This window comes from Rattus norvegicus, chromosome 12 (genome assembly GCF_036323735.1).
Source record: "Rattus norvegicus strain BN/NHsdMcwi chromosome 12, GRCr8, whole genome shotgun sequence".
Classification (NCBI taxonomy): Eukaryota; Metazoa; Chordata; class Mammalia; order Rodentia; family Muridae; genus Rattus; species Rattus norvegicus.
Window position 1 is genome coordinate 48,629,578 of NC_086030.1, and position 65,701 is coordinate 48,695,278.

At 52.0% G+C, this 65,701-nt stretch overlaps 1 protein-coding gene and 1 long non-coding RNA gene across 7 annotated transcripts; one reads left to right on the forward strand and one right to left on the reverse strand.

Moving 5' to 3' along the window:
- Positions 1-5,351: 5,351 nt before the first annotated feature.
- Cmklr1 (chemerin chemokine-like receptor 1) lies at positions 5,352-58,256 on the forward strand. Of its 6 annotated transcripts, none has more exons than XM_006249509.5 (3): positions 5,352-5,565; positions 50,935-51,022; positions 52,786-58,256. In XM_006249509.5, the coding sequence occupies exon 3, from the start codon at positions 52,788-52,790 to the stop codon at positions 53,904-53,906; it is 1,119 nt and encodes a 372-aa protein (XP_006249571.1). In that variant the 5' UTR covers positions 5,352-5,565; positions 50,935-51,022; positions 52,786-52,787; the 3' UTR covers positions 53,907-58,256. The 6 variants fall into 6 exon arrangements, with proteins under 6 accessions (XP_006249571.1, XP_006249570.1, XP_006249569.1 ...); XM_006249508.4 differs by lacking the exon at positions 5,352-5,565 and adding an exon at positions 15,930-16,216; XM_006249507.5 differs by lacking the exon at positions 5,352-5,565 and adding an exon at positions 34,271-35,207.
- Positions 33,288-36,413, reverse strand: LOC120096012 (uncharacterized). The gene is made up of 2 exons (XR_005492062.2): positions 36,274-36,413; positions 33,288-34,275 (listed from the first exon to the last, which is right to left on the reverse strand). It is a non-coding gene; the product is annotated as an uncharacterized LOC120096012 (long non-coding RNA).
- Positions 58,257-65,701: the final 7,445 nt, after the last annotated feature.

Below are 65,701 nucleotides of genomic sequence, written 5' to 3' on the forward strand. Positions count from 1 at the left end.
TGTGTATGTTTGTATGTATGACTATGTTTGTGTGTGTGCCTGTGTGTGTGTGTACATATAGGCATGTACTATGATGGGTATGTGAGTATATGTATGTGTATATGTTTCTGAGTATGCATGTGTACATGAATGTGTGTGTGCATGTCAGTGTTTTTATGTGCTTGTGTGTGTATGTGTATGTTTGTATGTGTATGTTTGTGTGCGTGTGTGTGTGTACATACGGCATGTACTATGATGATGTGTGACAGAGGATAACTTGCTAGAGTTCATTCTCTCCTGCAATCCCAGACCCTAGGAATCAGACTCAGGTCACTGTGATTGTTAGCAAATGCCTTTATCCACAGAGCTGTCTAGATGGCCCAGAAATTTTATTTTAAAAATCAAAAGGATGCTCCTACCCGGTCATTCTGCCTTCCTGTCTGTTAAGAGGGGCTGCACTAAATAGCCCCACTTACTGGGCATATGGTCTTCACTTGGCTGCAATCCTCACCAGTCCTTCACTGGTCCCTACTCAGTTTACCATTCTTGTGCCCAGCCTGGTCTCTGTGAGCATTGGGGGTCCCTGAGTCATTCTTATCTGGCTTTGCCGAAACCTCTGAAACGTTCAGAGGTGACCACGATGTCTGTTCCCTCTGTTTAGTCACGAGCTCCTTCCCTAAGATTCACTGCTCTGAAGACCTCTGACTCTCCATTCCCATCCTATCTATCATGCCTGGGAGTGCGGACTTTAAAGCACTGCTGACTCACCAAGCCTGGGTGATGGTGGTTAATTAGATATGAAGACCCCTGGTGCATCTTGAGTTGCATTTGTCCTGTGTTTTTTATCCTGGCCCCAGGTTGGGGGCTCGGCCCTTGGATGGGTGCTTTGCTGTTTATGACAACCATGGCCCAGATGCTTTTCTACCCACCCTTACACAGGATGTGTGATCTGGGCATTGTCATGAGACATCGGAGCGTGGTAGGCTGCAAGGACACCATCTGTTCTGTCCCTTCACTTTATCAGTCTGTTTTCAGCACTTGGGATGTGTGGGGGTGCTGGGAAGAGGGAGTTAGACTCTGAGACATTTCCTTTGGGATCTGGCTGCTCAGGTACGGTTTGGGTCCAGTGACTTCACGGATGCCACCTTGGGGTTTGCTGGAGATGTAAACTCTTGAGCCCTGTGATGCTCTCAGCTTTATCACTTGGGCAGGGAGTTTCAGTGAGGGACTGTCTAGGTTAAGTAGGCCTCTGGACATGTCTGTGAGGGTTGTCTTCATTACCCTAATTGAAGTGGGAAGATATGCCCACTGTGGGCAGACCATTCCCTAGGAAGGGGGATCTCGGTAGGAGTGAAGGAAGCAGACCGGAGAGAGGCTCAGCTGTTAAGAGAGCTGGTTGTTCATCCAGAGGAACTAGGTTTGATTCCCAGCACTCACATGGTGGCTCACGACCACCTGTAACTCCAGTTCCGGGCAGTTCAATGCCCTCTTGTGGCCTCTGTGAGCACCAGCACTTGTGTGGTGCACAGACATACATACAGGCAAAACATCCATACACATAGAAATATAAGTAAATATATATTTTAATACACCCCCATATATATACATATATACATGTTATATTTTAAAATTTGTTTTAAGACTAGAGATAGAGAACTGAGCGCTGTTGTGCACATATCAATTCTCTCTGTCTACGCTTGACTGTGGATGTGCCACCTGCTTCGTGTCACCACCACTTCGACTGCTCACAGTCCTACAGTGGTGGACTGCAATCTGGAAGTGTGGGCTGACATAAACCCTTTCCCAGGCCTCTAAGATGTCACCTGGTGACCCGTGTCCAATGCCCGGAACCCACATGGTGGAGGGACAGAACTGACTCCTGCAAGCTGTCTGTTCTCTGACCTCTACATCTATATGTAACATGTTTGAAACCTCCCCACACCCCAAATGCATCAGTAAAATGTAAAAAACAAAACAAAACAAAACAAAAACAAAAAAAAAATACCCCCAAAACCTAAGCCTCTTTCTCCCCTCGCTGTTTGTCAGGGTATTTTCATGGTATTTTCTGACATGACTAAGACACGTGGTGATAATTTTCACTGTACATATTTATGGGTGCAATGTGCTGTCTCCACACATGGTCACAGTGCAATGGTCACATGAAGGTAATTAGTGGACCCCTCACTCTTTGTGTTGAGGTGAGGGCCCCCAAATCTTCCCTTTTAGCAATTTTGAAAATGATACAGGGGGTTGGGGATTTAGCTCAGTGGTAGAGCGCTTGCCTAGGAAGCGCAAGGCCCTGGGTTCAGTCCCCAGCTCCGAAAAAAAGAACAAAAAAAAAAAAAAAAAAAAGAGTCACTATGTAACTCTGTCTGGTAACATTTTAAAAAAGAATAAGTTGTTGAAAATTTCAGTGAGGGAGTGGATGGCTGGGTGGCTGGATCCTGGAAGTCCTTGGAGATACCCGTCTCGGCATGGGTGCAGCTTTCCTGAGTCCTCCACACAGATGTGGTTTAGTGAATCATTCTGAGGGCTTTGGGCAACCCTCAGTGCACAGTGAAGCACAGTTGTGTTTCTCAGGTCTATGATTTTCCAAGAATTAGACGGTTCTTGCACAGGGATCTTGTGGCTGCTGTGTGGTTCACTGTTACCCCTGATGCTAGAGTAGCAGCCTACGTAAGCCCTCAGAAATCCTCCTCCATAGAGCGGGACTGCTGGAAATGGTCCCTCCTTCAGCCAACTCACAAACTACATGGAGAGCATGGAATCCTTTGGCTGGGTTATTTTTAATTTCTCGGGGCAGCATGGTTCAGGCTTCTGTCCTCTCAGAACCAGCTTTGTGACTCGTGTGCTGCAGAGACACCTCCTCTGTGATATCACAAACTTAACGTTTGCCCGGAAACCCACTCCAATAAAACGGTGGCAAAAATACACTTTAAAAAAGTCAGAAGGGTAGCCAGCCCTCAAGGTCAATGTAAGTGGTCACACAAAACAGAGAGTCAGTTGTCGATCAAAAGGAAAAAAAAAAAAAATGCAAGCAAGCAAGCTGGGGCTGGAAAGGAGACTGGGCTCGTCCAGAGGATCCGAGTTCAGTTCCTGGATCCCAATCATAAGAAACTCCAGCCTCAGAAGATCCAACACCTCTGGCCTCCAAGGCTGTCTGCATCTGTGACTGCGTATTTGCTCATATAAACACTGTAGTAGAAATTATATTTATCCCGGCCCCAGGTTTCTACCCTGCCGTTGGTTATCGAGTTCTCCAATAAAAAAAAAAAAAAACCACACTCACAGCTTTTATAATTACAATACGACTTAAGCAGCACAAGAGCTGGGCAGCTGCCTCCTCTCCATGCTGTTAGAGTTTACTTATTACTTACTATGTGTCACCTGGGCTGCTGTTAACTCCAATCGGGCAACCCTGAGGGCCACTCTCTCTTGACTCCTAACCCATGACTGCTTCTCTCTCTCCTGCTGCATGATTTTTTTTTTTTAATTTTTTTTTTCGGAGCTGGGGACTGAACCCAGGGCCTTGCGCTTGCTAGGCAAGCGCTCTACCACGGAGCTAAATCCCCAACCCCTGATTTTTTTTTTTTTTTTCATTGTGGTCCTCTCTCCCCAAAGCCTATGAAACCTAAACCCCACCTATCCACCTATGTGTCTCTTCTGCCTCGCTATTGGCTGTTGGAAACTTTATTTACCAATCAGAATTAACTTGGGGTCAGGGTCTAGATCTTGAGGACCTGCACTTAGCATTACCACAGGCAGTAAAAGACAAACCTCAACAAAACAACTAAAAATAAAACAAATCTTGGGGTTGGGGATTTAGCTCAGTGGTAGAGCGCTTGCCTAGCAAGCGCAAGGCCCTGGGTTCCGTCCTCGGAAAAACAAACAAACAAATCTTAACAAAACAAAGGAACAAACAAACAAAAAAGGAACAACAAAAACCCAGGCATTCCTTGAACAAAAAGTAGACCTGAAACACCTACATCAGCATAAACAGTGCATAAACAGTGAAACAGAGCAATTTACCAAATGTCTGGAGCATGCTTAGTGGGTTAGGGAGCAGCAAGCATGAGTTTGGGCCCCAGCACCCATGTAAAAAAGTCAGGCATCGCTGCACAGGTCCCTGTAACCCCAGTTCTGTGAAGAGTGGAGACGGGTGTCACCGGGGGTTTGCTGGCCACCAGCCTAGCTCATGGCAGAACAGGACACCCCATTTCCGCCACAGCGAGCGCACCTGTGCATGAGCGCATACACCGTACGCACAAAGCGTGTGTTCCATTCTGCCCCGACACAGCAGGGCTTGAAGGCCTGCTCTTCCTCATGGATATGTGCCGGAGAAAGTGTTTCAAACCCGTCGGCAAGTCGGAAGTCAGGAGACGGGATGAGAGCAGGAAAGAAAGGCTTTTGCCTGCGGCGGGCGATGTCATATTTGTCTGCCATCTTGTCCTTGCGTGCTGTTTGGTCACACAAACCCACGTGAGAGCTGCGGTAAGTTTGAGGCGCCGGCACTGGGCCTCTGTTTCTCTCCAGTGTTTTTTTTTTTTTTTTTTTTTTTTTTTTTCCGGAGCTGGGGATCGAACCCAGGGCCTTGTGCTTGCTAGGCAAGCGCTCTACCGCTGAGCTAAATCCCCAACCCCCCCCCCCCCCAGTGTTTATTTCTAGTAGTCGAATCCAAAGTGCAGAGATGTGTTTTACCACAGCCCCAAACCGTGAGGATAAGAGATACAGACCAGGCTGAGGCAGCGCCTGGCAGGCTTCAGTCTTGTCCCAGTATATAGCCTAGGAAGACCAAAGAGAGGAAGCAAGTGAGAGAATGAATGAATGAATGAATGAATGAATGCATTAGTGAATAAATGAAATATATGCAAATGGATTTGGGAAGTGGCTCAGGGGCAGAGCTAGCTTGCGTGAGGCTTTGGATTCAATGTCTTGTTCGGTAAAGCAAACACACCAAAAACAAAACCCAGAAACAAAAGCACAAAAGGAGCCAGAGACAATTCCAGCCGTCTTTGTGGGGAGGCTGGCCGGAGCTCGGAGGGTCTGGTTTGACTCCTTTCTGTGCTTTTTTGACCCTGTGCATAGTATGTTCTCACCCGTAAGCCAGCATATGGGATGTCTCACACACAGACTGTGAGTGAGTGTCCACCTCACAGGGTGGGTGTGAGGAAAGAGCTGTGTATGTGGTTTGCTTCTGTTTCTCACGGCACAGGGAGGGCCTCCCTCATGGCTGGTCATTCTAAGAACAGGAAGCTACTGCATCCCCAGAGCCCCAGGCACCTGGCCGAGGCTCAAGAAGGTTCTTACGATGGTGCTAAGAAGTGGGAGTGAACGGGGATTTGCTTCCCATACTGCCTTGCGCTACCCATACTGCCTTGCTGTCCTGTTTGTAGACCGTCTCGCTGCACAATCCAGGTGGGCTTTCAACTTTGTGGCCTCCTGTCTCAGCCTCCTGCAGGCAGGGAGCGCTGGTGTGCACGGCCAGGCCTGACTCGTGCTGCCTTCTGGAGAAATCTGCTGTCAGTTGAGGGAATGAGCGACTTGTCAACATAGAGATTGGCTTTCGGGGGCGTATGGCCATTGAAGGTAGGATGGGGGTTCCGGGGTCAATGAAGGGCTTCGGACAGGTCTGTGGAGGGCAGAGCTGAAGCAGCAGGTTCAATCCAAGGGGTCATAGGCGTCACAGTAAGAGAGCTGTGGGGAATCTTTGTGTAGGGGAAGAGGCCGGGAGAGATAACTGAATCGGCCGAGATCATCTATCTAGCTTGAAGCAGAGCAGAAGCTCCTCAGCTAGGTTCCCCAGCTCTGCCCTGCCCCCTCACATCTGACTGTGTTCATCTCCTCCAGCTGTGCTCAGAGCATCTGTATGGTTTTTCTCCCAGGAACTTTGTGAAGGCTCTGGCTTCGCCTCCTCCCTGAGCACCTGTGGGAAGCAAGGCTGCTGGAAAACTCTCGGGAATCGGGTGGGGGTGGCGTGAGATAAGCATGTGTGTGTGGGTCAGGGGACTTTGCCAAGCCATCTCCCCAAAGACAGGGAGGGCCCCATTCTCCCTCCAGGGTCTCCAGCTGCAGAAAGCCTTTTTTTTTTTTTTTAAATGTTGTGCAACATTAGCGAGGGTTTTGGCAGAGGGACACCTCTCAGCTGAAGAAAACCTATGATCTGAGACAGCAGCCGCCCCCTTCTTCCCACAGTCCCTCCAGTTTCCTCGCTGAGCATCTATTTTCCTGGTGTCTACATTAAAATCTCATCCGTTTCCTCTCTCACCCCCCCCCCACACCCCCGTCGTCTCCCAGTCTGTTCACAGCCCTTTTGCTTGGCTTTCTCTTGTGTCATCAAACAGAGGGGACTGCTACTCATTTCACTAATTATTTTCTCCTCCCCCCACCCCCACCCCCCTGGGAACATCAATTTTATTCATGGGTTTGGAGAAAAGGAAACAAGCAAGCAAGCAAACAAATAAAACCGATAAGGTACTTAGTGCTGAGTTCATGGTCTGTGCCCCTCAAGCACGCTAAACACTGAGCCGCACCCTTAGCCTGATTACGTTACTTTTTAGATTAAAATGAACATGGCCACCCTCAGAAGTAGAAGGTCAGTGTACCTGGATTATGTAAATGACCTACGAGGCTTCAAAGAAAATATACCAGTGGTGTGGGTTGTACCTCAGACACGACGTCTGGGGCTGGGGAAATCTCCTACTTCAGGATGTCTCTTTCAATCACGCTCACTAGGCAAAGGGCACTGGAGAAAAGTCCACCTGCTTGTTTTGATTAAAGATTTGCCTATGCAAGCACAGGGGTGGCGTGCACGTGGAGGCCAGAAGAGGGCGTCAGATTCCCTGGAGCTGGAATTACCGATGGTTGTGGGTGTGGATGCTGGGAACAGAGGTTGGGTCCTTTGGAAGAGCGGCCAGTGCTCTTCATTGCTGAGCCGCCTCTCCAGCCCCTGCCTGGGTGCTTTGTAATAGGCAATATACTTCGTGAGTTGCATAATAGCTTTACTGTCATGTGATTGATGCATTACACAATTTGCCCAAGGAAAGTACACAATTCAATTGTTTTTTTGTTTTTTTTTTATCGAGTTCTCAAAATTGTACAACCAACGCTGTAATCCATTTTACAACATTTCCATTGTTCTAGAAAGAAACCTTGTATATATTAGCAGTCCGTTCCTGCGTTCTCCCCAATCCCAGGCAGCCCTAAACCTGCTTTCTTTCTCCATAAACCCACCCAATCTCTTCACGTAAATAGAACCATACATTTCATGGCTTACTGGTTTATTCGTATTGTGCCATGCATCAGTACTTCTTCACCTTTTATGCCAAATAATACAATAATACTCCACCGTGTGGGTATGTTGTCCATTCCTCTATTGATAGACACTTTTGTTCTTTCTCCCTTTTGGCTATCTTAAATAATTCAGCCGGGAAGATTTGTGTACGGCTCTTTGCCTGAACATATTAGCTTCGTTAAAGAATACAATTGCTAGGTCACTGTCGTTTTGTTCTTGTTTATTTTTATTTATTTTTATCTGCCAGAGGGGCCACACATTTCCCAGTCCCTTTGACAGCGAGCGGGAGGCAAGTGCCTTCTGGTTTTTGTTGCCACAGCATCTTGGTGAGGTTGAGGCGGTGCCTGGCTCCGATGCCGATTGGCGTTGCCCTGGTAATCCGTGACGTGGAGTGCCCGTATGTTAATGAGCTGTGAGCCCTTGTTACTTCTTCCCAGCATCCTCTGTTTCCGGTGTTTGCCCACTCAAAAACTGAGCTATTGGCTCAATTGTTCTATTCCCCGCCACCCCACTCCCTGATAAGTTTCAGAGGACCTTTATACAGGCTCCATAGGAGCCCCTTAACGGATACACAAATTGTAAATGTGTCCTTCAAGTCTATAGATTGTCTTTTCCGTTTCTGTTTTGGTTTGGTTTTGTTTTTTTTTTTTTTTCTTTCCAGAGCTGGGGACCAAACCCAGGGCCTTGAGCTTGCTAGGCAAGCGCTCTACCACTGAGCTAAATCCTCAACCCCTTCCGTTTTTTGTTTGTTTGTTTGTTTTTGTTTGTTTTGATGCATCCTTTGGAGCTTTTTTCTTTTTCTCTTTCTTTCTTTCTTTCTTTCTTTCTTTCTTTCTTTCTTTCTTTCTTTCTTTCTTTCTTTCTTTCTTTCTTTCTTTCTTTCTTTCTTTCCCGCCTCCGCCTCCGCCTCCGCCTCCGCCTCCGCCTCCGCCTCCGCCTCCGCCTCCGCCTCCGCCTCCGCCTCCGCCTCCGCCTCCGCCTCCGCCTCCGCCTCCGCCTCCGCCTCCGCCTCCGCCTCCGCCTCCGCCTCCGCCTCCGCCTCCGCCTCCGCCTCCGCCTCCGCCTCCGCCTCCGCCTCCGCCTCCGCCTCCGCCTCCGCCTCCTCCTCCTCCTCCTCCTCCTCCTCCTCCTCCTCCTCCTCCTCCTCCTCCTCCTCCTCCTTCTTCTTTCAGGCATAAGTTTGAGATCCCAGAGGAATGGAGCTGGGCCGCAAACAACGTTACAGCCACGATGTTGCTAACGTCTGTCATTTACCATCGTTTCGGGAGTCTTTGCTGTCGCTAGTATATCGGATAATAGATTAGAAATATTTTCTAATACGATAATAGGATTCTGTTGCGAACACATTTCCGTGTATCAGTCTTCGGAGGTGGGGGTGGATGGAGGTCATGTTGGGGATCACACTGGGCAAGCACTCTGATACTAGTAATACCCCAGCCCTCCACAACTGAGTCTTGATGCATCGATCGATCCCCGTGGCTTCCTCAGAATAACGTTCTGGAAGCATATCTTTACAGCCTGAGCTAGCCTTGGAAGATTCTTGGCCTCTAGAGCCTTCTCTGTCCACCCACCTTGACCGTGGCAGGGGCCGGTGGCTGCCCACTTCAGTGCTGCTGTTTTCAAAAGAATCTTTAATGATTCTTCCTCCAGAGCTTGGGTTTTATGTTTCTGGCTGGGCTAGGCTCTGCTGTGCTACATTGTGGTGGGGAGAGGCTAATCACAGGCTCCTCCAGGCAGAGCAGCTGGCCAAGATAGGTCCCAGAATTCCTTTTGAGAGATACAGTTTTATTTCTTTTCTGCTCAGACAGTTAGTAATCCCCGGGAGTGAGGAAGCCCCAGCAGAGTCACATTCTGCAGGGAGCCTGCTTATCTCAAGGGTCACAGGTGCTGAGGTGCACGCTCTCTCCTGCGAACAGTAGGCGCCTTCAGCACCCATTGCTGCTCACTCTTGTCTGCAGCATTTATTTGTTTCTTGCCTTCTAGCGACAAGAGGTATTTTGACAAACGTTTACTCCTAAATGTCCTGATCACCACACAGGTGTCTGTCCCGTGCTGTCGATTTCTCTAATATGCATCCACCCCTCAATTATCTATCCATTCACTCCATCCATCTACCTGTCTGTCTACTCATCCTTTTACCCAGCCAGCCATCTAACCACACACTTATTTATCCATCCATCCATCCATCCATCCATCCATCCATCCATCCATCCATCTGTCTATCCATCTACTCACCCATCCATCCACCCATCCATCCATCCACTCACCCATCCATCCATCCATATGCATCCACTGTCTTAGAGGATGTTTTTTTTAGGGATGTCTTAGAGGAGTTTTTTTTGTTTTTGTTTTGTTTTTTTGCTATAATAAAGATCATGACCAAATCAACTCAGGGAGGAAAGAATTTATTTCACTTATTGTAGCTCAGCAAAGGCAGGGCAGGAACCTGGAGGCAGGAGCTGATGCAGAGGCCATGGAGGGTGCTGCTTACTGGCTTGCTTCCCGTGGCTTGCTCAGCCTGCTTTCTTATAGAACCCAGGACCACCAGCCCAGGGATAGCACTGTCCACAATGGCCTTGGCCTTCTGTACTGGCTGGTTTTGTGTATCAACTTGACAAAAGCTGGAGTTATCACAGAGAAAGGAGCCCCAGTTGAGGAAATGCCTCCATGAGACCCCGCTGTAAGGCATTTTCTCAGTTGGTGATCAAGTGGGGAGGGCCCAGCCTATTGTGGGTGGAGCCGTCCCTGAGCTGGTGGTCCTGGGTTCTATAAGAAGCAGACTGAGCAAGCCAGGGGAAGCAAGCCAGTAAGTAACATCCCTCCATGGCCTCTACATCAGCTCCTGCTTCCTGACCTGCTTGAGTTCCAGTCCTGACTTCCTTTGGTGATGAGCAGCAATGTGGAAGTGTAAGCTGAATGAACCCTTTTCTCCCCAACTTGCTTCTTGGTCATGATGTTTGTGCAGGAATAGAAACCCTAAGACACCTTTCCATATCAATCACTAATTAAGAAAATGTCCCACAGGCTTGCCTACAGCCCCATCTCATGGAGACATTTTCTCAGTTGAATTTCCCTCCTCTCAGATGACTCCAGCTTGGGTCAATCTGACATAAAACTAACTGCATTCACCCACCCATCCATCCAACCACCTATTTGTTTATCCATCCATCCATCCACCCATTCACCCATCCATCCATCCACCCACCCATTTGTTTATCTATCCATCCATCCACCCATCCACCCAACCATCCATTCATCCACCCATTCACCCATCCATCCATCCACCCACCCATTTGTTTATCCATCCATCCACCCATTCACCCAACCATCCATTCATTCCCCCCACCTACCCATTCATCCGTTCATCAGTCCACTCACATGACTACCCAAACATCCAGCCATGAAACCAATCAACTAAAGAAAGCCAAGGAGGACCTGTGTGAAAGGTTGGTCATGGCTTCAGGCACATGTGACCCCAGTGTTGAGTGGCATATACAGCGGGGTAGTCTTAGCCAGGAACCTGTATTCTTTGAGTGAGGAGTGAGTCTATCTGGAAACAAGTATGCCTGGGAAAAATGCATGTACAGTTGATTGTGTCAAGACCGCCTCACCAGGCAGCCCAGGCTAACCATTAACTCCTGATTCTTCTGGCTCATTCTCCAGAGTGCTGGGGTTACAGGAATGTACCGCCAGTCCCCTGTGGAAGTGTTGGTCTAGACCATGGCTAGCTCCTCACCTATCCAAATTCTTGGGGTTCTGGTTCTCCCACTGGTCCCCAGGAAGCCAACAGAAGCTCCCTTTGTCTGTCTGTAAGCAATTGTAAGACCACACAGCCCAATCCTGGCTGGCGGGGTTCTTATGAGAGGCAAGTCTAAATTTGTGTTGCTCAGGAGGGAGGCTTTTGGGGGTGAGTAGGTCCTAAAGCTGGAGTCCTGAAAACTGGAATTAGTGCTGTTGTAAAGGGGACCCCAGAGAGTTCCTTTAACAGTATGTCCCATGAAGTCACGGAGAGAAGCTAGGCATCTATGGGAAGATGGTCCTCAGAGGACCCAGCATCTGCCAGCACTCCATCTGGGGCCTCTCGACTTCTTCCAGGGCTATGCTAAGAAATGTGTGCAGTGTGTGAACCCCTCAGCTCAAGGCTCATTGTCCTAGCAGTTACTACAGCCCACGGCACACTTGCTTTTGTTATTACCTTCACAAAGAGATTCAGGCTCAGAGAGGTGAAGTCACTTGCTTAGGTCACACAGCTAAGAAGGTGGTAGGGTGGGATTTGAACTCATACTCTAAATTGGGATTCTGGGCTTCCTGCTGCCAGCCTTGTGCCTTCAGCTCCCAGGTTTCTACCAAAGGGAAGGAAGGTGCTGCTGGAAGTAGGCTTTCTCAATGGCTTGACCACTTTTTAATCAGTTCTTCCAGCAGGCCATGTGCATGCTTAGAGGCCATCTGGGAGGGGTAGGTAGGTCCTATGCTCTCCTGGGCTCAGGCCAGCATCCTGAAGGCCCCATCTCCTGAGCTCTGCCTTTGGCCAAGGCAAGAAAATGAACTGTGCTAAGGGGAGAAGTGATCTGCTCAGTTTTCAAAACAGGAAAAGGCAGCCGGTTGCCATGAGGAGACTTCATGCTTTCAAAGTTTTAAAATTTTTTTGTAAATGACCCACATAAAGGCTGCACACAGCCTCTTTGTAAAATGCACGGAAAAGCCTCTGCCTCATTCCCGTTTTGAGCGGGGACCAGAGGGCCAGGGGCCAGGACAGCTTGTCTGTAGCCTTTGAAGGCTCTGGAGTGGCTGGCATTTGGGAACTGCACCGCAAGTACGTCACGGGAGAACTTCCAAAGGCCCCTCATGTCAGCAGCAAAGGTACGTTCTTACACACGAGGAGGAAAGGCTTTAAAAGCGTTCCTGCCCCTGCGCTCTAATGAGGGTAAATTATTCACCGTGCCCCTGTGATTTCGCATCTTTCTGTTTCTGAGGACGTGAATCAAAGCTGACTCATAGGTAGACACTGAATCGGACATCGGCTAACTTGATTTTGCCACTTCCTCTTGCGTTCTGGCCTCAGTTCCCTCAGGTCCGGCCTGCAGACTCTACTCTGGGCTCTGTGGGGGCGGGGCCTAGGACCATCCGGGCTTTTGCAGAATCTTTCACAGTGAGGAAGCAGGGGTAGCTCTACCACACGTGGCTGTGCCACTGGGGAACCGACTCCAGTCTCTGTGCTGCTTCTAACACCGGGATAGAAATGGTATCTTCCCATGGCATCTGCGATACCAAAGTCCAACACCAGGAGAGCAACGCCTGTCTCTGCCGCTGCAGCGCCCTCAGCAGCTTCTACCGGCTTCAGACGGGTGTCCTCTGCCTCAGGAAGGCCTTGCCCTCTCAGGAACTGTGACTCCCAAATTAAAAAGTCGCCTTGGTCATGGTGTCTCTTCACAGCTCCAGAACAGTGACTGAGACCGAAGGTGATACCAAGGAGTGAACTGTTGTGGTGACGGGCTGACCATGGGGTCTTAAGGGGAATGCAGAAAAGTTTGGGACTTTGGACTAAGAAGGTGGGCGAGAGCTGTAAGCAGAACCTAACAGGCCATCATATTAGGATCATAGAAGATCATAGCGCCGAGAGCACTGTGGAGACCCAGCTGAAGAGGTTTCCGAGGGCAGCGATATTAGCAGCTGGGTTAGAGATGGTTCTTGTGATATCTTGGCAGAGAATATGTCGCTGGTTTTTTGTTTGTTTTCATTATTTTTTGTTTTGTTTTGTTTTTGGATTTATTCTAAGAATCTGCCTGAAAAGTTTTGGAGTAATTTCATTGGCAGAGATTCTGAGACAGCCTACTAGTGACCATGTCACGGGGGTCATCGGTGATCACAGTGTACAGAACTACAATGAAAAAAAGCAAACGGGGTTGGGGATTTAGCTCAGTGGTAGAGTGCTTGCCTAGCAAACGCAAGGCCCTGGGCTGGGTCCCCAGCTCTGAAAAGAAAAGAAAAGAAAAGGAAAGAAAAGAAAAGCAAACAGGGTGAAAAGAATTACAAAGCGGACACTTTGATGAGGAGAAGAACCTCAGACCGTAGTGTTGGAGCCAAGTCCTGTGCTCCAGGAGTTGAGACATTTAAACACTGGCTCAGTCACTACATGGAGTGAAGGGAGTGGTGCCCTCAGGGCAAGACCCCACCCAGATATGCTTCCGCCTTGTGAACTGGCAACTCTTATGGAATCTTAGGGTCCCAAAGCAAAGGAAAACTTATTCAACCAAGGAAAGGATCAACAAATCAAAGCTTATGAAAATGTAACTCAGGGAGAGGCCCAGGCTCCATCCCGAGAAGGCAGCAGAACTTGGCAGCATTGGACAGACTTGTGGTTCTGACTGTAGAGTCAGGAAGGACATGGGAGTAAAGGCATTGTGTAAAAGGTGTGTGTCGGGGGTGTCCTGTATGGAGGGAGCCATTTCATGAAGGTGAATCCTGGATTATGCTGGAGACCCCGAGATCTTGGAGGTGCTGCTGACAGTGGAAACAACAGAAGAGAGCGAAGTGTGTCGCAGTCAGTCGCAGTTGGTCGCAGTCAGTGAGGCTTGAAGGCGGAGCCATCTAAGCCCTTTGACCTTGGATGTGGATCTACAGGATTTGGAGTTTGGGGTTTGGTCTTGCTCCTGTCCAGTGTTTCCTCACCACCTCTTCTCCCTTCCAGGATGGTGATACATATTGTGTCTTTGCATATAATTACAATGTATACAATTACATACAATTACAATGTATACAATTGCATTGTGTGCATTGGTCCCTCTTTGAACAAGTAGAGGGGAAGAGAGAGATGTGGATTCAGACAGTCCTCTAGAGTACTGTGTGATCCTAGGGAAATGACTTAACCTCTCTGGTTCAAGCAGTTATCGGAGAAGTGGAAAGGTCGGGGCAGCCCTGCCTTCTGTGTGCTAATATCACTGGCTGGCTGACTGGGAATGGCAGGTCATCCTCTGAAGGGGCCAGGCAGCATGGTGGTTTGAACCTGTCCCTGTGGTGTAGCTTCTGGGAGCTTCATCCTGGTGCTACGGTAAAGAGGGATGGGGCCTTTAAGGGACAATTCTGTCTTAAGTGTTCTGGCAGACTAAGGCCATGGCGGCTGACAGGGCGACAGGCAGAGCTCAGCCCTCTCCTCCCTGCTCCTGTGTGGCTTCACCTCCTGTTTCCCACCACAGGCAGCAGGAAGCCCACGAGACAGCAGCGTCCGGGCCACTTCCCACCTCCAGAACCCAGATCTACATAAAGTCCCGCCTGTGAGCTATGGTAGTCTTGGGTATCCCGCTGTAACTGCAAAGACAAAGAAAGGTGGTGACAGATATGGTCCAGTTGTCTAAGACCTTGAGCTGGGCTGAGAAGGTACCTCCTCGGGGTCTTTCTCTTTGTCTTCCCCTCCCTCCGTCTCCACCTCCTTATCCTCCCTCCATTCTTCTCCTGTCTTTATCCCTAGTCTCCATCTTCCTTCCCCTCTCTCCATTCTATTCTTGTCTTTATCCCTCATTTCCATCTGTCTATCCTCCTTCCCCTCCCTCCATTCTTCTCTCTCCTCCCCTTTCTTCCCCCTCCCCCTCCCTCTTCTCTCTCCTTCCCTTTCTCCATTACTTTTTCCTCTGCTTCCTTCCCTTCTGCTTTCTCTCCTCTCTCCTCACCTGTAGGTACTTTCAGACAGCAGGACTTCCAACCTTGACAGACTTCAGCTAGGTCTCAGCTGTGAGCGGGCTGCCTGGGTACAGATTCCGGTCCACAGCCTCTCAGCATCTTTGTCCGCCATGGGTGGGCCGCTCTACCCATGCGTAGCATGGCGATGCATGACACTCTCAACGGAAGCACTTACTATGGGTCACACACACCAAGGACCGTTCTGTCTTCCTTCTGGAGGCCAAGGTTTGGGATCCAGCCTGGTTGGACTCCAGCTCTGCCATCTACTAGCTAGGTAGCGCTGGGCAAGACGCATAACCTCTCTGTGCTCCAATGTCCTCACCAATAAACAAGGGTAATAAAAAAAAAATAAGGGTAATACCTGTCCACCGCCACTGCTGTAAGGAGGATCTGGGGCCAAGTGCTTACCTAGCACTGTGAAGATTTATGTACTGAGTGCCCAGTACCCTGCCTGGTTCTTGGCTACTTTAACAATTCTTTTGCTGTTGGTGACAATGTAGCCAATAAACTAGGCACTCTATAAGGTGGTGGGGACAGACTAGGGAAGAAAGCCACCCAAGGAGTTCCCAGTCCAAGCAAGATACACGCAGCAGGCAGGACAGCATGGTACCTGTCAGTGCTGGCTGTGATGTGGGAACCCAGGGCAGTATGTCCCAACCTGGGGAAGCATCTTCATTGGGTGAGGAATCAGGTGCGAAAAAGGAGCTGGAAGCCAGCTGGCCACAAAAGGGACAGGGATAGTACTCAGAGGTCGGGAACATCAGGCAAGAGGCCACAGGGCTTGCTACAGAGAGCAGGCAGAGATAACCAGCTGCCCGTGGGTCTTCAGGTTGGTCAAGAGTTACTTCCCCAGCAGACTGGTTTCAACGCTCGGTTTGCGGCTCCAGCTGTGCTCCCAGCCAAGGGGCGGGTCATCCCTCGTGGGCCACTACCACCCAGGAGCCCAGCCTGGCTGCCAGGCACAGCCTCCTCTAGTGGCCCCCACCCCACACAGCTGGCGCCCCCGCCCTCCCCAGGCTGCTTCCTGCTCCTCCCTCCTCTCCCCGCTCCAGCTGTTTCTCAGGCTGAGTTCTGTAACACGGACAGAGCGGGGCTCTTAGGATGTTGCTGGAGGTTGTGCTCCGCGGGGCTCAGACGAAATCTGTGAATGGAAGAAATGCTTTCAAGCAAACAGCCGCTACCAGAACAACTCTGTGACTAGGAGAAAGAGGCCAAGGCGCGAGTTCCCAAACCCTGAAGCCACAGGAGCCCAAGGGGGAGACTGGAGAGAAGGTACTGCTTTTGGCTTTGAATCCTGCAGAGGGCGGGAAGGGGCGCGCCGGCAGGGACAGGAGCTCCTCTCTGGTGTGTGTCAAAGGAAAAGTTTCTAGTGTAGAATCAGACCTGAAGAGCAACACTTGTGTTTGTGAAAACCAGTGTGGCCATCACAGGTCATCCTTCCCCGAACCCAGCTTGAAGCCAATTTGTGCCTAGCCACAGACCACCTCCTTCAGGCTGTCTGTGCTCCCCAGCCGACAGTTAAGTGACTGCTGGCAAAGGTTGACTTGGGGCAGGTCCACTTCTCTTTTAGCTTTTTATTATTACCACTTACCCGCGCTGCAACGAACCCTTTGTGGGATAGTTTTGCTTTGTGTGTTAGTCCTGTTGGGTACATGACTCCATGCCACTGTGTGTGGGGTGCGGTGTATGATGTCAGATGTGCATGCAGAGGGACAACGTGGGATGTCTTTTTCTGTCACTCTCTGATTATCATAAGCCTTGTCAAGGGATCTTACAGACCCAGAAGCTAGCCATTTTAGGAAGCCTGGCTACCATGGAGCCCTAGGCATCCGCCTGTCTATCCCCCAATGTTGGGGTTTCTGGCACATGTGGCCATTCCCAACATTTTACATGGGTGATGGGGGTTTGAACTCAGGTCCACTCGCTTGTACAGCAAGTGCTCTTTCCCAACAAGTCATCCCCCCATGCCTTCACTACTTAGTTAAAAAAAAAAAAAAGATGTCTACACTGGGCATGGTGGTGCAAGCCTTTACTCCCAGCACTTGGGAGGCAGAGGCAGGAGGATCTCTGTGAGTTCAAGGCCAGCCTGGTCTACAGAGTTCCAGGACAGCCAGGGCTACATGGAGAAACCATGTCTCAGAAAATTATTTCATTTTTAATTACAATATACACATGCCAATATCTGTGTGGTTCTGTGCACGTGAGTGCAGGTCCAGGAGACAAGGCTGCTAGAGCTGGTGTTATAGATGCGTGTCACCATGTCAATGCTGGGAACTGAACCTGGTCTTCTGAAGAGCAGCCCGTGCTCTTAACTATTGAGCCCCTCACTCCCTACCCTTTTTAAAGATATGTGAGTTGTCCGGTCATGGCACTTTGTGATGCTGCTCATGGCATGGCATAGGGGTGTGATAACCTTGGAGCCTCCCCACCACTAGGGCTGCCTAGTTCCTGAGACCTTTCCACTTATAGCTCTTTATTTGTTGAGGCAGCATCTCTCGCTGGGACCCTGAGCTTGCTGACTAGGCTAAGCTGGCTGGAGTGAGCCCTAGGGATCGTTCTGCCTCTGCCTCCCCAGCACTGGGATTACAAGTGTGTACCATGATGTGGGTTCTGGGTATTTGAACTCTCTCATGCTCACAAAACCAGCCATCTCTCATCTCCCTGCTGGCCTCTGTGTACCATTGTTGATGCTGATATATTTGGTCTGTGGCTCACTTGCTATCTCTGACTCTTCTGTGTAAACCTGCCCTCTCGATGTTCATATTTTTTTAACTAAAAGTTCTTTGCATATGGAAGACCCTTTGACCATGCTCTCTGTTAAAAGCACAACTCTCCATCTGTTTCTATCCTAAGGCATTTAATTTAAGACGAGGGAGCCTGGCACAGATAATCACCACCTACAGCAACCTGGGAGCGGCTACTTGAGAGTTTGACATGATATTTATGTGGCTCAGAGAGAGCAGGTCACTAGTCTGAGGTCACACAGTGAGGAAGTGGTGGAGGAGGTCTTGTGTTTGCTGTGTCTTAAGAAAGCCCTTTATCTCCTCCTCCTTCCCCTTTCCGAGGGGATCTGTGGTTCTGGCTTCTGTCTAGGGCAGGACTGGCTTTGCTGCTGCCATGTGCCTGGTTCACGGTTCACTCAGGCCACAGGAGGGGCTGGCTCAGGTTTCTCTTCTGAAAGGCTTGGCTTAAACTTGTGGGGTATCTGGCACATAGAGGTTAGGGTGTTATCTGAGAGCCAGGAGTGGTGGCTCGGGACTCCCCTAACTCCTTGAGGAGTAGGTCAACCCCATATGGGCTCCTATCTACCTGAACCCAGTGGGGAGGTCTCTGCACCCCCTCCACAGCTGCTCCCACAAGGTCTTATAACTGCCAATCATCTTGTCTCCTAGCAACGTGGGGCTCCCTGAGGCTATAGCTCCCTGTTATGTTCCCAGGGTCCTCCATCCCCTCCTAAGTGCTGTCCACAGAGAAGCTGGGCTCCAGTTTTAGCATCCACACAATGGGCTGGAAGACTGTAGTCCTGTCTCTTAGACGCTTGATTATGACATCTCGAGGTGGTTTTCTGGACTCTTTACCATGCCTCACGATGAGGGCTCTAGTAAAAACCCAAGTTTGCAGATTAGAAACTCAAGACCTTTTAGGATACCAAGGATAGACTGCCATAGACTCCATAGGGCCCCCACAGCTCCAGATCCAGGTCTGTGCCTCAGTTTCCACATCTGTGAGATGGGGTTCTGAACAGGAGCTACCCAGTAGGATTTTCACAAAGGTGAACTGAGATAGACCCTTCTTGGCAGCAACGCTTAGCAGACAGTGATCCACTAGGGCATGCTGTCAGTGTTGTCCAGGGCACTCAGCCCCTTCCTGCGCCATCCCTTCTGAGCCACATAGAGGCCAACATGGTGTGAGTGTGAGTGTGAGTGTGTGTTTGTGTATGTGAGTGTGAGTGAGTGTGTACACATGTGTGAGTGTGGGTGTGTATGTGTGTGAGTGTGTGTGCATGTGTAAGTGCATGCACATGTGCAAGTTCATGGGAGAGCAGACCTCTCATGCGTGTGTACCTGTATATGTGTGCAGACCAGGGACTGACTGTGTATATGGTTCCTCAGGTGCCATATACTTTGCCCTTACTGTGACCTGGGGCTTGATGAGTTGACTAGGCTGGGTAGCCATCGAGCCTCAGGGATCCTCCTGCCTCTGCGTCCCCAGCGCTGGGACACAGCACTGCACACACATCTGGCTCTCAAGTGGTCACTGAGGCTCAGTCTCCAATCCTTGTGCTGGCTTGGTAAACACTTCACCCACTGAGCCATCTTCCCAGACCTTAATACAGGGTTTTCAGATTATTAATTCTCAGGTCCCATTAAGTGTGACCTCTTCCCAGAGCCACAGACTCCCGGTGACATTGTGACCATCAGCTACAGCGTCCCAGGGGAGGCTCTGAGCTTGTATCGGAATAATGGTGAGAGCTTCTGTTCTCTGTCTCTTTGTCTCTTTGTCTCTTTGTCTCTTTGTCTCTGTCTTTCTGTCTCTGTCTCTGTCTCTGTCTCTCTCTCTCTCTCTGTGTGTGTGTGTGTGTGTGTGTGTGTGTGTGAGGGTTGGGGCAGAGCACTGGGTTTCTTTCTCTGTCTCTCTCTCTCTGTCTCTCTCTCTCTGTCTCTGTCTTTCTCTGTGTGTGAGAGATATGGGGAGGCAGAGCATTGGGTTTCTTTCTCTGTCTTTGTCTCTGTCTCTGTCTGTCTCTGTCTTTCTCTGTGTGTGTGTGTGGGGGGGAGGCAGAGCACTGGGTGTCTTTCTCTGTCACTGTCTACCTTACTGCTGTGAAACTAGGTCTCTAGCCTAACAACACCTGACTGTTTCTGCCTCAGTCTGACCATCAAGCTCCATGAATACACACATCTTCTCTCCTCTCTGGCTAGAGTTACAGGCGCACACACACTCATGCCCGGCCTTTAACGGACAAGCTCTCTCATCCCCGAGCCACCTCCCCAGCCCTCACGGGTGTTTCTTAGAGTTTCAGTGTTTGTGAATCAGGCTGACTGAGGGCAAACCTAGGGCATCTCTGTGCCAAATGGGCTCCTCAGAAACTTTGACGCCCTTCGTACCTGAGAGCGGCGGACTGGAGCACAGGCATGCTTTTCTGGTTGCCCTCTGTCCACGCTCCTGACGCTTTGCTGTGCACGTGAGTTTCTTTTTCCTTCCTAAGCAAATATCCGTGGACCTCTGTGAAGCCACGTGCCCTGCGTCAGCAGTTGAAGCCAGAAGGCTGCGTGGAGAAGTGAAACTCTGCCTTGTGGGTCGCAGCACTGTCCCATCTCACCCCGTTACCCCTGGGCGGGGGCTTTGCAGTGACTCAAAGCTACAGAGTCCGTTTGTCTAAAGACAAAACAAAAACAACAAACAAACAAAACAAAAAAACCCCAGAAAACAACAACAACAACAACAACAAAAAAAAAAAAAAACAGACAGAAAGATGCAACCTGAAAACCAATGAAAACACAGCTCCTCTCGGAAACAGAGGTGCAGCCTACCAGACTCTCTCCAGGAGACTCCATTGCTCTGCACAGTGGGCTGCAGACTGCAGACCTAGTAGCAGGGTCTCAAGAGATGAATGTTCTAGACGTCTGCTGGACTTGATCCATGGAAGGAGAGGCATTCTGATTCTCCCACTGTTTCCTGCAGCAGGAGGCACAAGCTGTTAAGATTGTGTGAGCTTTGGGAACAAAGAGGCCCGAGAAAATTTACTGTCCCAAACATGAAAAGGCAGGCCGTTCTTTGTGTCTTCTGCTCTCTCTCTCTCTCTCTCTCTCTCTCTCTCTCTCTCTCTCTCTCTCTCTCTCTCTCCCTCTCCCTCTCCCTCTCCCTCTCTTCTTTCTCTCTCTCCCTCTCCTCTCTCTCTTCTCTCTGACCTTTTATTTTATTTTCACGAATTTTATCATGTTTCCCAGGCTGTCTCTAAACTACTGGGATCAAGCAATTCTCCTGCCTCAGCTACCCAAGTGCCTGGGATGGCAGGTGCCCAGCACAATTCCTGGCTTACAGAAGGTATTTCTAAGTGGTGGGTCCCCACGCCCTAATGACTCAATGACCCAGCCTGCAGCCAGACTCTCCCTTCTAGTGGAGTCCCTGTGAGCTCAGTGGTAGATGGGAAAGTGTGAAGGCCTGTGCAAGGGGCCCACGAACGGGGCCTTGTTGGGGAAGCACAGTGCTTCTGGCCTGGAGATCTAGCCTGGTGAGCTAAAGAATGCTGGGATTTGTAGTCTGATGCGTTGCAAAGGATGCTGGGATTCGGCATTTTGGCATAGGTAGTGCTTGCCCAGACACAGCTGTGTCTGCGTCAGAAGAAGGGACGTTTAGGGACAGCTAAGTGTCCCTGCCCCAAATATGGCAGCTCCTTTGCTCTCTTCTCGTCTTTACTCGTGCTCACAGTGATGACAGACCACTACGCTTACCACACGACTCCCAGGACTTCTAAATGCAGATCCTTCTGGAATGCAGGCAATGGCTGTTCTTGTTCCCTTCCAGAAAAAAGAGACAGGGATAACCATATCACTCTGCACTACGTAAGAGTGGACCGGTTTCACATCCACATTCTCCTCCCACATCCTGTGTCAAAAGGAAGATGGAGTTCAGAGAGGGAGAGGCACCTGCACAAGGTCACACAGCTTGCAAGAATTGGAACTCACGAAACCTTATTCGTGTCTGATGGTCCCATTGCACGTTGGAGCACCCACAGATGTGTGTGCATATGTGCCAGTGTGTGCTCCCAAGAGTGGCTAGGGTGGGGAGTCTTTGTCAGGGCTCAGCATAGGGAAATGCCAGTTCAGGACCATGGTTGGAGTGCCCAGCACGACTGTCCCAGGCACTGGTCACGCAGAAAAGGAGGCGTCGGGGCTGAGGCCATGACCCGGCTGGGCTCATGGGGTGAAGTGAAGAAACCCTGGAAGATCAAGAAGCCAGAGTGAGTCAGGCCCAGTTCCTGTCCATCAGCCCCTCAGGAAGGGGGCAACTTGAAACAGACTTTTGTTCATTAGCTCAGCAAGTGTTTTTTTGTACCTGCTCTGTATCAGATGGAGCAAAGCAACAATTTTCCTACTAGGCACCTCCGCGAGGTAGTGGGATCTGCTGAGGGACCCTCCAGAGGCTCTTGACACAATGTTTCCCACAGATGAATCTTTCTGTGTTACCTCTAAGAGGGAGCCTTAAGCCAGCCCTGGGATGCAAGGAAAGGGCTTGTTTGTGGCAGCCACTTGGTGGTCTTCCGGACTCCAGGCCCTCGTGCTGTTTCCAGCATGAGTGGGAAACCAGGCAGTTTGTTTCTCTTGGAATCTCGGCACTTTGCAGCAAGGGTCTCAAGTAAGAATGAAGGAGTTGGAGATTTTGGTGCAGCTGGATGGAGCAGAGAGGCAATGGGTTTCCATGGTGCTGCCAAGGAAAGAAACGCTCTGGACAGAAATTGGCAGTGGCCAGCGACCCCAGAGCCAGCGGCTCGGTCCGGGAGTCAGCTCCCAGCCCCTTGGCCTCCTCATCTGCCCTCTGACATGCGCAGAGCGCAGAGCGCAGAGCACAGCGCGTGCCTCTCAGAGGAAGCATGGGCTTGGAAATGCGCTTGGGCAGATCTGGGCAGCTCCAGGTCTGGCCCTGTGTCTGGGCTCCGGTTGGGGCGCCTGTACATGTGCTGTGTAAATGCTGGAAGTACCCATCGCTGACTCAGCAAGGCCCAAGATCACTTCTGCTTTCTCAGGATGCAGGTTCTGAGATCTCAGATCAGGCTGGTGATGAAGTAGTCGTTGTGCAAGGAGGTGTGCGGTCGGGGAGACTGTTACACCGAGCGGCTGGTGTTAGCATTCTAAGCTCCGCCCCCAAGTTACCTGGCAACAGCCAGGCATGCCTGACACTATAAAAGGGGCTGCTTGCCCCCTTCGCTCTCTCTTGCTCTTGCTTTCCTGCCGGTGCTCTGTCCTCCTGTTCCCTTCCCCCTCGCTCCACGTGCTCATGGCCAGCATCTATCTACTTTTCTTCTCTCTCTCTCTCTCTCTCTCTCTCTCTCTCTCTCTCTCTCTCTCTCTCTCCTGCCCTTTTGACTCCCCTCTCCATGCTCTGAATAAACTCTTTTCTACACTGTACTATCAAGTGACTGGTTCGTCGGGGGGTGGGGGGGAAGGGATGCCTCAGCATGGGCCGGCCGAGGCTCTTCCTTCCCCCACACCTGACTACACCTACATAAAACATACCCCCCCCCCATCTCTTTATCTTTTTATACACACATCAACGGGCACATGCAGTGTACCCCTGGGTGACAGGGCCAGTGAACACACAATGTGGGACAAGTCCAGCAGCCGTGGCTCAGCTCCTGAGCCTCGGTCTCTTCCTCTCTCAGAGTAGCTTAGGGTAGTGTGTGGTCTTTGGCCTGTAGTCCATGCTCAGTGAGTGTTCAGGGTAATGGTTAAGGACGGACGCTCAAAGCTCTGTCCCTGTTGTATGACCTTGTCTGAGAGTCTACAGAGTACCTTGTGTGAGAGGAACGAGTTCACTCTGGGCTAATTTCCTTTCTGTTACTGCGAACAACGGCCTGACTAAAAGCAACTTAGCAGGGGAGAGGGTTTATTCAGCTCACAGTTCCCGTCACAGTCCATCACTGAGAAGCCAAGGTGGAAACTCAAGCAGCCAGTCACATCACAGCCACCATTCAGGAGCAAACAGTAAAGCTGTCCTTGCTGCCTGCTGGCTCCAGCATCGGGCTGGGTCTTCTTGTATCCATTAACAATCAGGACAATGGCCCACAGATGTGCTCACAGGCCAATGTGGCCTAGACAATCCCTCAAGAAGATTTTCTCCTCAGGGCTGAAGAGAGCTCAGGGCCGGCTCTGGCAGGGGATGAGGGATGACTGCCAGCACTCACCTAGATGTCTCAGAATTCTCCCGTAATGGAAGAAAAAAAAAAAAAACTAAAAGAAATGAACAACGCTCCCCCACCCCCGCCGCCCCTAAGCTGTCTACCCAGGTAATTCCAGGCCGTTGTCAAGTTAGCAGTTACTCTAACCAGCTTCCGGATTACATCTTCCCATCCACCCCCTCCCCTCTCCGTAGTTCCCAAAATTTTCTCATTGATCACAAATGTTGAGTGACTTTTCGCTGTATGAGAACAGCTGTGTGGATTTGGGGGGCCAGGATGCGGCCATCTTTTCTTTTTTTTTTTTTTTTTGGTTCTTTTTTTCGGAGCTGGGGACTGAACCCAGGGCCTTGCACTTCCTAGGCAAGCGCTTTACCACTGAGCTAAATCCCCAACCCCGGATGCGGCCATCTTTGAGGGACTGTCTATTATTAACAGGTCTCAATGGGGCAAACGCAGGTGTTGAGAGGGCCGGACCATTGGCTCTGAGGAGCACAGTTTGGACCAGTGAGTACAGGTGTGGGTGTGGCCAACTAGCAGCGGGCTATGCTGGTCATAAGGAGGTGTCCTCTGGTTTGGTTTCAGCCCTGCACGTTGGCACCGTGGAGGAAGGTTTAGGTCTCTGATTTAGCGTGTTTAAGGGGCTGCTCACTGCAAGCGACTGCGCTGCTGTGGAAGGGGATGGCCATAAGGGCTGTCGTGAGGATTACAGTGTGTAGGGGCGAGGTCTGAAGGGGCTAAGCATGCTCACACAAGGGCCCAGACAGCCTCATTCTCTAGGTTGGGTCTCTCTGTGACAGGCACAGGTAATTTCCGCCCCAAAATTGCTGGTAGGTGTGACAGTGAGGTCACGTGCCAGCTAGGGTGGGATCCAGCTGCCCAATCAGGCTTGTTTTCTGTCTGACTCTCAGGTTCTGTCTGCTCAGTGAAAGAGCATGCGGCTCTCAGGTCTGCTACCAGCCACATTGGCTGCCTTGTTGTCGCGCCCCCCAGGAATGGACCGGAGGACATCGTACATGTGAGGCAATCACTAACTCTGAGTCACACCTCTGCCTCAGCCCTTGTTTTTCTTTTTCCCTTTACTTCAGGAGATTGGGTAAGGATTGAGGAGCAGGTCTCATTAAATTGCCCAGGCTGGCCTCGAGCTTGTGATCCTTCTACCTTAGCCTCCCAGGTAGCAGGGCTTACAAACCAATGGCACAAATTTCAGTCTACTGGGGCTCTTGACACCAGCAGGGCATCATCACCCCTGCTACCTTTTGGGTGGCTAACACCTGGGTCAGGCCAGTTCAGATTCAGAAGGAGGGGATATAGAGTTGGCCTTTTAATTGGAGGAATGGCTTGTCACACTGTCAGGGGCTATTAAGACTTTCAACTAACAGACTTAACCTTCTACCCAGTGGAGATGACACCAACTGAGATGACCACTCTATCACCCGAGCCTGACCACATTCCCATTTATCAGATGGGAAAAGTGAGCCAGGAAGGCTGTAGGTGGGATGAGAGGGCATCTACCAAACACCTGCTTTGCTATAGGCCCAGGGCAGAGTCGGCCCTGCCTGAAGAGTTATTGGCTGTGCAGGAGGACAGCTGAGTGAGGAGGGAGAGAGAGTCCCGAGTGGTCAGAAGGCAGGCTCCCCCCACCCTCCCTCCACCCCCACCCCTGCAACCCCCAGGAAGCTTGGAGCACAGCACTCCCAGGACGGAAGCACTATCCACCCAGATGGCATGGCAAGTGTGTGTGTGTGTGTTTTGACCAAGAGCAGATTGTTAAATGCATACACACTAATGTCTGCGGGAGACACTGGGTGACCGAGGGCTATGGGAGCAAAGAGGAGATGGCTTTCATAGGACCAACAGGAAATAAATCCTCGAACAGAAAGTCCTCCTTTGAGCTGGGTTCAAGGCAGAAGCTAGCCTTGAGTTTCCCAGAGAAAAGTTGGCAGGGATAGGAGACTCGAGGCAGAGAAGGAAGCATGGATTCAGAGTCGAAGGCAGATGACTATGGGGTCAGTGGCGCGGAGAGTCTGCAGGGCTCTGCAGGACCCCGGAGGCCCCGCCCAGTTCCCTGGGCGTCTGGAAATGCTCCCTTTTACCAGTGTTATATACCAGCCCTCTTCAAACTCGGTGCTTAAATGTGAAGTTTTGAAAGCGGAAGATCTCAGACAACCACAGCTAATTGAGTTTGAAATTCGAAGTCTGGGCTTTTGTTTAGGCCATAAACCAGGTTGTCAGAAGGTCTCTGGTAGCACATCAGAGAGCGGCTTCAGGATCTGAGCCCTGATCTTCCCGGCATGCCTGGCGATTCCTTCCTGCAGAGTCAGGCTCTACCACACACGCTACATGCGGTATGCATGCCACATACACACAGGCACAGCTGGCCTCACAGGATCCCGTCGAAGGGAAGGAACCCAAACCACAGGAGGCTCTCGAGGGGATGTGGGCAGCTTCAGTCTTTCACGACAGGCCTAGACTCCCAGGATCTAGGTCATGGAGAAAAGGGAGTCTTTTCCGTCTTGTCTGAAGGGACAGCAGCCTTCCAGGCCCAGATCCTGCCCAATCCCACTTCCCCTCCACAAGGTCACACCTCGAGATGGTTCTGGCAGTGTCATCTTCTGGCGCACATGGAACGGCAAGCCTGGGAGGGGGCGCATGGTCCTGCTCTACAGCCAGGGAAACTAAGGCCCAGGTGGGGTGCGTGCTTTTCCTCCCTCCTTCCTCTAACTCACAAGGTCTCGATTAGCCAGACACGGAGCCTGCTCGTGTCTACACTGACACCCATGGCCAGGCCGTGGTGGTGGTTCAGCAGTGTTCTGCCTTCCTTAGCAGGGGTGATAGTGGGCGCTGGGAGGGAAAGGGTGTCAGCCAGGCTGGCTCCAGAAAAGATCACCATCCTGGGGTATGTGAGAAGATGGATGAGGTGGTCAGCCTTCACTGGGGAGTGTGCTAAGGCAGCCTACTAGTGAGACAGCCTCAGTTTCCCCATCTGAGAAATGAGTTGTGACAATGGTTTTGGCAGGATTTGTGGGGGTGGCGGGGGATCACCTTTTAAACATTAGTTGGGCTGGAAAAATAGCTCCGAGGTTAAGATCACTAGCCAATCTTCCGGAGGACCTGGGTTCAAATCCCCAGCACCCACCTGAACTGTCTGCAACTCCAGTTCCAGAGATCAGACATTCTCTCAGACACACAGGCAAAACACATATAAAATAAACACAGAATTTTTTTAAAAAAAATAATTATTTATTTAATCTAAATTTTCAAAGCCCATCCAAAGAGGTTGGATCTGGACCAGTGGGGATCGGGCTAATCAGGTCTGCAGGGATGCAGGGTGCTGCCCCTGAGCGCTCATCTCTGACTGTTTTGTTGATGACCTACCTCAGAAGGGCTTAGTTTCGGTGTTGGCTTGGCCTTGCTGTTTGTATCCTTGTCACTGACTGGTCCTTAGCCACAGGCATGGGTTCAGAGAGACAGGACATGGTGGGCAAACTGAACTGCCTTTGAAAAGGAGAGTTTTTAGAGGCTGGGACAGTGCTCTGTGGCCTTAGGTGATAGGAAGGGCCAGGTGGCTGACCCTCAAAAGATGCTTGGAGCCACCAGTATGGTCCGCTGGCCGACCCTGGGGAGGGCAGCACCCTGCTTGTTCTCCCTGGGACTCTGTGTGAAAACGTTGAGGGCCCCTGCAGATCTTGGGCTCCTTACGGCTAGGGTTCTGGGTTGCTTCTCCAGGAAAGGAGCGTGGAGTGCTTGCGTCATGCCCCTCTCCCACCACCTACCCCCTCTTGCTAGTTCTCTGCCTCCCTTCCTCCTCTCCCTCTGGGGGTGGGGAGAGTACCCAGGCTCCTGTCTGACCTCAGAGGAAGGGGTCTGGGTGGCTCCTCCCCTCGGGAGCTGTCTGTGGTGAGACCCTGTTACCAGGTTGTGGGAGGGTGTGTCTGCCCTGCCTAATACACTCGCCCACCAGCCCCACCTTGCATCCACCACATCCTGGTGCTGAGGGGCTGAATGAGAGACCGAGCCTAACAGTAAAGGGACAGTGAGGGAGTTGGATCTGGGGCCTCACTCAAGCCCTCCCCCTACTCTTTCAGGGAGAACAAACCTTAACCATAATTACTGTGAGGGCATGTGGTGTTTTGAAAGCACTTCACATTATTTTGAGGGCATGTGTGCAGGCCTGCATTGAACACTTTGTGACTCCTGCATTCCTCTTCGGCACAAGTCCATGTGCTTCAGACACAGAGGCAGCTCTTTGGCTTGGCCGTCATCCCAGCCCTCGGGAGGCTGAGGCAGGAGGATGAGGAGTTCACTCGAGGTCACCTGAGCTCCAACTCAGGTGAGACTCTACCTCTGAGAACAAGCAAAAGAGAGTGGAGAATAACTCCAGGCCTTCACAAGCCTCTGGGCAAGCTCTAGGGTGAGGTGGGGGCTGAGGTGGCCTCCCATCAAGTGGCTCACAAGAAACTTTGAGAGTTGCCCTGTGGTCCTAGTGAGTCCCCAGCACATAACAGGTCTCTTCTTCTTGCTTTTCCGCCCCCCCCCCCACCCCAGGAGGTAGGGCCAGAGTGGCTAAGTGAGTTACCCAAGACACATGGTCAGTGTTGCCCGGTGTTGGAATTTGAAGCCTTAACCACAGGTTCACAAAGGTGTTACCGCACACATGTGGCGATGCAGCTGAGATCAGTTTCCTGAACAGTGTGATAAATGCTTCCTTGCAGAGCCGGGGAGGAGGGGTGTGGGAGGGGGGGCCTGATAGGGGACAGTACTGAGTAGACGAATATTCTTAGAAGTTCTACCGAGGACGGTGGCTCAGACACCCATCTTGGATGACCCCAGAGGTAAAGACATGGGGGCTTGGGTGGTTTTAATGTGTCGAGGGTGTGTCTCTGTCAGGGTCGAGGTCAGGACACTTTCAATGTGGGTAATTTTTCCACTGTGAATCTTTTTTTCCCTAAAACGTAAGGCTGTCCGGGAAATCGCTATGTTCGATTGGAGAGTTAGGGGACACCCTTCTCCCCTAAATTTGTATCCGAGGCTGGCATCTCACTCACCCAGCTCTGTGTATGAAAGAAGAGAACGTCTTAATGTGTTTTCTGTTGCCAATAACTCCATTCGGAGGTCTGCTGAATGGCAGGCAGGAGAGGAGATTTTTGGGGCTTATTCTCGGCTCAGAACACTGCGATTCATTACCCTGTTCGACAGTAACAGTGATGGGGCTGGGGCATGGCTCGGTGTGTAATAGTTCCTCCGGAAACGGGAATCTGAATACTCAACACCCACGTGGGAAGCTGGGCAAGGATTTGTGCGCCTGTGACCTCACCACTGGGAGCCGGAGGCAGGTGGGTCCTGGGAGTGCACTGGCAGGCCAGGCCATCCAAACCAGTGAGATTCTGATTCAGCCAGGGACCTCCGTCACACAGGGATGAGGTGAAAGGTGACAAAAGACCTTGGTGTCCTGCTCAAGCACACATGCACGTGTGCCAGGCCACATTGTACAATAGCATGGGTACTACTGGATTTGCTCGGCTCCACCCAGGCCCATGGACTGGGTCCCACCACGGGCTGAGCACTGGGCTCTACCACGTGCCCAGTTGTTCTGGGGTTTGTTTTTCTTCTCTCCCATCCTAATACACACCCCATGAGGTATGCACTACCTCTCTGTCACGTGGGGACACTGGCACAGAACCCAAGCATCCAGTTCTCCTAGAGGCTATGTAGCAGAACTAGCCTTTAGCCTGGATGCCGGGCTCCAGAGCTGTGACCTGCTGTTATCTCCACAGCGGTGCAAATACCGCTTTGGGGCTCTGTTCCTGGCTTCTCCATCTTTTAGTTATGTGTTGTTGAGCAAGTTGCCTGTCTCACCTGAGCTTCAGTTTTCTCTCCTGAGTAGGTCACCAGGGCTGTTGAGTTGCTGAGGTCAAATTAAGGTTGGGGAGGAGCCTGAGGAAGACTAGGGAGGGTCGAGGAGGAGCCTGAGTAGGACTAGGGAGGGTTGGGGAGGAGCTTCAGGGCCTGGCAGTAGGGTCCAGGGTTTCAAGGGTTTTCATTCCTGGCTACAGACCCAACAGGCCTTAGAAACCTGAACCAGCAGAGAAGGCACAGCCAAGAGTCTTGGCAGGAGGGGAAGGAACCAGAGAGGAGGACAAAGGTTCCTCTGTCATCCACTCAGGGCCTGTAGGGAAGAGCCATGAGTGTTCCGAAGAACAGGCTTCCTGCCCAGGGGCAGGCTGGCACTGCGGCCTAGCAGGGACTGCTCCTGGGCCAGGCTGGAAGATTCCTCCCGACCCTTCTTGAAGGGTTTGGGAAGTGGCTTCTTCCTCCCACTCTCCCACACCCAGGGATTTTGCTATTTTATTTTACACCCACGGAAATGCAACTTCAAGATGGCAACTGCCAGGGGTCCTCAGCACACCAGGTCACCTCCAGACCACCCTTCCTCCTCATGCACTCAGGCTCGGGGATGACACTGGGGATGTGCTCTCTGCAGAGCCTGCCTCTCTAGCTCCCGGGCTACCTTCTGAACCCCTATCATCTGGCTACACCCATAGGGTTGCCTAGAGCCTAGAGAGCCATCCAACCAGCGCACTTCAGCGCTCTTGTTACCTGCTCCCTGCTGCAGCCCTAGATGCAGCGTATAGATGTGGGAACTGAAGGCTAGAAGTGGGACTAGCTCTCATAGCCTGAGCAGCTATTTCAGTGACGGTGCTGCAGTGTAACTGGGCTGTGTGAGGGCTGTTTGACATCAGAGGATGCTCTTCCCAGATTAAAACAGCATGGCTCTGTGCAGGACCGGCAATGTTTACTCATTATAGAAGCATTTACCTAGCAGGCACAAGGCTGTGAGTTCCATCTCAGCCACCACATTGGAACAAAACAAATAAAAGGGTACAAAGAATAAGGCAAAGGGAAACTTAAAACAACAAACAGATTCTGGTAAGACCAAGTGGAAGGCTAAGGATTCAAGTGTAACATTGTGGCACATAAAACAAAATTGCTTACAACACGGTAAGGCTAAGCGACTAGACAGAGACCAAGTGCCAGCCTGTAACATCCCAACAGTGAGGAATTGGTCGCTGCTGAGAATATATCCTGTAGGGTTATTGAACTGGTTATTGGAAAGCTGGTAAACCCAACAGTGAAATACTATGTAGCGATCTAGAAGGATGAGCTGTATCTCACCATTTCTCAAATCGACTACTGGGTAAGGAAGGTGCGAGCACATTTTCCTCTATGCAAAGTGGGAGGGAAATCAGGAAAACCCTTTGTAACTACCCAGAGGCTCCAGAAAGACACCCAAAAACCTAGTAGAAGGAGCTCCGTGCCCTGGGAGATGGATGTTGGCGTGGAGGGGGTAGTAATAATTTATAATTTACTCTCTTTATAATTTACATAGCTTGAACCTCTCTAGATACAGTTGTATCACCTAGCCAGAGATGTAATAACCAAAACTAGATTAAACTTGAGTCAGGAATGGAGAACCTCTCAGGAAACATCAACAGCAAACGTTCTGTCTTGAGTGTGTGCAGCAAACTCCTGGGCCTGCGGCCTCCGGCATCCTCCTTAACCAGTTTGGGACTTTGAACCACCTTGGTTCTTTTCCCTGTCACAGGGGAAGAATCCCTGTGGGACTTACGTTGGAATCACTCTGTCCAGTTCCATATCCTCTAGACAGATGAGATGGGCAGCTTCCTGTGGGCCAAGGCAATGTTTCAGCACAGGTCTGCTGTCTCCTCGAGGCAACCTGGAGACCCAAGCCCTCAGTGAAGTGCTTACGGGAGAGCGATGGCTCTCCTCAATGCTCACTGCCAATGGTGGTAGAAGTTTCTAGAGAAGTCAGTGACCCCACGCTCAGTCCAGAAAGTGGCCCGAGATGTCTTAATCCTTCTCATTGCTGCCAGGACTTTCCCAAACACCATCCCCCACTTTGTCACCAAACAGCTTGCATTGAGTAACGCCACTTTTCAACGGGGCTGCAGGTCAGGGCAGAGCTTTTGCCAGGCTTGCAAAAGGCCCTGGGGTCTGTCTCCAGCATTTCGTAAGTCAGTGAAGAAAAAACAAACCTCAGCCTTTCTGTGAGGTCACCCAAAGCACTCGATGAGCTCCCATGGGCTCCTCCTATGCTCAGCACAGGGACTTCTTGGTTGCCAGGGCCTTTAATCTCCTAGAGCAGAGCTTACACTGCTCCTGCCCGGTCTCTTGGTGTTGGCTCTCTTCTCTGATCTTTTTTTTTTTGGTTCTTTTTTTTTCCGAGCTGGGGACTGAACCCAGGGCCTTGTGCTTCCTAGGCAAGCGCTTTACCACTGAGCTAAATCCCCAACCCCACTTCTCTGATCTTCTAACCTACCCCTTAGTCCCTCTCCTCCACCGTCTCTCTTCTTACCCCTGAGTTTTCTCCATCACCTCTTCCGACCCTCCATCTTTCGTCCCTCTCTACCATGGTGTTGCCTGTCCACCCCCTTGCCTCACAGCTCTTTTAGCTCCTTGTGCCTCCTCCTGACTATAGCCTACAGTTCCTCCAGGCCCCACAGGGCAGTCTGAAGGACTGGTTCTCCACTTCCCTAGAGCCAAGGGCAGCCCAGCCTTGAGGACCGTGGCCAGTGCAGGCACCTGGGCCAGGTGAGAATTCACTCACAGTTCTGCAAGAGTCCGTCCCGAGCCCCATGATGTTTTAGGGACGAGGGGAAGCATTTTCATGTTGCAATGGGCCTGTCCACAACTCAGCTGGCTGTGTGGAGTTTGTGACCTTTCTAGAGGAAGTTCATCTCACTTGAGCCAGATGTGGCTACCTCTTGCTCACCTAATGCCAGGGGGCTAACTGGACTCCTCCCCGTTATGTAGATGCAATAAGCTTGGGGTCAGAAAGGACAGGTCACCTGCCCAAGGGCCCACAGTGTGTGGACCAGGCAGGGTAAAGCTGATTCAGAAGGGTGGGGATTTGATGGCACCTGTTAGATTGGTCACAGGAGCCAGAGAGGTCATGTGCTCTCCAGTGAGCCACAGTCTGGCCATTACGACTAGAACACAGAAACCAACGGGAGCTCTTTCTGTGCCGAGCCGACCATCATGAGGGTCCTAGGCATCTCCTGACCAGTATGTGGCTGCCTTGGTGAGTGGCTCTCTGAGACATAGTTTCCTTCTCTCTCAGGTGTGGATCACAACAATGGCAGGTTCCTGGGTTATTCCTGGAACATATTGAGGCAGGACAAGGGGCTTGGCTGGAAATTGAGGCTAGGGAGACCCAACCCGGGCACTGTGAGAGGTACCCACAGTATGAGCGTGGGGATAACGGGTGTAACTCCGGACTCTCTGGTGGCAAGCAGGGAGTGTAAGCCCTAAGCCTTGTTGAGTTTGTATGGTGAACCATATTATTAATAAACAAGGCATGTAGAGCCCAGAGGGTTGGCCCAGGCCTGTTCCCCACCAAAGCAGAGACTCAGTAGTATCAGTTGGGAATAGTCTAGAGATTTCTTTCAGTTTTCAGCCATGTATATCCCCGCTGGACTGAACAGTTGACTTTCCCTGGTACACCCAGGGGAAATGGCTTGGCTGACTTGCTGTTTGGAACCCTGCTGCCAACTCTGCACGGCCAGTCTCTCCTGAGATACCCCAGGATGGGTGTGGCTAGGTCCCCAGCAACCCCATCTAGCAGGAATCCGCCTCACTGAGGTTTGGACTATTCAGAGCCAGGACCATGTGACGTGGAAGCTGGCATCTTGTCCCTGCCAGGAGCCTGGGAACAGTTCCGGCATCGTCTGGTCTGGTCTGTTTCCTTCTCAGTTCTGGCTCGAGGTCTGTTCCTTCCTGGTCCCTTCCTGCTTTCACTCTTGCTTGTAATTTATGTTCCTCGGATACAAACTTTCCCTTTGACCTCCCAGCCCCTTCTGGACCAGAGCAGGACCCAAGCAAACAGATGAATGGATAAAACCCATCACACCCACCAGGCAGCTCACCCTCACCCCGTATCCCGAGGGCTCAGGGTGGGCCAGCTGGCCAGGGGTTAGGAAGGATGCTGAGAAAGTGCCTGCTGAGGTCAAAGGGGGGAAAGTGTGCACTGTCAGGACAGGGAGGTGGCCCTGCGTTCCAGGCGGCTCCAGGGGCCTGCACCAGGCCACTCAAGTTCAGTTAGTAAACGGAGAATGGAGAAGAGCTCTCCATGACTCAGGAGTCTTAACTAGAAGTTCTGCTGACTGGGGGACTCACACTGTTCACCCAGCCCCAAAGCACCTCTTTGCAAACTTACTGGCTGAAGGGCTTGTGCGTTTGAATTGATCTGTTACAAAGGTGGGGTGTCCTTGAGGGACATTCCTCATTCAGATGCTGAATCCTGAGCTCTAAGATATCCTTCAGTTCTTGCAAGGGACAGGTGCTGCAATGCTCTGTGTGTGTGAGGTTCAGGAGGTCCTCAGAACACCCAGTTTGCAGATGTGGGCCTGGGGTCCTAGGACAGAATCACAATAATTGAAGGTCGGGTTGCAGCTAGATAAGGTTTTGTTCTCTCTCTCTCTCTCTCTCTCTCTCTCTCTCTCTCTCTCTCTCTCTCCCCTCCTCCTCCTCTTCCTCTTCTTCTTCCTCTCTCTTTCTCTCTCTCCTCTCTCTTCTCTCTTTCTCACACACAGACACACACATACACACACACACTCACAGACACACAGACACAGAACAAAACCTTGTGTATGCTTGTGTGCATGTGTGTACTCTTTTCTGAGACATGATCCTTCCCCAGAAGGCAAGAATTGCAGGCTTGGACTGCCTGGTTTGGTTTATGAGGTGCTGCAGATAGGATCCGGGGATTTGTGTGTGGCCAGCAAGCACTCTGACAGCTGAACCGCACCCCCAGCCCTGGGTCTGACTTACTGCCATCAAGTGAGGCCAAACCTCACGACACTGAGCCCGGTGACCCCCTTCTTCCCCAACATAAGGTGGCAGGCTTTCACCCCAGAGCTCTCTGACAATGACTCTTAAGAGTCTTGAATTTTCTTTGGTCCCCAGCCAGCATCTTGACCTCCGATGGCGGCAGGGCAGGGTGAAGGGGCCATTTCCTTGGCCCAACCCCTCCCAGGTTAAAGCGTGGGCCTTCGCCTTGGAAGAGGCAACAGATTGGCGGTGGTGTGGACAGTTGGGGGCGGGAGGGGCAGACTGCCCCGTCCTTCCTCCCCAGAGCCTGGGAACAGGGTGGGACCTCACACTCCGCCATCCTGGCAGCATCGACAGCCCATTCATCACTGCCTGGACCGAGGCTATGGAATTCTCACGGGCTGGATTGTAGCTGGGTGCTTGGGTAGGTCAGCACCCTGGTCCTCCTCTCGAGTTTCCTTGGGCTGTATAGGTTCCTGCAGCCCTCTGCTCGCCTTGGAGCACATCTGGAGATGGGTAAGTTGGGGTGGGGGGATCACTAGAAGTTCCTGAGGTGCTGGTACAACGGCAGGCAGACCAAGGCCAGTCTGGGAACAGGGCAGCAACCAAGAGATGAGCCTCAGACCATGGCTCGTGGGTGAGAGGATCTCCGAAGGTTTAGGACAGGGAAGCAAACCCGGGGGAAGGGAGAAGGATGAAAACCCAAAGCAGGCTGACTTGGTCAACCTGGATCAGACTTCGGGGAGCCTAATACATAACAGGCCGTTTATCCCCCAACGCATTTAAGCTCAGTGTAATTTGGTGGGGGGTGGGGTGGACTTTCCTGCTGTAAAACAACCCCTAGTGCGCAAGGAAACGTGATTGCATCGTAACTCAACTCAGGATAGTGTGTCATTTCTCCCAAGAAGATGGGTTGTAGAAATACGCTTCCTGTACTAGCTTAAGGGCCTGAGAGTCCGTACAGAGAGCATAGAGGTCATTTGGAGTATTATGGCCTAGCCCAGCAGATAACACAGATCATGGGCTCTTAATCACTTCCAATTCCCAGCTTCCTGGACAGAGGAAGAACAGGTTTCCCGTCTTTCCCATTGCAAAGACGTCCTCAACATTCCTGGTTTCTCTGGAGACCTGTGGCCTCAGGACTTTCATGCCTTGCTCCCGGCAAGTGGACAGGTGTTGTCACGGACAGTATAGGTCCTGAGAGTCAGGCTCCCCGCATCCCAACCCCACCGCTGGCCCTTCTTGGCGCTGTGGTCTTGGACAGGAGCCACTTCTACTCAGTGCCTCAGTTTCCCCTGTAGCCTCCTCAGTTCCAGTGCAGACCCCGTGTCATCCACCCCGGTCTGTCCTCTGTTTGCAGGCGTCCATGGCTCCTTGCTGCCTGCTTGATAGAGCCTCAGGCCTCTTGGGGTGTTGTGGGCCTCTCCTATGCCCTCCCCTTACTTTAATCACACGTTACCAGGCCTCCGTGATCCGTACACAGCGCCCTCCACTGGGATACCTTCTTCATCCACCTGGCAAACGATTTACGCCTTCCCTCCGGAGGTCGGATCAGACGCGGAGGTCTCCCCGGCACCCTTACCTTGCCCCCAGCATCCAGCCTCTCGCTTTGCGCAGAGCCGGGATTCCCAGTGACCAGCGGGACAGACATTTTTTTCAGGTCTCCATGCCTTCTCATGACAGAGGAAAGCAGGGATGACTTTATCCCTCTCTCTTGCCCTCCCTTGCTCTTCCTTACACAGTGGCAGAGGTGCAGAGCACACAGCCGACTTCAACTGAATCGGGAACAACAGGAAGGAGTCGGGGCTTCGGCCAGCTCCACCCTGAAAGCAGAGGCCAGACGCGGCTTTTGGCCAGAGGTCTGGACTTAGGACAATGTCTTGTGACCCTGACCATGCCATTTGTCTCTGAGGGTAGAGACCGGGCCATCTCATCCCACAGCACCATGCCGGGAGGGTGGCAGCCGGGATGTGCTCGCTTCCAGCTCTTCTAGGAAACTGTTCGGTACACACGGGGTGGGGGTGGGGGGGCGCCAGACCCACCCCTGCCTCCGATCCCCACTTCCCAGAATGCACTGCTCCCACACGGCTTCCTATCTCTGAGCGTAGTCTCCACTCAAATGTTAGCTCCTCAGAGCGTCTTCCCTGCGCTCCTCTTAGCGTGCCCACAGCTCGTCTTAACAGCGGCTGCTGCTCCCATGTAAACGCACAGCGTGCCTGTGGTGCTTCTAGAAGGCCAGACTTCTGAAACACTCAGCACAACTTCATCCTCGTGAACATCACGGGGACCAGGAGCTTCTATTTCTCTCAGTCTTCAGGTATAGGACGGAGGAGGCACAGAGAGAGGTGGGGCTTGCCCCGGTGACACAGCAGAACTGGGCCTCTGAGGTGTTTACTCTATCTCGCATTGTCTCAGGTGTCTGTCACCCACACCCCATCCTGCCCATGGGTAGCCACATTCTAGTCTGTGCCCTGCTGGATTATCCCAGCATGAGGGTTTGGCCTGGCCCACAACATGAGCTTGGTTAGTGTTTTCTGGATGGGAACAGGGAGCAGGGGTTTGGTCCTCAGAGCCTAGTCCAAGTCAAGGTCACCTTGCTGGAAATGTCTCGATTTTTTGAGGCTTGAGGCTGGGTGAGGCTCATCCTGGTCCCCAGGAGGACCTCTGTCTCCTGACCCCTCCCTGGCAGAGATGCCAAGTGGAGCTTTTCCCTTTAGCAACATCTGGGACCCTTCCAAGTCCTCCTCCTGCCACGAAGGAGCCAGGGGTCTCTGGAACACGGTGGGTGGTGGTCACTGTTGAGCAGCCAGCAAGGACCCCTAGGATGTGCTTTGACCCGACTGCTCAGGCAGCTGGCAAGGACTGAGTGGGGAGTGGACCGTGGACCCTAAAGCACTGAGCTCCCAAGGAGCCTGGTTGGAAATGTGTGGCAGCTGACCCAAGGGTAACACCCCATTGCTATCACAGCTACACAATGCCAGGACAGGGACAGCCTGGTGATAAAGGTGAAGAGCCCGGGGCCCAGAGATGTGAGGCAATCTGTTCCCTGTCACACAGCCCACCCGAAAGGGTTGTGTCTGGAGTGCTTCAGATTCCTGAAAAACTAGGGAGGAGCCAACTACAGGGTGGGAGCACCCACTCTGCCCACTCACCCATGGCTGGCTGTCCAAGAAAGGCCAGCTTGCTTGAGTCTCAGTGTTTCAACTGTGAGTAAGGGGCGAGGAGCTAGTGGTGTCTCCAGAGAGCCACAGAGACTGGCTGCTCTGCTGAGCTACTGCCCGGCTGTTTTCCTTAACCAAGCAGTATGTCTGAAAGGGGAAACTGAGTCACAGGTTCAGAATGGATTGCCTGGCCAGCCTCCTCTTGTCCCCACGGAGGGCAGACTAGCAGCTGCCTCCCAGCACCATGGCTGTCTGTGTGCTGAGCGTCTACAGTGTGCTCTGACCAGTGTTTCCTGCTGTCCCTGTGACAACCTCAGAGGGATGGGGACACGGACCCCATTTACAGAATCAGCTCGGAAAACAGAGGTTAGCCACCTCTGTTAGTCCACATGAAAGCTACAGAGAGCCTTTGGCCTGCCTGGTCTGGCTGGCTCCCCCTTCCAGAGTCCTGTCCCTTCCTACAGCTAGGAGTGCCCGGTCTAGCCGGTCGGAGCCCAGCGTGGCACTTGGCAAATTCATCTTGAGGGCCACTGACCTAAAGACATGATAGCTTCAGAGGATTCCCCAAGGATCTCTTTCCCTGCACACCCCCATTTCTTGCAAAAAAAGTTTCTTACACACACACACACACACACACACACACACACACGTATTATTTATCTCGAAAGCGATTAACTCAAGGGTTCAGAGAGGCAAAGTAACTTGCCTAGGATCACACAGGAGAGAGTGAAGGCATGCTGTCTTTTTTAGGAGACATACCAGTAAGCTGGGGATAGACATTTGGCCCAAATGTAGAATCAAGTTGGACAAGAGCCTATGAAATCATTGAGACTCCAAGGAGTCAGGCATATTTGTGGGTTTTTACTTTATTTTATTTTATTTTGAGCCAGTGTCTTGCTAGGCAGCCTACAGTCTACCACACCCAGCTAAGTTATTTCTAAGGACATTTACTAAGTGAGGCCAAGGATGGAAATCCTAAGCACCAACTACATCTGGAAAGGGGCCGAAGGCATGGCCACCTTCTGGCAGCCTGGGCTACCTGCTTACAGTGACTCTAGTGTCCCAGCGCATAGTAGGCATACAATAAAATGGACCTAGAAGGGGTCACTGTTATTCGCATTGAATCTTGGTGTCCTGGGCGCCAGAGGGTGTCCCAGGGGTCTCATACATATCTGATGGGAGCTAAGGAGGAGCCCAGCCTGGAGGCTCACCCTCCTGTCTCCTGAGGGTGGGTGTGGAAGCCACTTCTGTTAGCTGCCCTCTCCAGCCCATCCCCGGTGGGGCGCGCGCAGGTTTGTCTCTCTTGCTGAAGGCCCAGATTTAGTGAACTAGGGGCTACAGAAGCACCTTTCCAGGGGCACCAAGACCCGCCCCCCACCCCACCCCCCAGCTTCTAAGCTCTGGGGTGGGAGAGGCCAATGCCATGTGAGCGGCCCCCATGTGTGCCATGTGCTTCCCAGTAACACTGTGGGAGAAGGCTTTTATTTAGATAGGGAGCAGGGCGGGGCGGGGGTGGTTCTCACTAGTTCATCCTTGGCTAGTCTAGAGCTCACTATACAGCCCAGGTCGACCTTAAACATCTGCCTCTGCCTCTTACAGCTGTGCACCCTCCCTCCCCCCATGCCTAGCAGGGAAACCTCTTGAGGATTACTTCTGGGACACCCTGAGGGTACATCAGGACGGCAGTGGATCAAAGACACAGCACTCTGAGAAAGGCTACTGGGCTCCTAGAATGAATCATGGATACTCTAGTAGGAGCAGCAGGCCGTGGTATGGGTGTTTGGGAACTCTCTATTTGTGTCCCCACCAGACACACGAGGTGTCCTGGGGTCTGCTGCCCTCAGGGTGCATGGGTTCTTTACTTTTGCTGATCCTCAGAGTCCTGGGCTCAGACAAGTACCCTCCAAGCACAGAGCACATGGGGCCAGTCTTCTGGTGACTCAGAGGGAGCTAGGCGTGGGGGCGTGGGACCAGGGAGGAAACTCTCTCCCCGACTGACTGAGAGCTAATTCTGTCTGGGGCCGGGAGCCAGGCCTGCAGCTGGAGCATCTGTGTGGTTTCCAGACACCTGGGGTCCCAGGACTGCAGCCCCTACGTGATTCTAGAACCATCCATGAGAGCCGGGCAGCTACCCCCAAATCCTCCCTGTCTGGAGTTATTCCCTGGAGCCTGGGAAGGCAATGCTGGGTGAGCCTGTGCCAATCATGTGACTTCTCTGAACCTGTGTGTGCAAATCTGTGACACAGGGACAAGGTGTCCCACAAAAACATAATGTGTGTGAGCTCCTGAGCCCTAAGCTCTGGGGTACATTGAGCACAGGTTGGCCCAATTCTCTCTGTTCTTTGATTTACAGGGGGCCACTCACCCTCCCTGGACCTCAGTTTCTAGTCCAGGACACCCTCTGAGCGACTTCTCAGTTTCTAAAAAGCCGTTTCTTTGGAGGCAGAGAGACCCACAGAAGTGGCTAAGCCATCACCCAGCTGGACTGTCAGCTGGAGTGGTGGGAGAAGGGGACAGGAGCCAGATCAAACAAACAGGCCATTTGGAGATGGAGAAGGGTTTTAAGTTCCCTCCTGGCTCCTACCCTCACAGCCACGCCCACTGCCCTGATAAGGCCCTCCTGGTTGTTCTGAGGCTGCTGGCCCGCATCTACTGTGGAGAAGAGAGTGAGAGAGTGAGTGAGTGAGAGAGAGAGAGAGAGAGAGAGAGAGAGAGAGAGAGAGAGAGAGAGAGAGAGAGAGAGAGAGAAGCAGCTGCCAGGAGCCCAGGTGCTTGCAAAGGTGAGAGATGTAGGTGAAGGGCCATGACTAGGACAGGGAGGGGGATTACAGAGAAAGACAAAAAGAAGCAGAGAGAGAGAGAGAGAGAGAGAGGGAGGTCCAGAAGCCAGCAGGAGGGACAGGCAAGGAATAGGACCCCATGTGGCCCAGGGGTACAGAAGGGACAGAAGCAGAGTTGAAGACAGACAGACATCTGCTGGTCAGATGTCTCCTGCACCATCCTCTGCCCATGGGGGTGGGGAGCACATGCCAATGAGAGGCGGCGGCAGAGGCGGACCCCTGTCTTCACAGGCAGCACAGGCTTATTCTGCCTCTCACCAGGTAAGATGTGGGCGACCTTGGGCAGGCTTCTGGCCCCAGCCTCAGGTGTCTCTCCAGCAAGGTGGGGACCATTCCATGGGTCGAGGATGGAAAAGGCATGGCCCATCCTCCTGCGGCTAGGACTATGCCAGGGTCTGCACCAGTTTCAGAGAGCTGCCCCCCCCCCGGCGCGCCCACCCGCACATCTTTGAAAGATGGGGTGTGTGTGTCTGTAATGAGTGATCAGAGGTGTCCCTCACACAGCCAGCCACTCACTAGAGGCAGAGTGGCTGGAGGGAACTTCAGGACAGTGAACAGCATTATCCTGTAGGGCTCTAGGAGGTTCCTCCAAGGCAAAAGACATGGGGCTTGGTGTGTCTTGGGGAGGCGCTGGGGGAAAGCACCTGCCGACCACCTGTCCGTTTTCTCCCAAAGCCCAGCAGCCAGCTTGATGTCACCTTTCTTGGCTGAGCTTGCTGTGTGAGCCTGGGCACGTGACTTAGTTTCTCTGCACCTCAGTCGCCTCTTTGTAACAGTATGTGGGACGGTGGCCAGAATGTAGCAAGAATGCGGCACATGTTAGTTTAATGAGGAAGAAGGTGATGACACTTGCCTTGGGGCTTTGTTCTCTGTGGCTGGTAAAACCAGATGTGGGATGTGGGCAGAAGGCTGCGCTTGGTCCTGCAAGTGTCGGCTTGCTGAGGACCTTCTGATGTGGGGACAGTGACCAGCGACCTCCCGCTAAACTGCCTCTGTTCCTTCCCTCGAGTCGCCCCAGCCTGGCAGAGAAGGCTGTTGGGTGTGGCCCTGAGGGGGGCTTGACTTTCGCTTTGCTAGCGTAGCTTGGTTGTAGAGCCAGTGACCTGGGTGTCATGTCGCCCAGGTGTAAACCAAAGGCAGGGGTTTAGGGTGTTTGTTTGTGCTTATGAGGTTTTTGTTTGTTTTGATTTTGTTTGTTTTCGTTTTCCCTCAAGAAAGAGATGAGGAAGACAACATCCATGCCTTCTGACCCGTACTACCAATTGCCTGCAGGCTCCGCTCTGGTCTTAGGGGCTTTCTTCAGGGTTCTGGGTCTGGCTCCCCTGAGTGCTCCTCCCTGAGTGCTCCTCCCTGAGTAGTCTTCCTTGAGTGCTCCTCCCCAGTACTCTTCCCTGACTGTTCCTCCCCATGTTCCTCCCACGAAGCTGGTCCATTATGGGTCTGTAGGTCACAGGATCCCTGCTGTGTACTGCTTCTTTGCATGAGTTTTCTAACACCCCCTGCTCTGTGGGGCTCTGTGCACAACAGCTCCTGACAGTGACTCAGTGTCCTAGGGTGGGGACCTGGCTCCTCTTAATCCCCTCCTCCCCATGATTAGCATTCAGGAGCTCCAGCACCCAGCCTTTGGCAGAGGCACCTATGTCCCACTGGTGTCCTCAGAACCTTGACTGTTTTTAAGTGCTAGTTTCCCCATGGGCTCTTTCTTACTCCCAGCACCTAGGACCTGGGGCTCTGTGGGAGGACTAACAGGTAGGGAACACCCAAGATGCTGGCAGGAGGAAGAGCAGGGGGTGGGCATATGCGACCCTCTGGGGTGGGGAGAGCAGCCTGCCTTGTTCCCACAGTGTGGTATGTCACACTCTGGATGTGACCGGGCCCAGGTCACTCTTTGAATGATGCCACACCTGGCCTCCTGGCTCCCAGCCCTTCTGCCCCACTCCCCTGCCCAACTTTCCCAGACCGCTTGGCAGCCATCCCTGCACATAGAAATCCCCCTCACTCACTCAAGCGTTTGCTCAAGAGGAAGACTTGCTTCCCGTGGCCCAAGTGGACTCTGTGCCAGGCCGTGGAGGGCTGCCTGGGTGTTATCCCAGGAGCTTCCACTGGTCACCTCAGTTCCTAGACTCCCGAGGCCTTTCCAGCTCCAGAGAGCTCCCCGCAGCATGTGCCCGTGTGTCCTTCATCTTGCTCATTGGCTTGCGTGTGTACGGTTTAGGAATGTCACCTGTGGGGTTGGGGATTTAGCTCAGTGGTAGAGCACTTGCCTAGCAAGCACAAGGCCCTGGGTTCGGTCCCCAGCTCCGAAAAAAAGAAAGAAAAAAAAAAAAAAAAAAAGGAATGTCACCTGTTCCCATCCGGTGGCTACTTTCCTGTCGGGGTCATGGTCTCCATTTGGATTGTCCCAGGGTCCCTTGGCCGTTCTAGATAGCTGTTCCTCTTTGGTTCTTCTGATTATGCGTGGGGGGCGAGTGTCATAGTCACTTCCCATCACTCAGTATTTCCCATCGCTAGAAACAACTTTAAAAGGGTCTACTTCAGCTCACAGTTTAGGGGGATGTAGCCCTTGTCGACAGGGAAGGCACAGCATTTGGGGCTTCCCTGGAGGCTTCAGGCAGAACCTGGGCCCATGGAGCCTCCCAGCTCTCAACATTCGACCCTGGAAAGGATCCAAATTAAAAAAACGAGACGCAGGTGGACACAGGAGCCTCTCTGGAGCCTTAAAGTGGCGGTGGACAACCTCATTCACTGCAGAGCTCTATGGGGACAGACACACACGCACGTAGAAAGCGCACAGCGGGTTCTGATGCCGCGCAAGAGGAAGGGGTAAATTTACTGAGTACCTACTGTGTGCTGGGCCAGAGCAGGGCTAATGGGGAAGGAGCTGATGTTAGGCAGTGGATCTAAGTCTGCGGTGGCCTTGGTTGAGCAGCGATGGGGTACAGTTTCTCCATCAGAGCTGTGCGTAATGCACTATGGGAGAAATGGGAACGCTTCATGGGATGACCTTGGGCTGTGAGGCTGTAACTGTCTTAAACAGACATAAAAAGCGGTCAGAAAGCGATGTCTGGATTTGTTTGCTCTGAGAACACAGGGCTGTGATGTAGAACCCACCGCTCTGAGGTCACCAGACGGAGAGGACGCTTCCATGCCCCCACGCGGATGGATGCTTGATCGCACTAGGAAGGCAGAATAGATCAGAAGGAACACCGGTTGGTGTCCAGTGTTCTTCGATTGACCTGAGGGGGCAAAGCAGAAGCAGACCCCATTTTCCTCAGAGAACAGGCTGTTCGTGCATTTTTGTAAGGCAGCCACAGTCTTTTGCTTCTACAGGACAATAGGCCCCGCCCCTGTGAGCGGTCTGCTGTGGGAAGTCCTACTGTTTATCTCCTAAGGGTGAGAACAATAGGAAATTGTTTCTTGGAAACTCTGAAGGACAGAAGCCTGGGTCCAAGGGGTCAGATGCAATCCACCTGGGGGAGGGGGTATCTCCTCCCCCTTCTCTCCCTCCTCCTCCTCCAGTGGCTCCAGGTGGCCATGTGACCTCACCTTCTAATGTCAAGTTTTTCTGTCACTTCTCTCTGTTTCTGTCTGTCTTTATCTCATCCCTGTTTTCCCCTTCCCCTCTTTCCCTCTCTCTCTCTCTTTCCACCTTCCTCTGTGTCCCTCTTCCTATCTCCCTCCTTCTCTCCCTCTCCCTCCCCCTTCCCCTTCTTCTCTCTCCCCCTCCCTGCCCCTCCCCCTTCTCTCTCCCCCTCTCCCCCTCTCTCCCTCTGTCTTCTCTTATTTCTCTCACCCTCTCCCTCTCATTCTCTCCCCCCCACCCCCCACCCCCTCCCCCTTTCTGACAAGCTCTGCCTTGCAGCTTTGGCTTCTCTGGCCATGAGGATCACAGGTCCAGGCCGCCTACCTTCTCTTTTTCTGGTTCTTTTTTTTTTTTTTTTTTTTTTTCGGAGCTGGGGACCGAACCCAGGGCCTTGCGCTTCCTAGGTAAGCGCTCTAACCACTGAGCTAAATCCCCAGCCCCCCTTCTCTTTTTCTGTCACCTCATTTAGAACCCATTTGCAGGACAGTCTCACCTTAGTTACTGTGCTAAGACCATGCCCCCCCACACACATACAAACAATTAGCTCCAATTCACAGGCACCAGTAGACCAACTTTTCTGAGAGAACCAGCATCATTGTAGCCACTGTTGGGGAAGACTGGAACCTGCTCTTCAGGGATGCCTTTGAGAGGAAATGTTGCTTTGTATCATGGTGGCTGTTGCCAGTACTGGATTTGGTTCAAAAGGATGTTTCATACCCAACTTCTAACCAGGCCCCCCCCAATACCCCCCAACGTCTCACCCCTGTCCCAACAGGAGGCCTCTGGCTGGGGCCTTGGGTTTCCTAGGTTTCCTCTATTAAGCTTACTGGGACCAGGATGAACTAGAGGGGTGGGGGCTTGGTCGGATGCATGCAGGGTATCTGGGGCCTCAGAGAGGTCTAGGGACTGCTGCTCTGTCCCCGCTGTAGCAGCTGTAGGCTCCTGTGTCAGGTGGGTAGGAGCCTGGAGACCCTGGCAGCCTTGGGCAGGCAGGACAATTCTCCTGTCCCTGGGCTTGGAGGCGAACTGAGGACAGGGAGGCTGGCTGATGTGCTGGCTTCATCTGGGACCCCATGTGTGTCCCTGACCTCAGCCAGATGGTTCTGGAAACTAGGGAGGGTGAGCTCCTTGGCTAAGAGGGACAGGGCTTCTAAAAGTGGGACAAGAGGAAGTGCCTTAGTCACTGTTCTCTAACTGCAAAGAGACACCATGACCATGGCAACTCTTATTAAAGAAAACATTTAACTGGATGCTCCCCCACACTTACAGAGGGTCAGTCCATTATCATCACGGCAGGGAGCACGGCCGATAGTCAGGCACTGGAACAGTAGTTGAGAGATACTTACTTATCCGAGGGCAGAGAGGCTCTGGGCTTGATATGGGCTCTGTACCCCAAAGCCCACCACCACAGCAGTACACTCCCTCCAACAAGGCCACGCCTCTTAATCCTTTCAAGTAGTGCCACTCCCTGGTGACTAAACTTTCAAATATATGAGCCCATGGGGGCCTGTCCTTACTGAAACCACCAAGAGGAGGAGGGTGTCCTGTTAGAGGGGAGGGCTCCCCGGGGCACCAGGAAGGGTGTGGGCAGACTCAAAATAACGAATTCTGTGTTCTACAACCAAGGGTGGAGGTTGGAGTGATCTGGGCATGAAAGCAGTCACTGGCTGAGCACGATGAGAGCTCCCTCACCTCCACAGTGGAGCAACAGCGGTATTGCTCCTGAGGGTGGTAGAGCCTGGCAGCTGACGAGGATGATGGGGCCTAGTCCAGCGTCTGGGTGACTGTGTACAGGTTAGGGCTAGATATACAAGGACCCACCATGACAAGCTGCAGAACCACGGAGTTAAGGGAGTCACTGCCGGCATCCACAAACACGACCCCGCGCCTCCCTGTGGCCACACGAAGATGGGGAGAAGTGATTCATTGAGATCACAGATTATGGAGATGGAGGAAACAACAGTTCTTCAAGGGGAGCCATGTTACTCCATGTTACTCAAGGGCGTCTCTCCGTGGGCGCCTTGTACTGCGCTACCGGACACAGATCACACAGCTTTGCAGGGATGGTTCTCACAGATCGCAGCTTATAGGGACCTTAAAGGGACGATGAAGGAACCCCTGGGAAGGAGACGTAGAGAGGGCACATTTGTGGGGTCAGGACAGGGGAGGGCTGAGCTCTCAGGATGCAAGGTTAAAGCTTGGAGTCTTGGAAAGCTGGGACTAAGGACTGCCAATTCTTCAGAGGAATGGGGGTGTATGAGCATTTCCTTTGAGTCCTGGGGGTCAGACCCCACTCACACTTCCTAGCTGTGTGGCTGCAGGCAAGGGGCCTCACCTCTCTGAACCCGTTTCCTCATTCACCACTTGGGGCTATCTGAGCATGTCTAGCATGGGGCCAGCACTCTGGCCTGGGTTAGCTACCTATGTGGACATAGGATACATATAGGGTCCCAGGTCTTTATTCCATGAGCATTGTAGTGGTAGTGGTAGGGTGTGGGGGACATTCCTGTGAGGGACAGCCATATTATATCTCTTTGGAGTTGACAGAAGCCAGGTATTCATTGTGATCTCAACTACACAGTGTCCTGGGCAGCAGGAGGGAGGTGCTTGTCATGACTGAAAGAACCTGGGAGTCAGGAGCGGCCAGCCCTGCATGCACCCATAGCCTGGCCCTGAACCCAAGCAGGACACAGATGGATTGGATCACGCCATTCCTCAGGGCTCCCTGGCTGGCCTTTCCCCATCTGCCTTGACAAAGGCCACTGCAGGGGTTGGGAAAGTCAATAACAGCACGGTGTGCCTGGCCAGTTCCCAGCATAGCCAGCCCTCCCTCCTCTTTGATGGATTTTTCTATCCCCTGGATCTGACCAGCCATAGATGAAGAGAATTTCGGGAAGCTGATTGCGATGGCAGATGCCCATAATCCCGGCACTTCGGAGACAGGGGATCACTAGTTTGAAGACCATCTGACCTACAAAACAAGATTCTCTCTCTCTCTCAAAACAAACAAACACCAAGTAGAAAAGACAAGCAAAATTTTTAAAAAGGAAAATAAAGGAGAGACAGACAGACAGACAGACAGCAACAGAGAGAGACAGAGAGAGACAGAGAGACAGAGAGAGACAGAGAGAGACAGAGAGAGACAGAGAGAGACAGAGAGAGACAGAGAGATAGAGACAGAGAGATAGAGACAGAGAGAGACAGAGAGATAGAGACAGAGAGACACACAGAGAGACAGAAAGAATCTGTTTGGTCTAAAATGCTGTGTGCTCTGAGTATGCGTGGCCTTTTCTTATTATTTCTTGTCACAATATTCTGTCTTACAAAGACTATGCACACGTGTGTCCATGACGTTAGACATCGAACCAAATCCCCAGGAAAGCGGAAGTATCCGGCGTGCGGTTTTACACACAAACGTCATAGTTTTAGAAATGGATGCTAGGACTTCGGTACTCAGGCGTGTGGGAGATGGTCCTACTTCACATTGGATGTCAGCCCCTGCGGCCTCTCACAGTACAGACCCTGGCACCCTTCACATCCCCTTATAGATAAGTGCAACTGAGGTCACTCCCTCCAGGGCCCCTGGGTATCCATGCTGCTCAGGCTGTGAGGGGACAGAGAGGCCTCCCCCCTCCTCCATGTAGGCTGGGGGCAGGGAGGTAAAGGCTACACCATCAGAGGAATCTATTCTCCTGGCCCTGGCTCAGCCTCTGACCCCAGCTACTCCCAGCCCAGCCTACAAACCAGACATGACATCATCTGGGTCATCTTCCTATGGTCAGCAGGGAGCGTCTCTGAATCCCCTGTGCCACAATGGGGGGGCCAATGGGTTGAGCTCCCTCCACCCCCCGTCAGCTTTCACATCCTGGTTCCTGCTTGGCCTTTACCAACTCAGAGGTCCTTTGTCCCAGAAAACTGGATGCCAGCCCTTCTTACTTCTTGGGATATCTGGAATTCACCCTGGCCCAGCACTACCTCTCTGTCTATGTATGTGAGTCCACCATGGGGAGAGACCCTTAGGAAATTGTTTTCCATCCTCCATACCTGGGACTGTGGACGGACACACACACACACACACACACACACACAGAGCTGACCTGAAGTTCTGTGGCACGGCAATTAAACTCTGGGCTCTGCTGGCTTCAGATAACTTTTTTACCCAGCTGTGAGCTTGGTCAGGGCTTTCTGCTCCCCAAGCCACATGGTAACCCTTCCAGGGTTGAAGGGGGAGGACACCAAGAAGCTGGGGAGATGCTTACTCAGTATAGGGTTTGCTCTACCTTCATAAGGATTACATTCAATCCCCAGAACAACAGCAACAAAGAGATAAGAGATTGAAGAAGATGTGTCCTCCACAAGAGTGCTTACACACATGCTTACACATACATGCTTACACACACAATGCACATATGCTTACACACATGCTTATATTCATGCTTACATAAACATGCTTACACACATGCACACACACATGCTTACACATACATGCTTACATATGCACACATGCTTACACATATATGCACACATGCTTACACATACTTGCTTACACATACATGCTTACACACAAATGCATACATTTACACAATGCACACATGCTTACATGCATACGCACATAGACAACGCTCATACACATGCTTACACACATGGATACATGCTCACACACATGCTTACACACATGGACACATGCTCACACACATGCATACACAGGCTTATGGACAAGCTTACACACATACCTACACACACATGCACATACACTTACACACTTGCTTGTGGACATGCTTACACACGTGTACACATGTATGTACACATACTCATACAGGTGTACACATATGCTTGCACACTCACACATGCTTACAGACACACACACTCTTACATACATGGACACACTCACACATATGCACACACACATGCTCACACACACATGCACACCCATCCATGCACACATATGAACACACACACAGTGGGGCTGTGGGGAGTAAGAGCTCAGCCTAGTCCCTGAACACATAAGACTTGAAAGTGGTAACTCATATTGCCATAGACAGTAAGCCTTCCCCAACATTAGGGCCTCTCTCTTTCCCTCCCTCTTTCCTTCCTTACTTCTTTCTCACCCTCTCCGCACTTCCCCCTCCCCGCCCAGCACTAGGGATATGCATCCGTAGGTGCTATGTGAGCACCCATCCACTGCACTGCATCCCTGCTCTGTCTGCCCATTCTACCCTCTTCATCCCTTGGATACCCTTGGAATAGGCTCCCAGTCTGCAAAGTGTGGGCACGTGCAAGCTCACATCTGTGTCCCTTGATCTCAGAGCTCCAGGGAAAAGTGGCTCTCACTTAACAAAAACTCAGGCCCAAAGAAGGCTTGCTAAGCCCCAGTTTTCACACTTTTTGGAGGCAGTGAGTCTTACTTTGTAGCCTCAGAGGGACAGCCCTGAACACCAGGTGGCTGGTAACAAGGGAGGCGTTGGTTGGCACTGGGGATAAAAGTAAGGGTTCCACTCCTAAGTACTGATGGCTCCCCGTGTGCATTCGTGCCAAGCCAAGCATCCCGTTATCCTGATGTCCACTGCTCTCTAACACACCGACACATTCTGGGATCTGAACGGGCCTGTTTTATCAGTGGGGAGCCTGAAGCTCCGAGAAAAGTCATGCGCCCCAGGATTGTACAGCTTAGAGGGAACAAATTCGAGCCCTGCACCCAAAAACCGCCTCGGGCACCTCCAAGTTCACAAACTCTCAAGACGTGGTGTGGAAACCCAGCAGGGTCGCTCACGTGGCCAATTCAGGACCAGCTTGGCAGTCTGCAAACGCTTGGGGGCTGTGTGGGTCACTGTCCCCACACAAGGTCACGGGGACAGGGAGGTCTGTATCTAACTCGTGGTGGCGAGCAGGCCTGATGAAGGCTTTCTAAGGCTAGGTTTTCACACTCTGTGGGAGGCAGCCTTACTCTGTTGCCCAGGCTTGCATCAAATGCTCATGATCCCCCTGCCTCAGCCTCCCCAAGTGCCAGGATTATAAACACGAGCCATTTTGTTCTCCACGTTTCTATTTTTTCAACTATTTTTATTATCGATGTATCTATATATTTATGCATTTACTCATTTGTTTGGCACACGTGTGGGAGCACAGACGTGCCTGTGTTCATGTATGGAGGTCAGAGGACAATTCCGAAGACCCACTTCCCTTCCACTGTGTGGGTGGGTCCCCGGGAACGAACTCTGGTTGGCAGCAAGTGTCTTTACCTGCTGAGCCAAACTACCAGCCCAGTTTCCATACGCAGCAATGCCTGCTAGGAAGAGGCCCTGGGAATGGCATGGAGGGCGTGTCGTAGGAGCCTGGCAGATGCTGGAGCAACCAACCATTCCACCACCTATCCTCCCACTGCCTGGTGGGCTAGTGTTTTCTGGGCCCCGCCGTGTTGGCGAGTGTCCACTGAGTCACCCACAATCTGCGCAGCACCTGTGTCGCACCCCCAGTCTTTAGCCCTCTATGCCAGTGTTGAGGAGGTGCAGCAGTGGATCTGGGTAGAGCCAGTTGGTTCCAGGTTCAAAGCCCCGCTTCCCAGCAGGGAAACCTTGGCTGAGTGGCTCTCAGTCCTCTGAGTTCTGTTTCCTCCTTGTTGGGCTCTGAGTCTACCTGCTGCCTGTGTTCCCTCCCCGCAGGTATTTCTAGCCGTGCACAGTGACTGATCAGCCGAGGACCTACCCTCGAGTTCTATTCTGCAACAGTGAACAGTGAAGGTCTCCAAAGGTAGGGACTCATGTCTCCAAAGAGGACTAGTGCCCATCAGCCGGGTGGGATCGGGAGAGGATGCTAGACTGGCGGTCCCTGGGGCTTTGGACATGTGAGTGGGACCACGGTCATAGCAACAGGGTCCCTTCTCCACTCCGTGTAGAGCTGGTGTGATAGTTTATACCCTAGGGCACGCTGAATGACTATTTGCCTTGCACAGAGTATCTGGGAAGGAAGGCTTAAGAGGCAGATGAGACTTGCGGTTGGGGCAGAGGGTGACATCATTTTCCTCATTTAGCTTCATATCAGTCACCTGTTCTATTGCTTTAACAGAACACCATGACCAGGGCAACTTGTGAAAGGAAGCATTTTTTTAAAAGGTTTATTTATTTTATGCATATAAGTAACTGTAGCTGTCTTCAGACACACCAGAAGAGGACATCAGATCTCATTACAGATGGTTGTGAGCCACCATGTGGTTGCTGGGAATTGAACTCAGGACCTCTGGAAGATCAGTCAGTGCTCTTAACCACTGAGCCATCTCTCCAGCCCAAAAGGAAGCATTTAATTGAGCTCACTGTTCAGGAGGTTAGGGTCTATATTGGGCAGAGCAAAGGCACAGTTCAGCAGGTAGCAGAATGGTGGCTGAGTATTCATATCTCACAAGCAGGAGGCAGAGACAGCACCTGACCCCAGGGACATGCCTCCTCCAATGAAGCCACACCTCCTAATCCTTCCCAAACGGTTCCACCAAATAGGGACCCAGTCTTCAAACATACGAGCCCATGGGGGTCGTTCTCACTCAAACCACCACGTGTCCTAACCTGTTCCACCTCTACAGCTTCAGTTGGGTCTCCATCTGGCCTCATATCCCTACCTGGACCTGTGGGGTCCAGCTGTTACTGTCTCTAGATGCTAACCATTTTAACAGCGCCTTTCTTGTAAGATGGCAACAGGTGTTTGTAAAAGAAACAAAGAAGGATTCCAGTACCTAGGAGGCAGAGAAAGATGGATCTCTGAGTTCAAGACCAGCCTGGTCTATAGTCTATATAGTGAGTTCCAGGTCAACCAGGGCTTCATAGTGAGACCCTGTCTCAGAAGAAGGAGGGGGAGAGGAAGAGAAGGAGGAGCAGGAAGAGAAGGAGCAGGAACGGGATGAGCAACAGGAGGAGGAGCAGGAAAAGCAAGAGGAGTGGGAGGAGGGAGAGGAGGAGCAGGAACAGGAGGAGGAGGAAGAAGAGAAAGCAGCAGCAGTAGGAGGAGGAGGAAGAGGAGGAGGAGGAAGAGGAGGAAGAAGAGGAAGAGGCGGAGGAGAAGGAGGAGGAGGAAAAGGAAGAGAAAGCAGCAGCAGCAGCAGCAGGAGGAGGAGGAGAAGAAGGAGGAGGAGGAGGAGGAGGAGGAGGAGGAGGAGGAGGAGGAGGAGGAGGAGGAGGAGAAGTGGGACTGTGGAGATAGGTAGATGAACTAATAAACTTCATGATCAGTGAGAGACCCTGTCTTCTCTGACGTAGCCCTCTGCCCTCCACATGCACTTGCCTATGTGAACATGTGTACATACACACACACACAACACACACACACACACACACAAGTGTACACGCACATATACATACACAAACAGGCATGCGAATGCAAAATGAAAAGAAATTGCGAAGGGGGAGATGGTTGACGTCACGACCCTGGCCTTGCTCAGACGAGGAGGAAGTCTCGGTGGTGCCAGGCAATGCCTCAGCACCTGCCCACGGAGACCTTTAGCCCGTGAACCCTGTCCTCCCTTGCAGAGATGGAGTACGAGGGTTACAACGACTCCAGCATCTACGGTGAGGAGTATTCTGACGGCTCGGACTACATCGTGGACTTGGAGGAGGCGGGTCCACTGGAGGCCAAGGTGGCCGAGGTCTTCCTGGTGGTAATCTACAGCTTGGTGTGCTTCCTCGGGATCCTAGGCAATGGCCTGGTGATTGTCATCGCCACCTTCAAGATGAAGAAGACGGTGAACACCGTGTGGTTTGTCAACCTGGCCGTGGCTGACTTCCTGTTCAACATCTTCTTGCCCATCCACATCACCTATGCCGCTATGGACTACCACTGGGTGTTCGGGAAAGCCATGTGCAAGATTAGTAGCTTTCTGCTAAGCCACAACATGTACACCAGCGTCTTCCTGCTCACTGTCATCAGCTTCGACCGCTGCATCTCCGTGCTCCTCCCCGTCTGGTCCCAGAACCACCGCAGCGTGCGTCTGGCCTACATGACCTGCGTGGTTGTCTGGGTCCTGGCTTTCTTCCTGAGTTCCCCGTCCCTCGTCTTCCGGGACACGGTCAGCACCAGCCACGGGAAGATAACCTGCTTCAACAACTTCAGCCTGGCCGCGCCCGAGCCTTTCTCTCATTCCACCCACCCGCGAACAGACCCGGTAGGGTACAGCAGACATGTGGCGGTCACCGTCACCCGCTTCCTCTGTGGCTTCCTGATCCCCGTCTTCATCATCACGGCCTGTTACCTCACCATCGTCTTCAAGTTGCAGCGCAACCGCCTGGCCAAGACCAAGAAGCCCTTCAAGATCATCATCACCATCATCATCACCTTCTTCCTCTGCTGGTGCCCCTACCACACACTCTACCTGCTGGAGCTCCACCACACGGCTGTGCCAGCCTCTGTCTTCAGCCTGGGACTGCCCCTGGCCACAGCCGTTGCCATCGCCAACAGCTGTATGAACCCCATCCTGTACGTCTTCATGGGCCACGACTTCAAAAAATTCAAGGTGGCCCTTTTCTCCCGCCTGGTGAATGCCCTGAGCGAGGACACAGGACCCTCCTCCTACCCCAGTCACAGGAGCTTCACCAAGATGTCCTCATTGATTGAGAAGGCTTCAGTGAATGAGAAAGAGACCAGCACCCTCTGAGCCTTCCCTGGGACTGTCCCCAATGGGCTCCACAGCCCAGGGACTTGTCTCCTGAGGTAGGAGACACGCCTGGAGCCTTTGGGTATGCCCCAGCGCCCGCTACGTCTTGCGCAAGGCGGCCCATTGTTTTGGGTGGAGTTCCCAAGTGTGGACACTCTTCCAGCAAAATGGCAGACAAGCAACCTGAGCCCCTGCAGCAGGAGTATAGGACCAACTTCCACCGGCTCAGAAAAGGGAGGGTCTCTGAAACCAAGGTCTGAGCTGTGACCCACATACAGGCACACAATTTCACTGTGGATGCCCCAAACATGCTGCACAGTCTCCAGTGTGGGTGAGGACGTCACTGCAGACCTGTTATGGCGACATGACAGTCAAACCAGCAAATACCCCACCACCACTGTCATCCTCCAAGATCTTGACTTTGGATTTCAGAAAAATGGGGAGGACCAGGACCTGAGGGGCTTCATAGAACTTGCTTGCAAGGGCAGCCCAGGTGTGTGTGTGTGTATGTGCTTGTGTGTGTGTGTGTGTGTATGTGCATGTGTGTGTGTGTGTGTGTGTGTGTGTGTGTGTGTTGAAGAGGTGGAGACAGAGAGCAGAGAACCCCAAAGGATGTGGGTACAGGATATCTCACACCATCATGCCACAGGGAGACAGAGCTACAACGATGGGTGCTTGGGGGTTCAGATGGTGGCAGCTCTTTGCTTCAGTGTGTATACCCCCCTAGCACTGTACCCCCAGGCTGGAGGGGGGCTCTTCACAGAAGCTTCCAACCCATTCCAGCACTGGCTGGAAGGGCTTGGGATGTCCCTGGAGACTGGTCTGGGACTATCTTCAAAGCGTCTTCCAAAGGCTGCTGCTGACCAGCTCACCTGACTCCTCCTTGAACACACTCCCCACGTGGGGCATCACAGCCCCGATGGCAGCCCAGGATCAGGCCTCCCTCCCTTGACAGGGAAATGACTCACCCAACCCCATGCACTGTCAGTAACAAAGACCCAGGCCCAGCTCCACCTGGCTGATGTCATTCCCTCCCTGGGGATGGGGTCGCTTGCATTTATTTAACATGTCCCACACCATGTTAAGCACTTCACACGTTATCTTCTCATTTATTCTTCACGGAAACCTGGGGTAGGTCCTCGTGCATGTGAGGAAGCAGAGGCTCAGAGAGGTTAAGCAACTGGCCCAAGGGGGCCCAGCTAGGTGTTGGCAGAGACCGGATTAGAACCCCAGTTCTCCTGGCTGAAAGGAAGATGGAGAGTCAGCGGTGGGGGAAGCTAATGGGTTTGGGGTTTTAGCCACAAATACAGGTTTTTCAGTGGATCCACGTGGACACCTTAATAGCCTTTACGAGGTTTTGCATGTTGTTTTCAGAGCAATCCAACATTCGAAGAAAAGGCTGTCTCCAGCCTCAGCCCCCATGGGTCCCATCACGCACACCCTGAAATCTGCTGAGTGAGCATAGGAGGAGCCTGGCAGGTCAGCCTCTCTGGTCCAAGGCCTTCTGGCCCCTGCAGTGTCCTCTGTTCTCCTCCAAGCCACTTCTCCACCGGGGCAAAACACACAGACATGCGTCCTCTGGCCTGGCCAGTTCCCGAATTTTAGATTGCTGGGAGTCACACCTCATCAGGGGACAGACTGTTCCTCCCCGGTTGGGTCTTACGATGAGGCAGTTCCAAACTGATCCAAGCTGGAACCTCTGGCTTCTCGGAGAGCGGAATGTACAGGGGAGGTTTAGTACAGGGGAGGTTTAAAAATAGCCTCGTGTTCCCATTGTCCCGCCCCTACCCTCCCAGGGCTACACATGTGCAACCAAGGCATGCCAGGGTCTGGGATTCATCATATCAACAGAGATGCCTGTCCGTGACCAGGCCACATGGCCCCTTGGACAGTGCACTTCCTGGAGGGCTGGCCAGGCCAGGCAGGGGACCAGCAAATCTTTTGCCATTGGAAAAACTGACCAGCAGGAGTGTTACGCCAGTCCATGTCAACCCCCTAGAGCCCACCCTCTTCCTCTTCCTCCTGGCTGTCATAACACCCCTGTGCTGACTTCAGTTCACGCCAAGTGCTAAGTGAAACCTTCAGCCTTGTCCTCACGGACTTCTCACAGCCTAACTGCCCCCGATCCCCCGTCTCCCAGGACTTACATATAATCCCTGCAGCTGGCAAAGTGCTGTGGCCCTCTATGTCCCCCTAAAGACCAACAGGGCCAGCAGCGCCTTCTCTGGAGCTGGGACCCAGCAGATGGCCTCACGGGCTGCCCCCCGGGTGGGTGATGAGCGGTGGGACCAAGACAAGGTGTGGAGGGACAAGAAGGGGAGACCGCTGGAGTGTGGGGGAGGGGAGCGGAGTGTGCTTCTGAGCATCCAGATGCCAAGGAGCACTGTAGTCTGTGCTTGGACCCCGGGGAGGACGATGCTGTGTCCCTGTGTGGCATGCAGAAACTTAAGTAAGGGCCACACGGCTAGGAAGTAATGTGGGGCTTCAGGGCTTGGAACTGACATTACCTTTGTCAGCCTATGGAAACAGGATGGGGAGGGAGGAGGGAGGACAGAAGGGAAGACAGAAAGGAGGGAGGGAGAACAGGCAATGGAGTAAAGCCGCCCCACCTTGGAATCCCCATCTCTGTTGAGCCATCCAGGTTCTCTTTGAAACATCATCTCCAGGGACTCCCTGTCAAAAGAGTGACCTTGGGTCTGTGTTTTTTGAGGTCCCTCATGGGGAGGGTCAGACTTCTCCAAGGCCAGGGATGTGCCCTAGGGAAAGACTGGTGCTGCCTGGGGAGAGTGGGCTGGTGTTGAGTGGGTGGAAGGTCCAGGAGGGCTCCAGGTGGACCTGCAGGGGTGGCAGGCCAGGACTCCTGGGGAGGGAGAGAGCCATGTGGGAGCCCTGAGGGCTGGGCTGCAGGGAGCAGGGAACGGGAGGTGGACAGAAGACCAGGGCTGGGGAGACACTGTGCAGACTGATCTGCTCAGACCTGCTTGTTGAGTCTGCTGTGGAGAGCACTGGGAGGAGGAAGCCAGGAGGCTACAGCATTGAGCAGCAGGAGCCCCAGAGGCCTCCAGACTGGGAGAGCTGGAGAGAGCAGAGGGCTCGGTATTTAAAAGCTCTGAGCTTTCTCAGGGGAGCGGTTAGCAGGAAGCCAACGCTGGGCCCATCTGTGCAGCACAGAGGTCCTGCTGCATTAGTCTGTTGATGGAAATTAATTGTAAATATTATTCAAACGTACCTCCCAGTGCACAATTATACTTCTCAGGGGAGTTCTCTGAGTACATCGGGAAACTCTGTAAATAATACATACATTAGCCCAGGCGTGCTAATGCTGTGTCGAGGTTGTGGCTGCCAGAATCACTCCAAGTGTTTGTGCAGGGGGTTAGCCTTGGACACCCAGACGTGTCTCCTCCAGAGGATGGGGGCAACCCTAGGCATGCCACCCAACTCCTGGCCTAGATGCCTGGTCACTGGGCAGGTGGGGACACAGAGCTGGAGAGAGAGGAAGACACACAGGTCCAGAGAATGCCCCGCTGTGCTGAAGAGGTTCAGTGGCTGCTGCACTAAAAATGTGGCCTGGCTGTGCTCAGGCTTGGGGCAAGCACTTAGGGAGTCCTTTTTGATAAGACCCAGCGCCACGCCTATAGATGGATGAAGAGATGGAGAGATTCATAAAGGTGAGGGGTTTGCATAAGGTCATATAGTCAGTGAGAGCCCTGTCGTCTGGTTGTCTGTCTGTTAGAAAGTTCTTGCTTTCCCAAGAAGTTAGTCAGTCTCTGTCCTCCACCCCCAACCCCCACTCCCAACTCCTGCAAGTCCAAGGACTGCGTTGTCCTTGGAGGGGAAGGGTATGGCATTTACAGGGTTTGCCAGTCAGTTCCTCTCAGCCCTTGGGCTTTGGGAGAGACACTGCTTCAAGCCCATCCCTTCTCAGTGCCCCCCCCACTTCCCCTGGGTTTCACAGATCACAAAATTGAGCAGGATGGTGTGGTTTGGGGGACACCCCCTCCCACCTCACTGAGGGTGTCCACGTGCTCCTGAGAGTCAGTTTAAAAGATCAGCTTAGATACCCACGGTTCACCAAGCTGCCCCCTTCATCCCCGAGCTTTCAGCATCAGCTTCGGTGAACGTTTGCCCCGGGTCCAGCAGAATCCTGGCTGAAGTAGAGGCAGGTCTCAGCAAAAACCCGCTTTAGAGCAGAGGCAAGATATTCCTAAGACGTTTTCACTGTTGGCCTGGATGTGGGTAGGTGGTGTCTCTGGAAGTAATGACAGGAGCCGTAACAAACTCTCAATCTGTCTGTCTGAGATGAAGATGCCTTTTGAAAATAAAATTAAAGATCTTTTAGAAGCAAATCAATCCACGGTGTCTCCAGGAGTGACCTTCCCTCCATGTCCCTGAAAAGAGCAGCGTGAACAGATGTGGACAGCAGGGAATGTCGTCCCCCTCCCCACCATCTCTGTGAATGATGCTGCTTTACCTATGCTCTCCCTGCCCCCCACCCCCTAAATGTCACTATCTGCTAGTCATGGTCATGGCAGCTCCCCTGTAATCCTGGGATCAAAAAACGGAAGCAGGAGAGTTGGGAATTGGAAGCTAGCCTGGGCTACACAATGAGATCTTACTTCAAACACTACAGCCCCAAACCAAGTAAACAAGTCTCCAGCCTAGAGGCTCCATCTCCTCTTGAGACTGCCACTCCGTTCAGGTCGCAGGTGAGATCTCATCTTACTGTGGCATGGCCACCAGAATCACTCCACTCATGCCTTTAGTAGTCTCCTGCCTGCCCCCTGTTGGGAGGAGAACCCCATCAGGGCAGGGACCTGTGTGCTCCACTTGCCCTGTACCCCCAGAACCCCCAGAAGAGCTCAGCTTGGAAATGCTGCTTGCATTTTGCCACCACTGAATAATCCTACGATGGCATCCTTTCCCCTTGGTCACCTATTGTTGAAACCTCACAACACCCCACTTCCAAAGACTTCCACTTTGCTTGACTCGTGGAGAGGATGGGGTCCTGCTTCTACAGGTATGGAAACCAAGGTCCAGATCATGTATGAAAAGTAGGAGCTATGTTTTTTCCTGAAGCCGTTAGGAGCCCTCAAGGGGTGTAGAAGAGGTTTCCATTAACACCTTCTGCCTCCCTGGGCCCTCTTTCCTGATTGTCTGCAGCTTGGGAATAAAAGAACCAGATGCCTCCACCCCAGCCCGCCCACAGCCCCGCCCACAGTCCTATTGTTTCTCCTCTCTTCCAGACCAGGATTCTGTCAAAGGCTTGGCAGGCATGGCTGCCTTGACCACAGACTTCCTGTGCTTATCTTTCTGCTTGGAAGTCGTGAAAGCCCCAGCTGAGCATCGGGTCTGTGTTGGTGTGGATGGTCCTCACACAGGCAGGAGGGTCCCTGATGCCCTGAACCTCTGCAGCCCAGATCCGCTGGGAGAGACGGACCCAAGGCTTCTCTGTGTCCTGGTTTCCATCGCACAGATGTTTGGCTTCTTACAGCAAGCATCTGGATAGCGGAGCGAGTTTCTGGTTTGATTCCAGATGTTGGTCCGTGGACCCGGGAGTCAGGAAAGGGAGACCTGAGGCCTAAGTGGTTGGCCAATAGCATCAGATGGCTCTGGGTCAGTAGCAGTGTTTACAACACAAGGCTCTGGTCAGGCACCCATGCCTCACTGGGGAGGATTTACAAGGGATGGGTTCTCAGGTACGGGGAGAAGTGACCACACACAATGACCATCAGCCAACCTAAGTCACCCTGCTTAGACGCCTCCTCTTTATGGGTGAGGAAGAGGACACCAGGATCCATAGAGACGCCATTGGTTTGCATTGCATGCATTGAGTTAGGCTTGGGGGACTCGGAAAGAAGGCACTAATCCTGTTTTGATGAGTTAGTCATACCAAACCATGTGCTGGCTGCAGTGGTGTGGGAACCCTAGCCATACTGTGTGCTGGCTGCAGTGGTGTGGAAACCCTAGCCATACTGTGTACTGGTTGCAGGAGGGTGGGAATCCTAGCCATACTGTGTGCTGGCTGCAGTGGTGTGAGAACCCTAGCCATACTGTGTGCTGGCTGCAGTGGTGTGGGAACCCTAGCTATACTGTGTGCTGGTTGCAGGAGGGTGGGAATCGTAGCCATACTGTGTGCTGGCTGCAGCAGTGTGGGAATCCAAGCTTTGGGGATCCGAGCCATGGCCTTCCTCTCAGTAGACATTCTGCTTCCTGTTAAATAAGCCAGATCCCAAGGCTGAGTGGGGAGAAAGTCTGGTTGGTGAAGAGAGAAGACCCCATCCTGAGATGGGAGTAGAGACTGATTCTGGAATGTAATGCATGAGCTCCAGCAACACCCCTCTCACCCCAAATTCTCAGACTAGGAAGAGGTTGGACCCAACGGCTCCTCTCTCAACCCGTGAATGACAGCTAGAGGCTGGAACTGAGGTGGTGCTGGAGAACAGGGGTCTGAGCTCTCTGGTCCCTTTCCACTCTCACCATAGGGACACCAGCTTCCCGGCCAGTTGGAATTAAAGACACCGTTTTCTGTGGGCTGGAGGGATGGCTCAGTACTTAAGAGCACTTGTCACGGCCGGAGCCCTGACAGGACATCAAGAGCGATGATCAGACATTCACAGTGAAATCATCACTCGCTGATTTCAGGCAGAAAACTTTAGAAAACTCTAAACTCTAAAGAGGCACTGAAGCGTGCTAGGGCAGCAGCAGTATTTCCCCGACAGACCTTCAGGGACCTGCATATTCTCCAGCCCCGCCCCACCCCACCCCCTCTCAGCTAGCTCCCGTCCACCCCTCCTCCTCCCCCCACATACAGGGAATTGGCCTTGTGTGTGTGTGTGTGGGGGCGGCGGGGAGATGCAACTCTCTCTCTTTTTTTTTTTCTTTTCTTTTCTTTCTTTCTTTTTTTTTTTTTTTTTTTTGGTTCTTTTTTTTCGGAGCTGGGGACCGAACCCAGGGCCTTGCGCTTCCTAGGCAAGCGCTCTACCACTAAGCTAAATCCCCAGCCCCGTTCTTTTCTTTCTTTTTTTTCTTTCTTTTCTTTTCTTTTCTTTTTTTTTTTCCGTAGCTGGGGACCGAACCCAGGGCCTTGTGCTTGCTAGGCAAGCGCTCTACCACTGAGCCAAATCCCCAACCCCCGCAACTCTCTCTTGAGAGATAGTTCGGGTCTCCCAAACAAATACATAACTAGAAACTTCATTTATTTACTTTATTTCATCGATCATACTGTGGAAGAGGGAAAAGAAACAGGGAAGCTAGGCCAACTGGTCGAGTTCCTCCTTTCGTTTTGTTTCAAAAAGAAAAGGAAAAGCCAAAGAAACAACACCCCCTCTTTTTGGTGAAAGGAACAGAATGGTGAATGTTGAAACATCGGCTCGCCACTTAATACTTTGGCTTTTAATAAAAGGGACAACAGATCTACCTCCTATTTGTTAAAAAAAAAAAAAAAAAAAAAAAAAAAAAAAAAAAAAAAAAGCACTTGTCACTCTTGCAAAGGACCCAGGTCCAATTCCAGACACCCACATGGTGGGTCACAACTGTCCTTAACTGCAGTTTTTATAAATCCTGGTGAGGGTTAGGCAAATGCAAGGCTCTCCCCGAGGACCTGGTGTACAGAGAAGGAACCAGGAATATACTTGGCAGGGTTGGTAATGGCCTGGGGCCAGAGCCTGAAGGGCGTTGTGGCTTCTCAACCTGAGAAATCAGTTCATTGGACTATGCGGGTCTATAATGTTCTCGACATACTGCGTTCCCCCTTGTGCAATACTGTCAGATTAGCTTCCCGGTTACTTCATCCTAGTGTTTCTGATGACTCTGTCCCACTTCTCCCCTGGAAATGTCACACGAGGCACCACACTTCTTAATAAACCTGCTTGCATGAGGCGTCAGCTTGCGTGAGACTTCTTGATCTCAAACTTTCCCAACTTTATCTGATCATCTCCTGGCTGCCTCCCGTTTAGGGCCCACCCCATCACTAAAGGGTAACCTGCTGTTCTCTTTTGACCTTCGAGGGCACTGGGTACACATGTGGTTCACAGACGTAGGTGATCAAAATGCTTATACACATAAGGTCTGTCTTCAAAGTCACCGATCTCTTTTCAAATAGTGGTCCTGTCATAAATCTCACGTCATTTCCCAAGACTCTTCTGGGTGTACGCAGAGCTCTTTAAACAGTTTGTTTCATAACAAATGTCAGCCACACGGAGGCTTCCATGGTCAGTGTGGAGGTCAAGCTCTCCCTCCATCCTCTATACTTGAGTGGTCCCACAACCCACCAGTCCTGAGACAAGCCATCGTTCTATCAGTGGCTCAGCCTTTCCTTGCATTTTGTCCGCCACAGATGTGTCTGTATTAGCTGCAAGCAAGTCCCTGACAAGGAACATTGGGAAGGAAGGGATTATTTTGACTCAGTTCCAGAGTGTCGTCCACCAGGGCATGGAATGGCACTGCTTTCTAGTCAGGAAGCACAGAGGAGCAGATACGAGTTGTCTCAGTTAGGGTTTTACTGCTGTGAACAGATACCATGACCGAGGCAACTCTTATAAGGGACATTTAATTGGGGCTGGCTTACAGGTTCAGAGGTTCAGTCCAGTATCAGCAAGGTGGGAACATGGCAGCATCCAGGCAGGCATGGTGCAGGAGGAGCTGAGAGTTCTACATCTTCATCTGAAGGCTGCTAGAATACTGGATTCCAGACAGCTAGGAGGAGGGTCTTAAAGCCCACACAGACAGTGATACACCCACTCCAACAAGGCCACACCTTCTCCACTCCAACAAGACCACTTCTACTCCAACAAGGTCACACCCACTCCAACAAGGCCATGTCTCCAACAACAGGGCCACACCTATTCCAAAAAGGCCACACCTCCTAATAGTGCCACTCCCTGGGCCGAGCATATTCAGTTTACCAGACTAGCACTCCTTCTTTGTATGACATCCAAGGAGTACATCTGGGCTGGGTCTTCCTTTTTCAATTAATATCCTCTGGACAGCACCTCAGAGATGGGCCACTTTGTCTCCAAACTGATTCTAGATTCTGTCCACTTGACAACCAAAGATTAACACACCCTCGTGTGTGTTTGAGAGAATATTAGCAATTTCCCCCCATTTTTTTTCTCAAGACATAGCTCTCTGTGTGTCCCTGGCTATCCTAGAACTCCCTCTGTAGACCAGGCTGGCCTCGAACTCAAGAGATTCGTTTGCCACTGCCTCATGAGCGCTGGAGCTCAAGGTGTGCGCCACCACCACCTGGCTGATCTTAAAAAGGAAGGGAGATGACAATGAGTTAAGTGTCCTGCTAACCTCTCTCTAGTTAGCATCTGTCTTTAGGGAAACTGAGGTGAGTTCCAGCCTTACTTCTCTTTACTTGATGACTGCAGATGCAATGTGACAGGCTGCCCATGCTCTTGGTAGTTCCCCACCACGATGGACGGTGCCCTCAAACTGTGAGTCAGAATGAACCCCGTTCTTAAGGAGCTTTTGTTGAGCATTTCGTCATAGCAACGAGAATGACACCCCTCTAATACTACTAGGGGACCAGGTGGCCCTGATCTGGAAGAATCCAGGGACAGGCATTCCCAGGCAGCTGAGTGGTGGAAAGAACACTTGCCTAGCAGCCGTGAGGTCCTGGTTTTCATCCCCAGCGCCGTAAAATGGATGAATTAAAACACAAGTTGGGAAATCTTCCTTCAGGACAGCAGCATGTGTTGGACTTCAAACGCGGTTTGCTGCTTGTGAGTGTGAGCACCTGGCTTCCAGATGTTTGGTGGTGTGGGGGAGGGTGTCAGGAGAGAGGGTTATCTAGGATGGACTGGCTTTTGAGGGTTACTGCTTCTGGTGCCTGTCACACACCCATTATGCTGGCCCATTAAGATTAGAATAACTCCATCACACATTCCTCTGTAAGATCTCTCCTTCCCACTTTGATGGACTGCTTCCTCAGACTGGGAACCAGAGTCATTCTTTTTCAGTCTTAGTTTGCTTCTAAAAGGTACTGTGATCGCAGAGATGCTACAGTAACAAATACACCAGGTGCAGGTCCCACCCAACACTCACAGAGATGCTACTGTAACAAATATACCAGGTGCAGGTCCCACCTAACACAGTGGGGATGAATGAGACTGACCGTGAACTACACAAGGGACACAAACAGGTCAACCACAGCCCTAGGGGTCCTGAAAGTCGGAATAAATATCACTGATGGTCACCAAGACAACTCTTCTCTCAGCATTTCACAGAGGATAGAACCAGCCAGACTGGATGAGATTCAGTTTCACGAACTGCCAACAGTGGAGGCAGAAATAGAGAGAGCTTCTCCCTGGAGGGTCCCCATGCTGCTGCCCAGGGCTTCTGTGTTCAGTCACACGCGATCGATTTTCTGCTATCTACAGGGAACTCCACAGATTTCTAGGAACCCGAGGATAGGCTGGAGGCTGGCAGAGATCAATAGGAAGGGTGGAGTCGTGTGATCGCCTGGGTCTCTTTCTTTCTTTCTTTCTTTCTTTCTTTCTTTCTTTCTTTCTTTCTTTCTTTCTTTCTTTCTTTCTTCCTTCCTTCCTTCCTTCCTTCCTTCCTTTCTTTCTTTTTTTTTAATGCTCATGTAATGGGATTAGTGCTGCCTGGAATCTGGACTCCAGCGTCTGCTCCTGAGCTCCTTGTCTTCTGGCTGAGGCTTGCCAGAAATAAGGAATCCAGTCCCTGGGCCCTGGGCCTTTGAGAAAAATAAGCTGGATGGAGTCTGCTACAGGTCTTCTGCGCTCCGGGGTGGGGCTAGCAGTGGGCGTGGCCACTGGCCAGAGTCTCTCGCTGCGGTTTCTTGGATCACTCCGAGTCTCTCCTGACCACTCTCATCCCACTTCAGACTTCGTTGATGAACCGAGGCAATGGGTCCAGCCTTGAAGAAAGGGTTAGCCTTAGGCCAAGCAACATAGACAAGGGTCACTGCAGCCTCATCGAGATCACTAGCCTCACTCTGGCCTCGGCCTTTTGGGGTGGAAAACAGCAGAGAAGGGAAGACGGCAGCTTTGACAGCGGTGGGGTTATCTGGATGTAGCCATTATACAGATTTACTATGGGTAGAATACTCTTGTTGCGACTCAAGCCGCAGCTCCTCAGACCCTGGGAGGTAGGATTTGACCAGCATGGGGACCAGGGCTGATTAATTTCTCTCCTTTCCATTCGGACACTCCGAGGTTTCAGGGAGAGGATCAAATCCCCTCCAGACCCAGCCTGACCAGGCTGATGCTCCTCACTGAGCCTTGGTGTTCCTGACTATAGAACAGGCCCTCACCATGACTGCCTGGTGGAGCCACGGATGTGGGGCTGTGGATGTGACTGAGTAGGTAGAGCGCTTGCCTGGTATGCACAAAGCCTTGGGTTCCCCACCTAGCACAGATAGGGTGTGGCCATTCAGGCATGCCTGCAATCCCAGAGCTTGGGAAATGGCTGCAGGAGGATCAGGAGTTTAGGGTCATCCTTGGTTACATAGGGAGCCAGCCTGAGCTACGTAAGACCATGTCACAAAAAAAAAAAAAAAAAAAAAGAATAAAACCCTACTCCATCAGAGGCCCCTTGGCTGTCCCTTTGGGGTCTTTTTCATCTTCCCTTGTCCTTGGAGCCCTGCCTTCCCTACCCTGGATCTGTTCCACTTCACCAGAGACAGCTTCCAGCAGTTGCCTTTAATCAGATTTAACAGAACAGGATTACTGTTGCCTCTTGGTTCAGGAGCTGTAGAGACCTCTGGGTAATTTGCCTGTTTTTTAACAGACAAAAATAAAGAGCTGATAAGCACAAACAAGCCC

What these genes read in the sequence shown, in the direction of transcription:
- Cmklr1 (XM_006249509.5), top strand. Translation starts at nt 52,788, where the DNA reads ATGGAGTACGAGGGTTACAACGACTCCAGCATCTACGGTGAGGAGTAT.